Source organism: Pyrus communis, chromosome 3, assembly GCF_963583255.1.
Source record: "Pyrus communis chromosome 3, drPyrComm1.1, whole genome shotgun sequence".
Lineage (NCBI taxonomy): Eukaryota > Viridiplantae > Streptophyta > Magnoliopsida > Rosales > Rosaceae > Pyrus > Pyrus communis.
The window spans coordinates 22,528,970-22,601,058 of record NC_084805.1 but is presented as its reverse complement, the minus strand read 5'-3'; the positions used below and the strand labels follow the sequence as shown (position 1 = coordinate 22,601,058).

Here is a 72,089-nt window from a genome sequence, read left to right as displayed (position 1 = left end):
TAACTCAAAAGGAATTCATTTAAGTCATGCTCACTAAACTTTAAGAACAAGGGTATAGGAAAGTCCTACTCTAAGCTAGGTAAGGGGTGATGTGGGTAAACAAGGAATAAAGGCAAAACGAGGCTCAATGGGGTTAAAACTTACAACATATACGAAGTATGGGAAGTAAGGCTATTTGGCTATGGTGGTGGTCACTACACAACTTCTTCTTGAATATGTGTTATGCAAATCAATAACATGCTTTGAATGAAATGGGCATGAGTTCTAGCATTTGGAACTATATGATGAAACGCCTTCTAAGTAGTAACCAAGCAAAGAATAATGAGATCATGCAACGACTTTAGAAAACAAGAAATCACAGATTATACTCTCCAAAGAACGTTATAGGCTCAAGTCTCTCAGGGTTGTAGCGTTTGTTTGAGTTCCTTCCTTCAAGCATGTTACAAAAACGAATTTTTTTCTTTTATGATTGCATGTGAAGTCATACATTATAACCTTAACCAAGCATATACCAAGAGTAAATCAAACTTTTCTCTATGTTTATAACTCTTTCTAACCGTCATGCAATTATAAACCAAATCCTTATCATTGTGTTGGAAGGTACCCTAAGACACAAACACACAAAAACGACTCTTAAAACAACTCTTTTTGGGTTTTTCAAAACAATTTTTCAAATTTTTATGGGATTTTCGAATTATAAAACAAAACACACTAAAACACTCTAAAACAACTTAAAAACACCTTAAAACAGCAAGGAACAACATTAGAAGTTATGGTGGATAAAACCCTACGAATTTGCATCAAAACACTTTAGTTACCCCCCCACACTTAAATCAAACATTGTCCTCAATGTTTTAAGCTTAAAATCATACAAAGCATAAGTAAACACACAAAAAGCATTTAAACATACTAAACATGGCAGAATGTAAATAACAAAGAGAAGAGTTTAGAGACGCAAATCTGGTTGTGGAATGTAAATTCCATCTTCTCCTTGTTGATTTCATTGAGGCTTGATGTTGTTGATTCCACAGGGGTTCCTCCCATCGTTGATTTTCCTTTGTGCTACTCTTGAACTGGGCAGCAGGATTCTTTTGGTCTCCCCCGAAGGTCTGAGCATACCCCTTTGGTCTGTTTCTTTGTTCAATCTTTCCAATTCGTATTGAAAAGGGTTGGAGGATAACTCAGCCTATGTTTGTCTCCACATGCTTCAATGTATCATTTTCACTTGCCTTACTCGCGCCCCTTTGCAGAAGTGGTCCCTTCTCCGGAAGTGTATCAACCGTTGAAGATGACTACTCGAGAGCAATGCTAGGTAAGCAATCAGGAATAGATTCCAGGCAGTTGGCTCCAGATCGGAAGACTGACTCCAAGTGCTAGCTGATTGCTTCTTTTACTTTGCCATGCAAGTAAGAACAAGGACAAAGAAAAAGACAGGGAAAGAGCATGATATGAGATACTTTTGCTTTTGACCTTGATGATATGAGATACCTTTGCTTTGAAGAAGCGGTGAATGAATCAGCACATGCTTCAATCCGCCGTTTCCTCCTGGGTCATATGTACTCCAGGCATCTGGTATCATCTTTGGGGAAGAAGAAAGAATTGAGTATTTCGAAAGGCTTTGCTGGGAGTGCGCCCTCAGAGGTGAGGGAGAGTTGGGCATTTTCTTCAGGTTTGCCCTGCCATAAAAGACGAAGGTCGACATATATAGAGATAATATCAAGTGGTGGTACTTTTTACCCTTGTCGACAAACGTTTTGATCCCGCAAATCCGGCTTTTTGAAATAGTGGCGCCTCTTCGATCTTTGAATACGCCTCTTCGATTTCTGAGCAGGCGCCCCTTCGATTTCTGAACGACGCCCCTTCGCTTTCTGAACGACACGTGGTAGTGCAGATGCGGCTCCTTTTGACAAAGGTGCACACGTCTTCTGAAAAGCAGAGAAAGCGTCGCCGGATTTTGCGCTTGTCGGCTAAAGATGTGTAGTTGCGATGATGGCCTCCACGTGCTTTCAGCTTTGTCAGAAATCTTTTGACAAAGTTGAACGCGTTTTCTGAAAAGTCGAGAACGCGTCGCCTTGATTACGCCGGAAATTCCGGCTTTTTGAATTGGTGGACGCGTCGCCTTGGCTTCTTATAGAGCTATCGATCACCACAATAAACACACTCTGAAGAACTCCCATTCTTGAAAATCGACTCCGACCCTTTGAAAATTTACTCCATCAACCCCTTCTCTTTGAACACTTTTGAAAAATGGCAAACTCATCGAACCTTAGCTTGGAATTGAGCCTTAGCAGTGATGCGGCCGCGCCGCGTCAAGGTAACGTATGGCGCCCTTCTTTCTTTTCTTCTAACGGTCCTCTCACAAGTGAAGACTCCGTGATGCAGGACGCCACAACAGCTACAATAGTAGCTAGGAACCTCCTCACTCCAAAAGATAGTAGGCTGCTGTCAGGACGGTCCGATGAGTTGGCCGTTCAAGAGTCCCTCGCACTTAGTGTTCAGTGTGCGAGTTCTGTGTCCAACATGGGCCAACGCCTGCTTGCCCGCTCCCGTCAGGTGGAATCTTTGATGGCAGAGGTGGAAAGTCTCAAGCAGGAGATCAAACTGCTTAAGTACGAGAATAGAAGTTTTCACGTGCTTGCCAACAACTATTCGACGGGTATGAAGAGGAAGCTTGATGAGCTACAAGAATCCAATGGTCGGATGCAAAGTGACCGTCAAACTGACCGTCAAAGGCTTGCGGCTTACTTCCAGAGGCACATTTTTCCGGGCTCATCCAGCGTTTGGCCAAGTATTGAGGCCTCTTCTTTGATGCCTCCCGCTCCGATACCTTCCGCCCCGATGCCTTCCGCCTCGATGCCTTCTGCTCCGATGCCTTCCGCATCTATGCCTCCTGCTTCTAGAGTTTTGCCCAGTAGTGGGGCTTCAAGTAAACGCCCTTTGTGAAGCTCCATCATTCTGCCATGTTTTTTTTTTTTTTTTTTTCATAAATAAAATCAAACAGCATGGAATTTATCTTTGAATGGGCGGTGATACTTGAAATGATCCGGTAATAGTTTAAATTCCAGATTGGGTGCCTGAATCATTAACCACATGTTAGTATAAAAGAAAATTGAAATTCGGGGAGGCGGCTTACCTGTGTGCTCCAAAATGAACTCCAGAATAAACACCCCTTCGAAAGTTATGACTTGTCCCGTGTCATAAAATCCAACTTCCTTGGGAATTGTGGTTTCAAATATGTCCTCTTTGATGCATTCTACATCTTCTCCAGCCACTACCTTCTCTTGAATCATTCTTCTTGGTGTACAAAGTCCTTTGAAGAATTCAACACCATCTAAAACTTGCTGTGTTGCACCAAGAATTTGAATAGCATTTTGCTCCTTTGGGAAGGCTTCCACGATGTCCTTTTTACTCTCTTCTTGGTTGGGAATCAAAAACCTGCTAGGAAAAGGGACATTGGGTGGAATAACATCAGAATAACATGGAATTGGGACGTCCTTACTGGTGGTGGGTGGTTTAGAGGGCTTAGGGATCTGCGGCAAGGGTTGTTCTACCCTTGCCGTGTGCATGTCTTCTTCCTCCTCCTCAATTAGCAGCTCTTCATCCACTTCTAGGCTATGTTTGGACATTTTTAGGTCAGCTCCAACCTCCATAGCACTTCCCAAAGTGATAGCATTATGGATTTCAAAATCTTCCTTCGAGTTTTCAATAGTTGAGTTGGAGAGTTCACTTTGCTCTTGAATTTGTTTCATGAACTCCATAATCTGCCCAAATTGCTCGTCCAATTTACCCAACTCCTTGGCTTGATTTTGTGACCCCTGCGCCAAAGAGGTTAGTAATTGAAAATTTTTATCATTATCCATGGACATACTTGAACTTGATTGGAATTGTTGTGGGGGAGGTTGTGGTGGCTGCATAGGTGTTGTATTGAACTCATCATATGGTTGTCAAATTGTAGTATAGGTGCAAGTAGGGATCGTTCTGGACCGGGGATTAGGAGGGATTGTTAATCTCTTGGAAACTGACTTAAAAACGTAAAAACAATATAAATCACTAAACTAGACTCAAAGAATTCAAAAATACTTTAAAACATAAACTAAACAGATTCTAACAAGTTCAAAAGACTCAAAACTCTTAAAAACACAAACTAAATTGATTTCTAACTAATTTGACATTAAAGTAAAGGGGGATTTAGGTTTTGACAAAATTAAACTAAATGAACAAATTGCAATTAAAACAGAATGTAAATATAAATAAGAATAAAATATGGATGATGGAATAGCCAAGGGGTTCTTCTCCACACATGTTACACTTGCATACAAGATTGATTCTCAGTTGGTCTTTCGATAAATTATGAAACTCAACGCCCCGGGTTAATTAGGTCCGCTTAAATTAACCGTCAAGTTTTCCTTAAGTTAATGAATTGGATGGGTTAGCGCAACGCAATTCACCACATTCTCCAAAAGTCCTTTACGTGAAAAGCACAATAAAGATACAATCAAAGATCATTAAGCATTATGAAAACTATAAGTGTTGACGAGGCATTCGTTACTATGATGAGCATGAAACTCGTGCCAAGAATTCATTTAACGCGATTGTTTATAAGCAACCTCCACTACTTGTGAATATAAGTTCATAACGATTAGGTGAAATTCACTTATATTCTAGTGTCATATTCATGCATGAAAATTAAGCGTGCATTCTTAATAAACATTCATAAATAAGTTATCAATCAAAGGGTTAAACAAATTGAATCCACAACTTATGAAATTCCAACGAAAGTTAATCAATTCATATTGCAAATATAAACATAGTTTCGAATCACCCCCTAGCTAAAGGGGGTTTAGTTCCTCATAACTTTGAAATCAAAGAAACACCTAAACATTCCAACAACTCAAACTTGAATTGTATGAACGTTTAGGCACTCTTCTCTTCCATTCCTCATACGTACAAAACAAAGAGAATTAAATTTAAACTTTGAAATCAAAGAAACACCTAAACATTCCAACAACTCACACTTGAATTGTATGAACGTTTAGGCCCTCTTATCTTCCTCGTTGTTGTAGCACAAGGTCTAAGGTGAGGTTTGGGGGATTATGGAAATGGATGAGGAGTGGTGGAAATGGAAAGATGGTTTGGATGGGAAGCTCACGGCTAGGGAAGGGAGAATGTGTTTGTAATGTGTTGTGTATGAAATGAGATGTGATGAATGAATGAATGCAAGGGTATTTATAGGAGTAGTGGAGGGAACATATGACTATGTCATTTGTAGGTGAAGTAGGTGGATGTTGTAGGTGAAGTAGGTGGATGTTGTAGGTGAAGTGGATGTTGTAGGTGAAGTAGGTGGATGTTGTAGGTGAAGTGGGTGGATGTTGTAGGTGAAGTAGGTGGATGTTGTAGGTGAAGTAGGTGGATGTTGTAGGTGATAAGTGATAAGTGATATGATATGTGGTTATGATATGATAAGTGGTTAAGTGGTGATGATAAGTGATAAGTGATTAAGTGATATGATATGTGGTGATGATAAGTGATAAGTGCATGTGGGTTAACTAATGAAGGAAATGCATGTGCAATGACAATGTGTTAGAATGGATGTGTGTTATGCATGGCATGATTGGGATTAGGAAAGGTTTAAATGTCCTAAAACTAAAGAGAACAAGGTTCCAACACTTTGGCTCCAATTAGGTCTTCAATTTCGTCCAACACTTTGGCTTCAAGCATAAGCTATCCGTCCTTAGCCCAAAAGTGCTCCAAAAGTCTCCAAAATGCATCTTTTTGCTCCTTTAGCCCTTTGGACCTACAAACACATGAAAATAGCTTAAAGTACTAAAATAACTAAAGAAACATAACGTAAATGTACGAGAACAAGCCATTTAAGTCGCATAAATATGCTCCTATCAGAGATGTCCATAAAATGGCCTGAAACACAGCTGTCCGCGGGAAAACAGGGAAATTAGCCAGAATTTCTGGGCAACCTTTCAATGTCCATAACTTTGTCAATATTTAACGAAATCAAGTGATTCAAAAACATAAATCATAGCTCTCAATGAGATGAAGAGATTGGTACCTACGTTATGGCTATCTCGTCTTTATTTGGCCTTAAAATTCCTCGAAAGTGGTAGAGATCGTCGGAAACTGGGCAAACTTTAAATCGCTATAACTTTCTCATTTCTCCACCAAATCACACCATCCAAACATAAAAATTCATCTAAAAAACATGAGGAATCGATTTATACCTTTTTGAGTTCAAAAGATGGCTGGGATTGGTCTGAATCACGCCTAGAAGTCTCGGCCCAAAACCTTGTTCTTCGAACTTGAGGTTAGGATTCGTTTTCAATGAAATAAAAGTCAAAACTGGGTTTATGGTGGTGAAGACATGCAGATAATAGTGGTTTTGATGTTCAACAAGCCGAATTTTTGGTGATGATGGTGGTTTGTTTCACAGGAGAAAGGGAGAGCCGAGAGAGAGTTAGAGAGTTAGAGAGAAGAGCTACGGAAGAAAAAGAAAAAGAAAGAGAGAGTTCCAGAAAAGTGGGGGTGGCCCCACGTGGCACTCATCCAATGGTTAGACAAAATATCACTTGTGTTTCAATTGACAATTTACCAAAATGCCCTCGACGTTTAAAGGTTCGTAGAATCTTCGTTATAACTCCAAATTACATTCCAATTGTGCCCATTCGTCCGTAGTGACGAGTACTACGAGGATACGCCAAGAAAACGAGTCTTACGTGACACAACACAACAGTCAACAAAAGTCAACGTTTTTGCCTCGAAGGACATTTTCGTAAATTCACTTATTAAAATTATAAAAAAAACCCGTAAAATTGGGAACGGGTCGTTACAATCTACCCACCTTAAAAAAAATTTTGTCCCCGAAATTTAAAACCATTTGCTAGACCAAAATAGTGAAAAGATAGTAGAAAAATAAATACATGAATGAGGTATCAAGTTAGAGCGACTAAATAAAAGAGAATGTCATTTTGTCGCGATTGGATTGCAATTATTCCTCTTTCATTCCTCCAAGCTCATACTTTCCTTCTCCTTCAGTACAATACTTCAATATAAAATCCTTTACAAAACATCAAGTCAAAAATAGATATGTAAAAATATCAGTCAAATAAGCATATATAAATAATAACGTAAAGTTAAGGAAATTGTATTGAAATCAAAGACCGAACATAGAAAGATTCCACTTATGCTCTCGTAAATGGACCTAGTTACCCACTTGCTTAACGAACCCAACAATAAGTTATTGATATTACAGTCTGCAGCCCGCAGCTCGCAATACCAATAACTCACTGTTGTCCCAACAAACAAGTAAGAGATTCCCGAGGGTGCAATATTACCATTTTGCCCCTTATTGGGAAATACACACACATTGCCTGAACAAAGCCTCGATTGTGCTCACATACTACCTTCTCAAGCAACATCGTCAATATCATAATATTTCTATGTCATAATCTCGATCATTCAAACACATGTTAGCAATACTCTTGTGTAAATCACATACTGCGCATAATTATTTATACCATATCTCAAACGATGCCATGCTCATAACCAGGGGTGTAACCATAGTTACACCTAACTCTAACAAGAGTAAGTGTTTACCAATCACGTACCGGGCATAAAATCTTTATTTGTCGGCCCCAATGGTACCATAGCTAAACCAAAATTGTAATCGTAGTTTCAAGCAACTAAAATAAAGATAGTGTTATGTTGCAACCAAACTAATGGTGAGACGAACAAAACGCAACACATCCACTAAGGTCCGAGTAGCTCGTTCAGACTAATCATTAATCTAAGGGTGGAAATGTGATACTGAACAAAATATAGTACTCATAACCACCAAAAAGACTTCCAAAGACTTGGAAGTAAAATGCGTAGCACGGTGATATATAAATACGTCAAGATGATAATCTGGTTAGGTTTCTGTTTGCCTGAACTTGTATAGAAGTCTAGAAGCAACTCTCTCATAATCCCATCACCCTCTGGAACCAAACGAAGAAGAAACTGTGGCTATCCAGGAAGTTTGAACTGTATATCCTCAAACATCTTTTCTACCCTAAGCAAAAGCATGGCACGCCTAGACTGAGAACTCTCTTCAAACACATCAAGTGGAGCCTCGATTTTTAATTCCTTTCCTATCTCCACATTTGATCATATCACGGACGAGGACTTTTAGATCACATCATGCGAAGAAGTTAACAACATCCTACTTTTATCTTAGTTGGCTTCACAAGTGTCTTGTTGTTGAAATCCTTGTGCCCATTTTAAGGAAAGAAATCATCACCAATACCAACTTTAAGCTTTGGGACTGGAAGAATACGGCTTTCCACTTGAGTAAAGCTACCACCAATTGAAACACCACATGAGTGTAGCATTGGTTCAGCATCATGATTATTGATTTTCATATTCTCTACATGTACAAAATAGCTCATTAGGGAGCTTATAGTGATGATTCCCCATCTCTGGTCGAATACAAGAAATGCATCTCAGATTTTGCGATGGTAAACAGTTACTAAGTTTGCACAAACGGGATAATATACAATAGTGTAAAAGTAGACGTTTTCCAGATTCTTCCACAGTCGCAGTCAGAAATATGATTCTTTTCAGATGAATATGTACTTAAGAAATCTAAAGTTGATAAAGATTTTGGACACGTTCTTCACAGAGAAATGTCATTCGATTTTTAAGCAAAGATGATAAGTATTGACTCTAAGTCATGGATAAGATGGCTCATTCTAAACAGTGCTACACATTGGAAATATAAGTGATAATCCGTCATGCTGCCTCTACGTAGCCGAAACATCCAGGGAATACATCATCATGGATTTCCATAATGATCAATGTCATCGAAGAGTGTAAAGTGATGGTGAGGTGAGACAACAATTTAGTTGTCAGAGCTTTATTCATAACTAACATTACAACTAAACTAACTTTCCTCGATGGTGAGTGAAGAAAAAAATTATAGCCAAAAATCTCTAACCAGTTGTTGATAAAATCGACAAGACTAAAGATATCTTGAAATTCATAGTACTTTGTGAGAATTTCAACTTTCTTCCGCTACAACCTTTTTGGTAAAAGAAAAGAATCTTGTCCACTGAGGAATCTGGTATAAATTTAATCAAAGTTTACAGTTGAGGAATCTGGTATAAAGCTGACTAACAGAGCTTAAAGAATTACGTCTCACTGTCAAGGTCGATAAGAAGATCACCAATAAGACCACTATGAATTCGTCAGACCATGGAGGCAACTCAGGTTACAAAGGTTGGTCGACTAAACCATCAGTTCATACACCTGATCAAGTTGCTAAAGTTTAGGTACAAATCTAGGGTTCAATCTTTCGCCTTCGCAATTAGGTTTGAAGTTCCTGAGATAAAGTGTTTGATTTGGTAATTCCCTAATCAGTAACCTGTAGTGACTAAGTTCTCTTAATAAGGTAGGACTCGTTCGAAAAGTCCCAAGGAAAACTGATATAGGAGTGGTTCGATAAGAAATAGGAAGAATAAATGTGGTGTTAACAAGGTGAATCACTGGTGTATTCTACTTCTTGCATGTGGTGGCATCCCTAGTAGAATTTTGAGAAAAGACTCCAAAGGTATACATCCTTGAAACGTACTAAACTACTAACCAACTCTACGACACGAACTAAAAGGTCTTTACCGTTTTCTCGACACTCAAAACATTCTAACAATGAGATTTCATTTCGTATTTCGATCCCATTGTCCGCCTGTGGAAGTGAACGAGAGATGGCTAGTCAAAGAAGTTTTGATTGCCTAAAAAGGTAATATGGTTAACATAAACGTGAGTTTACTATCTTAAAACAAGGTCTGCTCCTAAGTTTCCACGATTTAGTTTCTTTGGCTCAAGTAGACACTGTTAATCAGTCTACCAGTTGCGCCACCATAGGCTGATTACAGGCTAGAGCCCGCTCGGATAGTTGGTTTTGTACGATTGGTAAAGAATTGGTCCTGTGAGGTGGTTCATTAATTCTAGGAAAAAAAAACTTTCTACTTCGGGGATTTTTACTAACCGTAGGTGTAACAACTCGTACACCTATGCTTATACTCATCAAAATGATGAGTACAACATCATAAGAAACTCAGAAACTAGCGTTGGCTAGAATGTCCTAAGGCCAGAGAAAGAATTTTCTTACAATTTACTTTAGGACGGACTTAAACGGAAGTCGATCTTTCTCCTGAAGAGCCTGAATGATCACTAATGCTTTTGGGAAGATTAGTGTTATCAGGGACCAAAAGTGATTGTCCTAAGATGTTCTTCCATCTATGTGTGTGATGGATGCAATACTACCCAACTTATGCTCAAATGCCAAACTGACACACCCCGACCCAAAATGTCCACTAGGGCTCCAAATCGAGCTGTGCTGGTCGACACCTAGAAGGTGACGAAGCCATAAAGTGTAGTGATGTGGAAAGTGTGAATAAATTTAAACCTAAGAGTGCCTAAGTACCAAAGTGCGCTGGTGAGCGGGAATGAACCCATTCACAAGTGACGTCAGAGTATAAGTAAAGTACAGTAAAGTAGGTAAAGATTAAACCCTCAGACGTAGCCACTTATATTGAGACTCGCCAAGAATCCTCGTCGATACGAAATTTCAGCAGCTAAAATCTGGAGGGGGGAAAAAAAGAAAACGTGAGTGGGCAAAAACACAGCTTTTTTTAAACGATTTCTCTTTCCAAATAAAAATAACCCATCATCGTAAAACTCGTATAATTTCCTAAAATATAGTAATACATACCTATGTAGAAATCATGCTCGAGAGTAGTGAAAACCAAGTATATGCCATGTCAAGTATCTCAACAATAAAATAAGTAAGCCAGGTGAAATAAATCAATGTAACTGATATGTCAGCCGGAGTCACCTAACGTGACCTGTACGGCTGAGCCTATAGCTCATCTACTAATTCCTGCACACGAGTCGGAACCACCTAATGTGTTGTACAACAGGCTGAGTGTAAATAAGTACACTCAAGTGCTACGATCATGTGAAGGCTGTTCGACGAATCGCAGGTCATCTACGAGTCGGAACCACCTAATGTGGTATGTAGGACAGGCTGGCACCTAACTTGGATTCAAGTTAAGCGTGTGATGCGGGAGGTGAACGATCACGCGAAGGCTACGCCCTGGCCACGGGCAGAGCATTAACACTAGGGTGCAAGATAATGAGCACTAAATGCATCTAAACATAACCATACTCACTGTAATCACTATCATCGTGATATACTCACCTGAAACTTGCCTAGGCCTCCGCAGCATCAACAAATATTATGCATATGTATACTAATGCATATACTAACAAGTAATGTAATTGACATGGCATTTAAAAACATAAATCCATTTAAAACAATTTCTAGGAATATGGAAAACATATATATACGTATATATAGAAAACCAAAAGCCCACTCACTTGGAGTCTGCGCTATAACTCCCTAGCACAAACATCGAGGCATTACGAACGATCGGCGCCTAGAATAAATATCAAACCACATCTCAGAATCCTTACTGATAGAACATGTAATTTACATAAAACACATCCCCAAGGACCTTCTAGAATTATTTAAGACCCATTGACCAAAAGTCAACCGTCGGTCAAAGATCGACGGTAGGGTCCACAATCCTACGTAACTCGATCCGGAAGAACCGCATCTCAAATTTCTGATCTGTAACTTCCAAAGATCCACATTATGCTTCTAGAACAACATACTAAAGTTTCATTACGATCCAACGGCTAGATCTCTGCCAATTGCAAATTCAAGTGGCGGTTAGCGTTTTATTTTGTAAACTTACAATTCCAATTCGGGAAGATCCTTACGTCAGATTCACGATCCGTAAGTTTCTATCATCCTCAAATATTACGTACTAAAACATATTAAGGTTTAGTAATGATCCAACGGTCGGATCATCGATTGCTATAATGTTCAATTGGCGGACCTTAATGAAATTTCGCCGGATTCTGCAGATTTTGCAGATTTTCTGGGCAATCTTTGGAACTCCATATCTCACTTGTTTGTCAACCAAATTCAACCCATAATATACCAAAATGAAGCTAGAGAAGTTTAGAATAAGATTATATCTACCTCGAGTCGAAATGGTCGCCGGAGATGGTCAGAAAATGGCTTGAAAGACGGCTGTCCGCGGGAAAACAGGAAAATTAGCCAGAATTTCTGGGCAACTTTTCAACGTCCATAACTTTGTCAATGCTCAATGAAATCAAGTGATTCAAAAACGGAAATCATAATTCTCAACGGGACGAAGAGATTGGTACCTTACACAATGGCTATCTCATCGTTAATTGGCCATAAAACTCCTCGAAAATGTCGGAGATCGCGGGAAACTGAGCAAAATTTAAATCGCTATAACTTTCTCATTTCTCCACCAAATCACTATCCAAACATGAAAATTCATCTACACAACATGAGGAATCAATTTATACATGTTTTGAGTTCAAAAGATAGTTGGGAATGGTCTGAATCAGCCTAGATGTCTCGGCCCAAAACCTTGTTCTTCGAACTCGAGGTAAGGATTCGTTTTCAATGAAACAAAAGTCAAAACTAGGTTGATGGTGGTGAAGACATGCAGATAATGGTGGTTTTGATGTTCAACAAGCCGAAATTTTTGGTGATGATGGTGGTTTGTTTCACGGGAGAAAGGGAGAGCCGAGAAAGAGTTAGAGAGTTAGAGAGAAGAGCTACGGAAGAAGAAGAAAAAGAAAGAGAGAGAGTTCCAGAAAAGTGGGGGTGGCCCCACGTGGTACTCATCCAATGGTCAGACAAAATACCACATGTGTTTCAAATGGTAATTTACCAAAATGCCCTCAACATTTAAAGGTTCGTAGAATTTTCGTTATAACTCCAAATTACATTCCGCTTGTGCCCATGCGCCTATAGCGACGAGTTCTACGAGGATATGCATGAAAACGAGTCTTACGTGACACGACACAGCAGTCAACAAAAGTCAACATATTTGCCTCGAATGGCATTTTCGTAAATTCATATATTAAAATTATAAAAAAAAAACCGTAAAATTAGGAACGGGTCATTACATATCTGCAAAACAGAGAATAATCATGAGCAAATCAAAGACTGGGATGGTGGGATCTGTGCCGGCAAAAGGCTCTCTGACGATCAAGTCAATAAGCAGTTTTAGACAAACAATTTTAGACTCAAGCTGTCTTTGCATCCCTCATTTCTTTTTGGTCGTGTAAAGGTACAAATCTACATTAAAAAAATGAGAATAACAAAATAGAAATATTTGGTAAACAATTGAAACTGTATTATTTTATAATCTAGACTACCTATTAACAAAATTTTCTTTGTTAACTAAAAAAGAGTGAAAAAAATAATTTCGTTCTTTATTTACAATTCAATAAAAACATTACAAATAAAATCTTGAGCAGAAACATAAATTGGGGAAAAAAATTCTTGGTTTTCTTCCCTCATCCACATGTGACCACAATTTTACTCTTCCACTTTCTCTCTCACACTTCCTACTTTTTACCCTTTTTATTTTATTTTTCATTCAATTAAAACTTTTTTTTTTTTAACACAGATAGTATGTGACTTTTATCACTAAAGGAATTATGTGACTTTTATCACAAAAGAAGCTAAACCATATATCAAAAATCATTTTGTCTAGCCAATTTTTATTAATACTTATTTTACATAGAACCGATTTGCTTCAAACCCAACTCTTTGAGAAACCGCTTCAGCCACAATAACTCCTTGCATGCTTTTAAAGTGGCTATGTATTCAGCTTTGGTTGCGGACAATGCAACACACTTTTGCAGCTTGGATTTCCATGAGACGGCTCCCCCTGCAAAAGTAAACAAGTACCCAAACATAGATTTTCTACCATCCAGGTCACCTTCCATGTCAGCATCTGTAAATCCTTCCAAGATTGGTTTGGAACTGCCAAAGCACAAGCACATCTTAGAAGTCCTCTTTAAATATCTGAGAATCCACTTAATAGCTTCTCAGTGGTCTTTCCCTAGATTAGAAAGAAACTTGCTCACCACACCTACTGCATGAGCAATATCTGGTCATGTGCACACCATTGCATACATGATGCTTCCTACCGCTGAAGAGTAGGGAACAACTGCCATTTTCTCTTTTCTTCATATGTTTTTGGACATGACTCTTTGCTCAACTTGATATGATTGGCTAAAGGTGAGCTTACCGGTTTGGCTGTTTTCATGTTGAACCTTTCAAGCGTTCAACATATTTTTCTTGTGATAGCCACAACTTCTTGGATTTTCTGTCACGAATGATCTCCATGCCCAAAATCTGCTTGGTAGCCCAATGTCCTTCATGTGAAAGGACTTAGATAACTCTTCTTTGAGCTTTTTAATCATAGAAGCATATTGACCGACAATCAACATGTCATAAACATAAAGCAATAAAATGATGAATTTACCTCCATAAAATTGTTTGATATAGACACAAGAGTCAGCATGAGTTCTCTTGTACCCATTACTCACCATGAATGAGTTGGACTTCTTATTCCACTGTCTCGGAGCCTACTTAAGACCATATAAGCTTTTATTTAGCTTGCACACCAAATTTTCTTTACCTTTGACTTCAAAGCCTTTGGGTTGCTCCATGTATATCTCCTCTTCTAAATTGCCATGGAGAAATGCAGTTTTAACGTCTAACTGCTTGAGCTCAAGATCCATGCTTGCTGCCATACCAAGGATAACTAGAATAAAAGTCATCTTCACCACCGGTGAGAAAATATCATCAAAGTCAACTCATTTCTTTTGACCAAAACCTTTGACAAACAAACGAGCCTTGTACCTTGTCATGTTGTCGTCTTTTTTCAATTTGAACACCCATTTATTTTTCAATGCTTTTCTTTGGAACCTCCACCAGCTCTAATGTATCATTCTTTAATAAAAAATCTATCTCTGACTCCATTGCCTTCATCCATTTGTCACTGTCATTATGAGCTTTGGCCTCCTCATAAGTTTCAGGCTCTCCATAATTAGTGAACATGATAAACTCTAATGAAGAATACTTGGTAGACGGTCTTCGACTTCTGCTGGATCTTTTGACTTAGTCTTCATTCTCTTGCTTCTCAAGGCTCACTTTGATTGGGTTCCCCTTGAACTTGCCATTCAGGCTCCCCCTGATCAGCAATTTCATGGTCTGGTTCATCTTGATCAGGCTCCCCATGATCAGCATTATCTGGTTCTGCAGGCACTTCATTGGCAACTACTTTAGAGATGTCACCGTGACTTTCTTCATCTGAAGTTAATGGATCAACTCCTCTGACTGCACCATCTGGTTGTGCCTCTTTATCTGAATCCTCAATTGTTTGGTCTTCATAAAATATCACATCTCTGCTTCTGATAAACTTCTTCTGGTATGGGTCCCATAATCTGTAACCAAAATATTCACCGCCATAACCAAGAAAGATGCACGGTGTCGCTTTGTAGTCTAACTTCGATCTCTGCTCTTTGGGCACATGCACAAAAGCTTTACAACCAAACACCTTCAGATAAAAGTAAGACACATCATTACCAGTCCATACTCTCTCTGGAACATCAAGACCTAATGGTACTGATGGAGATCGGTTGATCAAATAGCAGACTGTCCTTACAGCTTCACCCCAAAACTGCTTAGATAACTTTGCAGTCCTCAACATACACCTGACTTTCTCCATGATGGTTCAGTTTATTCTTTTAGCAACACCGTTATGTTGTGGAGTTCCAGGAACTGTCTTCTCATGACGTATGCCATGTTTCACACAATACTCTCTAAACTGGTGAAATGTGTACTCGCCGTTGTTGTCGATACGAAGGCACTTGAAAGGTTTCCTAGTTTCCCTCTCCACCATGGCATGGAACTCTTGGAATGTCTGAAACACCTGTTCTTTGGATTTCAACAAAAACAACCAGACCATTCGTGAAGCATCATCAATATAAGTAACAAAATATTTATTTCTTCTAAGTGACTCGACTTCCATGGGACCACACACATCTGAATAAACAAGATCTAACACATTTCCTTTCTTTGTGGATGGAACAGAAAAACTAATTCTTCTTTGTTTTCCGAATAAACAGTGCTCACAAGAGTTTAACGACGTACCTTTGGCAAAGGGAATGTAAGACTTCTTTGCCATAACTTGTAGGCCTTTCTCGCACATGTGGCCTAGCCTCTTATTCCATAAGTGTAGAGATGAGTCCTCCACAGCAGGCAACTCATCTTTCAAAACCTTGGCATTTAGCTGGTACAACGTACAACAAAGTCGTGCTCTTGCTACCACCATTAAGCCTTTAGTGAGCTTCAATTTTCCTTCACCAATATGGTGATAATAACCTTGTCGATCAAGGGTACCGATGGATATCAGATTGAGACGTATGTCAGGAATATGTCTTACATCTTTCAACATCAACTGGCAGCCAAGGTTAGTTCTTAGGCAAATATCACCAATTCCAAGAACTTTGAAATAGCTTTCATTCCCCATCTTCACTATGCCAAAGTCACCTTCTTTGTACGTACTGAAGAACTCCCGTTTGGATGTAGCATGGAAGGAAGCTCCATTGTCAAAGATCCATTCAATGTCTCTATCAGAATCACCTATATGCAGACATTCACCAACAGATAATATTTATGGTACATCACCACATATGACATCGGTGGTATTGCTAGTATCATCTTTCTTCTTATTGTTTCTTTCCCTTTGCTCTCTCTTCCAAACTTGACAATTTTTCTTCATATTCTTTGCCACAATGATGGCATGCACCCCTGAACCTTGACTTGGATCGGCTAGGACTCTTGCCATGACCTCTAGGCCCTATACTCTTGCTTCTTTTGCAGTTCTCTATGACAAATACTTGGCTGCTATATGTGCCATAAGTCTTTCTCCTTGTTTCTTCATTGAGCATGATATTTTTAACATTATTAAGAGTAAGAACACCATTAGGAGCAGAGTTACTTACACTCACCACAAAGGTCTCCCAACTATCTGGCAAGGATCCAAGTAACAAGAGCGTTTGCAGCTCGTCCTTAATTGTCATGTTCATAGTAGCCAACTGGTTGATGATATTTTGGAAATTGTTCAAGTGTTCTGCTACACTTAAACCATCCTTGTAGTTCACATTGATGAGCTCTTTGATCAAGAAGGCTTTCTTGGTTGGGGTCTTTTTCTTGAACAAGGACTCAAGCTTCGTCCAAAACTCGCGGGCATTGGTTTCATTAGACACATGGTGAAAAACACTATCGTCCACCCATTGTCTAATTGTGCCAATTGCCTTGCGATTCATCTTCTTCCACTCGGCATTAAACATGCTTTCAGGCTTAGCGGCATCTCCTTCAATTGGCTCATGTAGATCATTGCAATAGAGAATGTCCTCCATCCTTGGCTTCCATGTTACCCAATTGGAGTTGGTGAGTTTGATCATAGTGCCACTTCCTTCCATCTCATAGTACGAGCCAATCGAGCTCTAATACCACTTGTTAGGAATGTCGGTACTACAAGACAGAGAATGCACAAAGTAAAGTAGAAAATGGACACCAAGAATTTATATGGTATGGCAATTTATGCCTATGTCCACAAAACAAGGATCAGTCTTCACTATATGAAAAAGATGAGTACAACAAGAGTAGTCTTACCAAGCCAAAGACAAGGCTTGATGGATACAAGAAAGTATAACACACACTTTCTATCACTCTAAACTTCACTCATAACGTGTAGTGGAACACTCTCACCTCACTCTTGGAGTGGAACTCTAGGTTTGGACTTGATCCCCTTCTACTCACACTTGGTTCTTGATTGGTTACATCACTACAACATCACACCCATATTTATAGGTGAGGGCTTGGCATTCTACTAGTTTCTAGTTTCTGGTATATTCTACAAACTTCTAGCTTAGATAATTCAAGACTAGCCACAAAATTGTAGCTTCTAGATCCTTCCATTTGCAACCAAGGAAGCTAGTACTATTTCTAGCTTCTTCCACTAACTTAATAACTTGCTAGAATTGTCTAGCATGCTCCAGCCACCTCACTGACTTACTAGAATAATCTAGAACATTCATCATGGGCTGGACCATATACCAACAATATCAATTCTCATTCAAAGCATAGAATTAAAAAGACATCCTTAATAACAATGATATGAGTAACGCAACAACGTCTGCAAAATGGTCTACTTAACTCTAGCCTTAAAACGCTTGATTTTAAGAGGTCACGAGCAGACTGCAATGAAGAAGCACCAAGATAATGGAAACCTTGTTTCACAGCTTGCATTGTGTATGGTATGAACTCCAAAACAGAACCTGTGTCTGCAACTGTCCCAACTACCCCCTTGCAATTTTCAGCTTATCTGTATCGCCCAAGTATCTCTGATCACTCCCTTTTGTACTTGCTTCAAGAGATCCCATGCCTCGATATTTTTTACTCGGCGACCATTCTAATAGAAAACATGAGATCACTCATATCAAACTGTTTCCTTAATAGAGGTTAAGCATGCAGAAATCTAATTTACAATGACAAAGAAACAGCAAACAGCATGTTGCTTGTAGACAAGTAGATGAAAGTCCTGTGCAATTTATATATATAATTGGGGGTGAATGTGGTGGTGTTATCCTTCCGTCTCCGATTTGTTTTCTCTAGCCGTACCGCTTCATCTTTTTGGTTGTTCAAATGATTCAGCCTCTTGCTTTGTTGTTCGCGAATTAGTTATCGAAGTTGTTTTCTTGAAAATCAATGAGGGGTTAGAAACTTCTACCCATTTTTAATTCGATCAGAATTTGTTCTGGGCTGATCTAATCCAACGTTTCCAGGTGAGAAAGCTTGCTGAAATTTCGATTTTTATTGAACTCAAGTATGCTTCTTCAGTTTCTCAGGTTGATTTGAATGAGTTTTCTTACCCAAAAAAGCTAGGGTTTCCTGTTATGTTATCCTTCTCTCTTCTTCTCCAACAATGGTTGCTAATCCACAGGGAATCATGGTGAGTTCTCTGACATGCCGTTAGATTCCGTTTGCTGTCAGAAATTTAAAATTTTTTTTATGCGGGTTTGCTGGATTTTTTTAATTTTTAATTTGGTTGGTCAATTTTCTTTGCCGTTCATTCTGTTTTTGTTATGCTTTTCGTTTTCGTTTGGACCGTTGGTTTTTCTTTTCGGTTTTTGTTGTTGCAGTAGTGTTGTTTCGGCGATGGGTTTTCATCTTCTTTTTTTTTTAGCCGTTTTTTTTGCACTTTTTTATTCCAAATATGTTTTATGGGGTGTATTCAATTGGGAATTTCAAAGATTTAAATGGATTTATAAATCCATGAATTTTTATGGAGATTAATTGATTAGTAGAGATTCTATGTAAAATTTTGATTCAATTCTTTCAATTCCCTCAAAATCTCATGGGAAGATATGAGACTTGTGGAAGCTTAAAATACATTACGAAATCTCTTCAATTCCCTCTAATTCCTCAACTTTTTCAAATTCTTTACAATCAAATTCTGATTGAATACACCTGAAATGTTATAAACGTCTTTAAAATCCTGATTGAATACACCCAGATTCATTGAAAGAATTAAATTCCCTCAAAATTCCAATTGAATACACCCCCTTATTTTTTTTTTTTTTTTTGTTAGTCTTTCAGCAGGCTATGACTTTGTGTTTTTCTTTGGTTATTTTTGCAGCGCTTCAACGACATTGTGGTCAGGACTTGAACGGCTTTATGGTCGCAATTTCCAGTTATGGCAATTGAGTTTTTCTCAGGTATTAGTTTTTTCTGGTGGCCACAGTTTATTGAGTGATGTGGGTGTTGTATTTGGGTTGTTTGAGTTGTCTTTTGATTGTTTTGGGCGATTTTTTGCTTAATTATGGATCCAAACCAGCAGAGACTAGGTATTCCACATAATTGCCCTTAGCCACCACCTCAAGGCGGCAGCGGCGGCGATTCCTCCATCATTTTCCTTGTCCTCTTCGCTTTCCTCGCCATTTTAGCCGTGGTAACCCTCTCACACTTTATACTTTGCTCTCCAACTCGGAACTACGGCTAGGTCTTCTTTGTCATTGCGAATTTGCTTTATATTTCTTCGACATTCGTGTATTTAATTGCATTTTATCTTCGAGCTTAATCCATCACTGGATATGTAGTACTAACTCAGTTGTTCATCAATTTGTTTCACTTTTAGGTTTTATTATGGTTAAGTAATTCCTCTATTTTGAGTTTCATGTATATGTTCTTGATTTCCACTGAATGCATATATTTGTGTTAAAGTATTAATTTTGGTTTTTTACAGTTTCGTAATGCATTTTTTTGTCATGTCATTAATGATCATATGTTTGCTAAGCATGATCATGTGCAATAAAATGCATCTAGTGACTTCATTAATCCTTTATCTAATATTTGTATTAGTTGATTAAGAATTAGAGTTATACGATGTCCCAATAATGCATCGAATTGAAGGTTTTTCTCGGAATTTTTTGTTTTCTATAATAATAGTTGCAATAGACTTGGATTGTGTTTTTGCTAAATATTATGATATGCTAGTTGGGGAACTTCGATTAGTATGCTAAATTCTTAAAACTGGGATGTCTTGATGTTTACAAACGGTTCTTCCAACATCATCAACTATATCAATTATGCACCAAGTCCTAGAAGGTCATTTTGGGGTATATTGAAGAGGAGGTGCTCTTCTAAAGACAGTTACAGATCCAGCTGATGTACATTGAGAAGTTTCTTGAATAGGGCTTTAACTTTGCCTGCTTCAAATTTCAGGTTTTCATCTCAAGCTGCCTCTGGTCACCCTATTTTGAATATGTTCAAGTGACCCTGCAGATTGATCAGGTAACTTTGGTAATCCATGTTTGGAAGATTGAGGATTCTGTCTTTCCATGCATTATAGTTTTGAAAGCATCTGTTAACAACATTGCAGGTAAGGGATATTCCATGTGGTACAAAAGGGGTTGTCATATCAATTTTGAGAAGATTGAGGTAAGGCTATGTGATATTATTCTTTAGTATTTGTATATTAGTTTCACTTAGTCGAAGGTCTTGAAAACTCCATTTAATAAGTCCAAAATGTGTATTCCTTTAGGAATCGTTCGATAACCATTTGGTTTTTGTTTAGATTTATTTTTGGGCATTTACGATAACTTTACTTTAGTATATGTAGATTTAATATTACAATGTTGTATAAATTTATATATTATCTTCTTCTTAGGTTCTTCAAGCATTTAGCTTCTTAGAATATCATTTTTTTTAAAAAGCTGGAGTAGTGCATTTTATAGTGTGGCCTAACTTCCTTTTCATTGAAGTGGGATTTTTTAGAGGGGCTGGTGGATCTCTGAAAAGGAACTTGATGGAAATTCCTTATTACACTGTTCTGTCTTAGAAGTTGTGAATTATATGCAGGCATGGATGTTGTCTTAGCTAGATCGTTGTTTTAAACAACCGACTCATTTTTTGCTATTACTTTTCTGATTTTACTTATATGTAGATACTCTCTCTTCATTTTCTAGATGGTTGACAAATTGAATGATGAAACCATGGCAATAGAACTTGGTCCACCTGATTTTAAAGAGGCCCTATAAGGTAATATGCTCAGCCTCAATTTTATAGAGCTCTTACATTAGTTTTTTCTTGCTCTTTTTTAACTCTTGACATTTCAAGGTGTTGGAAGAGCCCTCTTCCGAGCACATGTCGAGGGTCAACTATAGGTTAACAGATTTGTATATTTATTATTAGCTAACTCTTAATTATGATGCCGTAAAAAAAAAGGTGAAGGATAAGTTCCTGGGTTTGAAAGAAACTAAAGTGGAATTAATTGGAACCGAACCATTCACTAGAAATCGATATATTTTTAGGTGTGTTCGGAATACAAAGTAGTATAATAAGTGGTATATGTGGTTTATATCTTCTATTCTTTTTCTTATAATCTCTTATGCCTTGGTCTAATTACTTTCTTTAATTCAATCTGTTTTTGTAGAAACTTGGTTACAAGGCAAGTTGGAAACACACAAAAATTTGATCGTGTCCTATAGAATTGCCAAAGAAGATTATCTCCATTTCAAAATCAGACTTCTTTCTACACACAAAAACACTAGGTAAACACGCATTATCCTTATTTTGTTCATGATATAATTCTAGTGTCTATAAATTTACTTTTTACATCTCTTCAGCACAGTATTAAAGGGAATTTCCACAACTACACTCATTTTGAGCTCAATTTGGGCCAACATTTGGTAAGCCTTTCTTTTTCAGTCAGTTTCATTTGTCTATATTTGAATCAATAACTTTTTTTACGAATAATGATTCTTGCAACTGCTCATAAATTGATTCTTTTATTTTTCCTGCAACTTCAAGTGTTGATTTGTTGAAAATACCATGCGTCAATCAGCAATGTGGACTTTTCTCTACATATGACCATCAGATTTCGATATACCTTCCATCATATTTCCTCCCTTACTATTTATAGAACAGTTATGTTTCTCATCGTATTAGCACATTGAAAACAATATTTACATATCCAATCATTACTACAAAGTGTTTACAATTGGACTCTATTTTAGTCCCCTCCACCCAAATTAACACAAGTCTGAAAGGGCTACATGTGTTTTCCAATTTTAGTAAACAATGTTCACCAATCCCAGCCTTTAAGTGTTAATGTTTGGAGGAAGATTTCTCTTGAGAAGGATCCTCAGAACTCAGCACAGCTTCTCAAGGGATTGGCACTTTGGATGTGTAGTTGGGCTCTTGCTTGTTGATGTGCTACAAGAATAGGACATAGTTCTAAAAGGTGCATTTGTAGGGCCTTAGGTGTAGGCTTTGAGGCTCGCAATCAAAACTAAGTGCTAGGCGTGTCACTGCTATCTTAGTATAGCAAATGTAGAACAAGGGTGTTTTAAATCGATTTCTTTCTCCCCAAGTTACTCGGACTTCTTGTTATTAAAGGATTGTCGTGGATGAGTTAAGTCCACATTAAGTTCTTTTTCTTGTCTTGTAAACAAGGATTTTTAGTTCATAGTCTTGTATGTTCGAATGAAAAGAGTCCATATCCCTTTAAGCCATTTGCTTGGTTCTTGATTGATTTTAATGACAACATATCCATTAAACTAACCAGATCCAGATGCACATGGAACTCTTAAAATAGGAAAACTGATGGAAATAACTTAAATATATAATGGAGAATGCATTAAGTAATACATCTACAAATTTAGAAAACAAACAAAGAGCTTCGAGTAAGATTTCACCTTATCTGGCAAGGTTGAACTTCTTGCAGTCACTTCTCTTTGAGTTTATAGGGATTTATATGCTAAAAAAGGGATGGATGGTAAACAAGTTTACACAAGGGAATCTATACTACGCCACTAAGGGAGATAGTAGAGTTTTAAACTAGACAAGAGATAGGTTGTCGCTAAAAATGACTGAATATAGGTTGATTTCAGCTTTTGGATGCAAATCTGGCTTGAGAGTAAAGTTTGTATGTTTATTTGTTTAATTGGTTGAGTGCCCTTGTCTTTGGGGCCACTTCCTCCTTTTATAGGCCAATTAGCCTGACTACTATGACTTCGCTCTTGCCCGAAAGCATCTAAAGGGTAATGAGTCATCAACATTTTACTTGGAATGCCACTAAAAAGTGTTCTTTGATTGGTAGTAGGTTAGTCTTCATCACTTGTCACTTCAATGATAAGCACGTGGTTTGTATCTAGGTTGATAAAGCTTTACTTTGCCCTTGGGCTTGGTGCTGGATTTCGGGCAAGTCCCCATTAATTTGGCATCCTTGAGCTTTCCTTCATCTAAGTCTAATGTTCAAATATTAACCCACACAGTTAACATTTGCACATATATCAAAAAAGGCATTATCGCTTGGATTTGTCCTTTAAGAAAACCGACAACAACTGTAACGTAACCTACCAAATACCAAATTAAATACTCGAACATGACAACCCCAAACATAAACAAAATTCTCCATGAATTCAAAACAATATTAATTAGGGCAAAAGAACCCCAAACATAAACAAAATCCCAAACCAATTAAAAAAAATCTTGGGCCAAAATAGGCCAACCCGTGCATTCCTCATCCTTCCCTCCTTCCCTTTTTTTTTTTTTTTTTTTTCACCCTCATGCCATTAATCTGTCTCCTCTTGTAATTATATAAACAACAGCAGAAAACATTAATACAGTAATGAAAATAAACAGAGACCTTAAGGAAAAAAAAAAAAACCAATTACGCATCAACTTCATGTTTATATAAAAGAGATAAGATTATTGGAGATACAGAACCTTGGTTACAGCGCAAGAGCAAGACTGAATGAAATGATGAAACTTAAAAGAGACATATTACATGGATCAATCGTCATTATACGAAACATGGAAACTCGCAGTACAGTTGGATGCCTCAGGATCCTCAGCCCCACAAAAGTCGTAGAACTTGGCAGCATATGGTGGATTGTCGGGTCCCAATTCATAGTACCTTAAATTGATAAAAAAAAAAACATCAATCAAGTAAAGCTGTCATTTCTAATTAATCAAATACCAGACCCTAAGAAATATAGAAGCATAGTTATTGAAGAGAAAATTTTCTCTCCCCCTCAATATTTCCAGTCAACTGGGAAATAGAAAATACAACCCAAAATGCCCAAAAAGCAGAAGCTCAAAGACAAAAATAGAAAATAAAAAGGCATTCGAAAAGAGAGAGTCGTTGAAATTTACCCAAAATGTACAGGATCCAGGACTCACAGATAAATTAATTTCAGGATCAAACACTAAAGGGATAAGAAACTTTACCCTTTTTCTCATTTGCAGGTACCAAAATCAATTTACAAAATTAAGTTTAGGGTTTTCATATTCTCTATTGGGTAATGAAAGTCATGTGAAAAGTTTGGAAATAACCAAACCAACATCCAATTTAGTACACACTTAAGAAAAACGTAAGTAAGAAACTATTTCCAATTCGTCATTCATTTATCACAGTAATACGGTCATAGAAAAACTCTTAACTCACTTATCAAAATGGATAAAGTACAAAAAACTACTTCAACTATTAGTCTCACGATACTTTCATACCTCATCATTTTAAAATGACAATGTCATACCTCATCTTACGAATTTGTGTCAATGTCATACCTCCGTTAGTTTTTCTGTTAGTTTCTCTGTTAAGTGCTGACGTCGCTTGGCTTAAATAGTGATGTGGCTTAAATAAATTAATAAAATATTAAAAAATAAATTAAATATTAAAAACTAAAAAATTAAAATCATTTAATATTTTTTTTTTACATGGGGACCCACCCCCTTTCCCCCTCCCGTCTTCCCCAAATCCAATCCACCCCCTTTATTCCCCATCCACCCCCTTTCTCCCTTCTCTCATCTGCAACCCCCCTAGGGGTGGGCACGGTGCGGTTCGATGCGGTTCCATCCCTAAACTGGAACCGGAACCGAAATATATTAACGGTTCGATTCGGTGCGGTTCCACTTAAATTTATGACTAGAACATTACGGTTCGGTCTACACCGGTTCCGATTCGGTTCTTGCCGGTTTACGGTTCCTAATAATAAATTATTTGAACACCAAATCATTATGCATTCAAATACATCTACTAAAACTGATTACATAAAGTTGCATACAACACATCTTTTTTAATGCAAATGTCTTTGGTAGTGGCACCAAGTCAACAAAAAGAGACAACTAAAATACATATGCACTGGTCAATCAGTCAACAAACAAAAAAATGATGAAACAAATTGCAGGTTTTCAGACTTCAGAGAGCAAGCAAGAAGCAGCAGCTCCTGTACACAATTTTTCAACCTATTTTTCAACCTATTATACCATGACATGTGTGTATATATAATTTATTTATTTATTATTAATAAAACGGTTCGGTTCGGTTCGGCCGGTTCTTGGTCATTCGAAACCGAAACTGGAACCGGTTTGAACGGTTCGGTTCGATTTTTCACTCAAAGTTGACTTTTCCCGTCAACACGGTTTTTTTCGGTTTTTTTTCTTGCGGTTTTGCGATTTGGCGGTTTTTATGCCCACCCCTACCCCCCCCCCACCTTTCTCTCATTTGCAACTCGCACTCACCCTCCCTTCTCTCCTCTTCATCGTCGACTCCATCCACCAACGACCATCACCTTCTTCCCCATTCTAACTAACGACATCGAAGTCGCCGATCTCCGGCACACCAACCTCACCCCTCTACGGGTACCCACTCCCTCCATTGATCTCCTCCCCTTCCTTACCAAACTACCCATATGGGTTCGAATACTTCTGCGAATCCTTGACAGCCTTGTCGCCCCACGATTACCAAGTAATCGACTTCATTGTCGGCTTTGCAGAAGTTGAGGACCGCCTCTGCCACCTCCCCCTGCTCCCGCAGCCCAGCACCATCTTCAAGCCAAGCAAAATGCAGCAGCAATCCCGTGCCCACCACCGTTGACGAGTCTCTTGTGAATACAACTTGGGTTTTTTTTTTTTTTTTTTTTTTTTTTTGGGAAAAATTGAATGGTTTTGCTTTGTTTGGTTGCTCAGAAAATGTGGGAGAAAGGAAATGAATTTTTTTTGATATTCTGAAGGTTCCATTTTCTTAGAAAATTGAGGTAAACAGGAAGATGGATTTTTGAACTTTTGTTAATGGTGTGTTATCAAGATTGGTGGGTGCTTTGTTTTTTATACGTGCTTGTAGGTTAGAAATAGAGAGAGCAGCGGAGGAAGAGAAGAGAGGCACCTGGTGGGAATGGGAGTGGCTGGTTTGGGGTGGGATCTGGGTTTGGGTTACGAGAAGACGGCAACCTCGTCGGCCCCAACCTCGACAGCTCTCCCTCTCTCCCTTTCTCCTTGACAGTTTCGAAGACGGCAACGACGGCTGATCGGCAATGGGCAATGGAGTGGGAAAGGGAAGTGGGTCCGAGCTTGCAAGTAGATCCGAGAAAGGAGGGCGGACGAAAAAAATCTAGGTGGGTTGGGGGGGTTCTGGGCACGACAAGAGAGGGAAGTGGGGAGGAAGGAGACTACGGTGGAGAAGAGAGGGAGATGCGAAAGAGAGGGGAAAGGGTGGTGGAGGAAGGTTGGGGGGGGGGACCGGTGGAAAGGGGATGGGGGGTCGGGTGGGAAGGGGTTTTGGGGATGCAGAGAAGAGAAAGAGGCGAGAGGGGGAAGAGAGAGAGGAGAGAGCGAGAGAGATTTAATATATTTTTTTTTAATTTTTTAATTTTTAATTATTAAAATATATATTTAATTATATTTTAATCCAATTGGATTAGTGAGTGACACCCGTATCTAGCCACGTCAGCACTTAACAGAAAAACTAACGGAGGTATGACATTGGCACAAATTCGTAAGATAAGGTATGACATTATCATTTTAAAAAAGATGAGGTATGAAAGTGTTGTGAGGCCAATAGTTGAGGTAGTTTTTTGTACTTTACCCTATCAAAATTGAAATTAAATTGGATGTTGGGGTCAAAATTTTGTGTCCGCCTAAGAATATTTGAGGCTAAAAATTTAACTCTACTCAATGGTTATTTTACTTTCGGTCTTCAGATTTAGACTAAATATTTAACATTCCATAGTGTAGTTTCAATTTCAACTTTTCCATGAGAGCTTGTACTAGATTTATCTTCTTTAGCCTTTTGTTTGCAATTTGAATTACATGACTCAAAATACAACCCAAATAGAACACATATGGCCCATAGAAAAAAAAATATGAGAAATATTTACCAATCACTATTCACAGTTTTAGTCAAAAACTCAAATTTCAGAGATACAAAACAGAAAAGCTTGTATAAATCATTTATAAAGGTTACCTCCTTTTGGTTGAAAAACTGAAGGATGACGCCAATTCTTCTGCTTCCACCTCCTTATGGAACTTGACCCGCTAGTCACATATGTACATGAACCTAAAATCGGCAACCAGTCAGTACCTTTGGCAAGCTCATGGGGTATGACAACATGTATGGAAAGATTATTGCAACTCTAATATAAGACAACGCTTATGAAAAAAGAATTTTTTTTGTCGGAGGTTAACTGTTAATAGGGTAAGCAATTTCTGTACATATGAAGGTTATCACCATTGCCATCAAAATTTAGGGAGTAACTGAATGAGTGTTTGTTAGTAAACCGAAAAGAAACATAATCAACTACAACCTTGTGGATCTTGCTTGATTCATTGAGTAATATGTGTCGCAATCATTAGGAGGATCAGGGAGAGGAGCTAATGCAGGTCCTTGAGAATTGCACAGATCTACAGTTCAAGCTCCAAACAAAGTATCAATTTATCAGCAATTGTGACATTCATTATTCCTAAAAAAGTTTTTGATTCACAAATAAACAAATGAAAGTAATCGAAAAAGAAACACTTACCACATGCTGGCTGAATCCGAGCTCAAAATGACCACGATATTTTCCCGGCGATGATTACAAAGAGATTGTTGCCTGGGACTTCTGTCCATCCCCTAAAAACAATGTCATGAACATATTTATTGGATAAATGTGTGTGTACCCAAGAACTACACTGAAACAACCACAAAGATTCAAACTTCCACATTAAATATGATCTGCAACTAATAAAAAAATAATCGACTGGAAATCACATATAAACCCAAATGAATCTGAACCCAGCAAGCAAAACTAAAAAACACCCTAAATAGACAATCAATCAAACAAAACCATATGGGGGTTTAGTAGCTTAAAATTTTTTGTATTAAAGCCAATTATGAAGCACAAAATGTCGCCCAAAAATGGAAAAAGAGGTAACGAAGAAAAAGAGATGGATACCTTTCTTTTCCACTTCAGATTTCTGGGTACTGTGTATTTCTGCGTAAAAGTTACAAACCAATAATATCAATCCAATTTTTCCTATATAATTATAGTAATATCATCCCAAAAAGTGACATAGCAAACCAGCATTCATAGCGTACTCATAAGAATATATAACTTATGTAGCTAATTAGTAATATAGCTACCACCTGAGTTCCTCTGTGAAAAAATTGACAAAAACTATAATTTTAAGAAGAAAAAAAATGAAGCTTTTTTCTCCTGTAAGGGACCATGCCAGTAACCGATTCGATCGAGAGTTTTTACAAATCCAAAACTACAAAAAATTGAGAAACAAATTAAAAGTTGAGATTGATGAACACCGTACCTTACGGTAAACACACAGAGCTCTTCGATGAACCCTTTGTAAAAATTCTTTCAATAACCTTCTTGCATAGCGCAGCCCAAGAAGAGCCAAACCATTTGAAAAAATTAGGGCTTGTTTGGTATCTTCTTTGAAATTTTTTATAATTTCTCAAAACATTTCTTAAGAATTTTTCATGAAAACAATTTTCTTTAGGACTCAAAAATTTGTTTGGTATGCGATTTAAAAATTTTAAATCTTACAACTCAAACTGGACAAAGAGATCCAAAAATATGGGGTCGAGAGAGGAAGAGGAGAGAGGAGAAAAGAAAGTAAGAGACGATTGGAGGAAAGAGAAAGAAGTGAGAGGATCGGAGGAGATAGAGAAGAAGAGGAGTGAGAGAAAGAACCGAGAGAATAAAGAGAGCGGATTGGAAGAGGGACGAAAAAGGTTAAAAAAAAAAAGAGAAGGGGGAGAGAGAAAGAAGAAAAGAGAGATATATTTGGAGTGAGGGGATGAGAGAGAGAAAATAAAGGAATGAGTTTTAAGTTTAAAAACTCTAAAAACTCATTTTTTGTGTTTTTAGAGGATAGACTATATTTTTTAGTTAGTCTTGAGTTCAGTTTTTGAAAATAGTCCTACCAAACAAGTTTTTAAAGCCTAAAACTTGAAAATTGTTTTTGAGTTTAGAGGGTTGGATTCAAGTGGAGTACCAAACAGACTCTTATATTCCAAACATAACAAAACTAAATGAAATATCAAATCCCAGAAATCATAATGCTTCTATACAGTGAATGATCTTTATGAACCACAATTTGTAAATTCCTAAAAGCTTATCACTGGAAGATGGGAATTACACATTTCCATTGGACCTAAGGATACCCAACATCAAACACCAATCGTGATCAAACCAAACTTTCATTCAATTAAGTCTCAAACACTTTAATTAAGTTAAAAAGAACAGTCCAATTCTACCAAAACTATATACAGAAACCGAGAAAAACAGAACAAACAGTGGTGCAAAGGTGTATAATGACACTAAACCTTCAAATGAAATTAAAAAAAAAAAAAAATACCCAAACCAATATAAAAGCCAAAATCATTCCTAGCAACTGTAAAATAACTATTAAAAAACGAAACCCATATGAGTTCACAACAAATTAAAACGCCTAGATCAACATTAACATTAAATTAGCTACAAACCTAGATAAACCAACACTAAATTAGACTAAACAAAAAAGACATAAGCTTCAAATCAAATTCCAAATAAAAAATTTGGATAAAACCAACAACAAAACCACACCTTGTTCCTGTTCTGTCTCCCTTCTCTTGCTTTTCTCTTTTGCCTACTCCCCACATTAAGTCTTTTTTTCCTCATTTTTTCTCTTTTGGCTGCTCACTTAACCCCCATTTTTTTTTCTCTTCACTTTCCTCGATTTCCAGTCCCCCACTTTCTTCCACATCTATCTTTTTTTCCTCATTTTTTTCATCACTATTCTTGACGCTAATTCTCCACTCTTTTTTATCTCTTAATTATTTCACTCAATCAAAACATGGGATCACATTTTCTCAAGCAGCCCAAAAAAAAGTGACCAACCCAAAATCAGAAAAACATCCAAATTAAAACATACAATCACCATTGTCCAGCAGCAAACGATAAATTAGAAATACAAAACAAAGAAAGAAAGAAAAAAAGAGAACCCGCAAAAACCCAAATGCAAAAGGAAACAAAAGGGTGTTGCTTTGAACGTAAACGGGGAAATACCTGAGCATCAGAAGAAGAGGATTTATCATTTTCTTCATTTGGAAGCGACATAACTCTGCTAAATGGGATTATAAACCTACCCAAAATACAGAAAATTTATTAGAATACATCGCCAAACAAAAGAAGAAGTCGTTTTTCAAAAGCAAATTTGATATTAAATCAAGAATTTAAGAGTATGTATATCAGCTCAGAATTTATACAGATCGTGTAATTGAATTGATTGAACTGAGAGAGAGAGAGAGAGAGTGTTGGTATTTGACAGTTTACTAACTCAATACCAAAATATGTGGGTGATAAGTTTACAAACTCTATCACACCTCTTTCACTTTGCACTCTCAAATAAAATTGGACAAAGAAAGAAATAGAGAAAGGAGGGAAGCAACAAGCTTTGGCAAAACACTTGGACTTTGATATATGAAAAAGGTTTACAAACTATTGGAATAAGAAAGCTTACAAGCTTCTTCACAATTGGAAGTGGGATTTGGATGGGATGATTTACAATGCTTGAGAACTTGGGTATTTATAGCAAACCAAATGATTAAACTAAGATTATTTATTACCACACAAAACACATTAATTGCACCTAATAATTTTTATTCAACCATACCTAACATTGCCTAACTTTCCATGCCTAACTTTGACATTGATTTTCAACAACAGCTAGCAGCAACCTGTTTTGATTTGAATTTCCAACACACCTCCTCAAATCAAAACGCCTTCATTCCTAGCATTTCACGCAGTAGCCGGAATGTTTCAATTGGCAATGGCTTTGTGAAGATGTCTGCCACTTGTTCCTTGGTGTGACAGTAGACAAGTTCAATTGTCTTTTGCTTCACATGGTCCCTTAGAAAATGGAACCTGGTATCAATGTGCTTGCTCCTTCCATGTTGAACAGGATTCTTTGCAAGTTTGATTGCAGACACGTTATCTACGTGAATCACAGTCGATTCCACTTGTGGAGGACACACTGACTTTAACAGATTTCTTAACCAAATTGCCTCACACACGGTTGAGGCTACAGCAACATACTCGGCTTCACATGATGACAAAGCAACAATTGATTGCTTCTTTGAAGTCCATGAGAAAGCTGTTGATCCTAGAAAAAACACATAGCCAGTTGTGCTTTTCCTTTCATCTTGGTCACCTCCCCAATCACTATCTGAATAACCAAATAATTTTGCATCTTCACCAAAATTATAAAATAGACCATAGTTTAGAGTACCTCTTATGTACCTCAAAATTCTCTTGGCGGCCAGCCAATGAGACTCCCTTGGTGTTTCCATGTATCGACTCACGAGTCCAACACCATAAACTATATCAGGTCTTGTGATTGTAAGGTACCTTAGGCTTCCAACGAGGCTTTTGTACACTGTTGAGTTTACAAACTCACCCTCTCCTCCTTTGGACAGCTTCAATCCAGTTGCGACTGGGGTATTGACAGTGTTGCACTTGTCCATATTGAACTTCTTCAATATGTCTCTCATGTACCTTTGTTGAGAGATGTAGATACCATCACTTTCTTGCTTCACTTCTATGCCAAGAAAGTATGACATTAATCCATTGTCAGTCATCTCGAATTCACTGAACATGGATTGCTTGAACTCATGGAACATTGCCTCATTGTTTCCTGTAAACAATAAATCATCTACATAGAGACAAATAATTAAGAACTCCCCTTTTTCACCATTCTTCATGTAAACTGAATGCTCGTATGGACATTTCTGAAATCCATTTTGGTGAAGGTAGTTGTCGATCCTTGAGTTCCAAGCTCGTGGTGCTTGCTTGAGGCCGTACAAAGCCTTCTTCAAACGATACACCTTATCTTCTTCTCCTTGTACTTGGAAGCCTTCCGGTTGTTCTACGTACACTTCTTCCTCAAGTACTCCATTAAGGAAGGCTGACTTGACATCCAGTTGATAAATTTTCCATTTATGATGTGCGGCAAGAGAGATTAGCAATCTTACCGTGTCAAGTCTCGCAACTGGAGCATAGACTTCATCATAGTCCACTCCATACTTCTGTTTGTAGCCCTTTGCTACAAGCCTTGATTTGTATCGATCCACACTCCCATCTGCAGTGCGTTTGATCTTGTAAACCCACTTGACACCAATAGCCTTCTGATTTGGTGGGAGCTTTGTCAGCTCCCAAGTGTCATTCTTCTCGATGGCATGGATCTCTTCTTCCATGGCTTTCTTCCAACAATCTTCTTCCACAGCTTCATTGAATGAGAAAGGCTCGTGGTCTGCATACAAGCAGAAAAGGTTGGTTTCTTCTTCTTCTTCTTGTCCATAAATCTCTGTGAGACTCCTTAACCTCACTGGAGTTGAGGAGCTGCTTTCCTCACTAGATGTAGGACCACTCCTTGCAATTCTGTGCACTGGAGTTGTTGTGATTGTTTGAGCAGGCTGTTGCTCAATCGGTGGTACAACTTCTAGTTCTTCAAAATCAGTGGAGACGATCTTCTCTTTACTGACTTCTTTGTTGTTCCACGTCCATGTCTCTTCCTCACTGAAGATGACATCTCTACTAACCACTAGTTTGCCAGTTAGTGGGTTGTAGAGCTTGTATGCCTTGGACTCTTCACTATAGCCCACAAACACACACTTCTCACCTCTATCATCAAGTTTCCTCCTCTTGGCTTCTGGAACTTGAGCATATGCAACACACCCAAAAATTCTTAGGTGTGTAACATTCGGCTTGTATCCACTCCAAGCCTCTTGTGGTGTCATCCTCTTGACACTCTTTGTTGGACATCGATTCAACAAATAAATCGAACAAGCTACAGCTTCTGCCCATAACTCTTTTGGCAAATTCTTCTCCTTAAGCATGGACCTTGTCATGTCAAGGATGGTTCGATTCTTTCTTTCGGCTATCCCATTTTGCTGTGGGGTATAGGCAGCAGTAAGTTGATGCCTAATTCCTTGCTCCTTGCAGTATGCTTGGAAAGCATTGGAGGTGTACTCTCCACCTCTATCTGATCTCACAGCCACAAGCTTGTGGTTACTTTCTGCCTCTGTGAGTGCCTTGAACTCCTTGAAAATTTTTAGGGCAGCTGACTTCTCCTTGAGAAAATAGACCCAAGTCTTTCTACTGAAATCATCAATGAAGGTAATAAAATACCTATTACCTCCATAAGACATGGGATCCAATAGACCACATATATCTGTGTGCACCAACTGCAGTGGTGCCTTTGCTCTCCATGTATCACCAACAGGGAACGATAGTCGTGCTTGCTTGCCAAGCATACAACCTTCACATACTTGGCGTGTGGCTTCAATCTGGGGTAGACCACGAACCATTCCTCCACTTGACAGCAACTTTAGGCCATTGAAATTAAGATGGCCAAATCGAAGATGCCATTTCCATGACTCATCTTCCATTACACCGATGTTGCAGCTTCCAATCTTTGTGTTCAAATTCAACGGAAACATCCAGTTCTTTGACATTCGAACACGTGCAATAAGCTTTCTCCTTGCATTCCTGAGAGTGAGAAGCATGTTCTCCATATGTATAATGTACCCTTTCTGGAGCAGTTGACCAATGCTCAGAATGTTGCTCTTCATACCTGGTATGTAGTAGGTATCGGAGATGTATTCTTCTCTTCCATCCTTCTGGATGATCTTGATCTTCCCTTTGCCTTCAACTGGCAACTTTGAGGAGTCACCAAGACTTACAGATCCATAGGCCCCTTCTTTGAGTTCGGCAAAAAACTCATTCTTTCCACACATGTGATTGCTTGCACCAGAGTCCAAATACCAAACATCTTGTTGGCTACTGGAATCATGGTGTGCTAGTAAGACTGTAAGTTCTTCATCAGTATTTCCACTTGATTCTGCCATGTTGACATGCTCACCATTTTTATGTGAACATTCATTGGCATAATGTCCATATTGCTTACAGTTGTGACACTGGATATGCGCCTTTCCTCGAGTAGATCTCCACTCCTGAGACTGACCTTGATTTTGTGCATAGCCTCGACCTCTTCCTCGGGCTCGTCCTCGGCTACGGTTGGATGAGCTCCCACGACGTGAGTTCCACTGCCCACGACCTTTATTTGGTTTGTCAATATTCAACTTTGACTCCAAAGCTTGCTCTAGCGTTGTGGGGCTTGCATTCTTCTGAATGCGTTGCTCGTGAACTAGGAGGGATCCTAGTAGCTCTTCTGCGCTCATCACCTCCAAATCCTTGGATTCCTCAATGGCAGTCACCACATGCTCAAACTTAGATGTGAGTGACCGGAGTATCTTCTCCACAACTCGTACTTCATCGAGTCTCTCGCCATTTCTCCTCATCTGATTTACTATCACAATGAGCCTTGAGTGATAGTCGGAGATGCTCTCCCCTTCATTCATATGAGCAGTTTCAAAATCTGCTCGAAGTGATTGTAACCTCACTTTCTTGACTCGATCTACTCCTTTGTAGATTGTACTGAGTGTATCCCATACTTGCTTGCTCGTTGTTGCTTCTGCAACCTTCTCGAACGTTGAATCTTCCAAACCCTGGTATAGAAGATACAGCGCCTTTTGGTCCTTCTTTCGTAAGTCCTTGAGAGTGTTCCTTTGATCCGCAGTATATACGGCTTCTTGCTCGGCAGTGGGTACAACATACCCACTACTGACAACTTCCCATAGCTCCTGTGATCCAAACAATGCTTTGAATTGGATGCACCATCTTTCATAATTTTCTTTCTTCAATGTGGGAACTTGGAGTTGCACTAAGTTGGACGCCATAACTGCTGCACCTGCCAGAGTGGTATTCTGGCTCTGATACCAATTGTTGGTATTTGACAGTTTACTAACTCAATACCAAAATATGTGGGTGATAAGTTTACAAACTCTATCACACCTCTTTCACTTTGCACTCTCAAATAAAATTGGACAAAGAAAGAAATAGAGAAAGGAGGGAAGCAACAAGCTTTGGCAAAACACTTGGACTTTGATATATGAAAAAGGTTTACAAACTATTGGAATAAGAAAGCTTACAAGCTTCTTCACAATTGGAAGTGGGATTTGGATGGGATGATTTACAATGCTTGAGAACTTGGGTATTTATAGCAAACCAAATGATTAAACTAAGATTATTTATTACCACACAAAACACATTAATTGCACCTAATAATTTTTATTCAACCATACCTAACATTGCCTAACTTTCCATGCCTAACTTTGACATTGATTTTCAACAACAGCTAGCAGCAACCTGTTTTGATTTGAATTTCCAACAGAGAGAGGGACTTACTGATTGTTTCAATGGGAGAGAGGGAAGTGATTGGAAGCAGCTCCCTTACTTTTTCCCCCTAAACCCATACCTCCCTTCTATGACACAAAAAAAATGATGGACAATAAATTAGTCTCCTCACGTTCTCTCTCTCTCTCCCTCTCTCCTTCTCATTTTCCAAAAATGCGTTCATACACAAAAAATGTGTAGACAAATGCTAGCATTCATTTAAGGAACCCAGATGGAGAGTTTTAATTTTTGTTTGAATTGCATGTTACCCAAATGAAAAATTGAAGAAGTTCATGAATTTCGGGAAATAAATTGGAAGTTACACAGATTAAAAATTCTAACTTTTATTTAAGTTGAAAGGAACCATTAGAAAGTATGAATTTTTACTACCATTTTTTTCATTTTCTCAAACATGATGTTCTGCAGTGTTTGTTAGGTGCCGAATAAATACCCTAAAATCATAGTGTGTAGAAGATCTTCTTCAAAATTCAAAAACAGGTCTCTTTTTCAATTCATGAATGGCAAAACATTTTTTATATTCTTTACTTTAATTTTGATATATACATGCTCTCATTTTTAACTAACCAAATGTATATTTCACTTTCAGGTTTATATTTTTCTCCATTGCATATTTACGAAGTTGGACCAAGCTTTTAAATTCCGCAAAAGCTTTTAGCTTTGCGAAGGTATGCGTTTGCCAACTCACCTCTTGCTTTTGTTGCACTAAATTGGTCGATTGGGTTTGAATTGCGAAGAGGATAAAGTGTTTGAGGGAAAGACTGAGTCACATTGCAATCGAGAGACATAGGTTAAAGTTTAATTGTGTAAAAAAAATAGAGATTGAACAGTCTGGGAGACTAGGAATTGTAACTACCACTTATTAGTTAATTGAAGAAGTAGAGCCCACAATCTATGGCCAAGACGAAAATACGAGACAAATTGGTACGTGAGAGGAGTGAAAAGTATTGGGGCAATGGTGTAATCTCAATTGTTGGGGTGGGGGGAATGGGGAAAACCATTCTTGCCCCGGTTAGCATATAAGGATCAAAGTATCAGAACCCAGCTAGATTGCACCCTCCGGTTCATCAATCTCAACTGTAGGATGATGTAGTATTAGGCATTGTAAGTCTAAATGATGTTTTCCGTTCGTATGATTTGTGTTTAAGATATTGTGTTATCCACTTAAACTCTTTGAGTGTTTTTGTATAGAACTTATAGTTGCCGGGGTGTTCTGTCCATCTTTAGAATTAGTGTCCTCAAGCACGCCTAATTTGTTAAACCCTTTCCAATATAAGCGACAATTTTAGTGCTTTCAAGCCAAAATCGTGATTTGACTTTAACATATTCTATAACACTACTTTTCAATTTTTATGAACATGTTTTCTTCTTATTTTTGAAATGTAGTTTGCAAAGGGGAATCCATTTGCCACTAATCTACCACAACTCAAAGTTAGAGATCAAGAAGAGGTGACGGAAAAGGCAAAGACAACCACGTCACAAAAGTCTCTTGAGTTTCTGTTCAACAATCCAGGCACGTGATGGACATAGGGCTGGGGATTCTGGGGGTCCCATGTTTCCACTTCCTGGTTTGGTAAGGAGAAAAGTAGTAATCATCATGTAATCCAAAAGATAAAAACACGGAGAATTTATATATCATAGTTAAATATGAGAAATAAATTTTGACATTCCAAAAGATGGTTGCATATTCATTTTGGAACTTCACAGCCTTTCTTCTTAGTTAAATGAATTAACCAAGATTGTTTTTTCTTTATTATTTGGTCCATTTGGTAATTGTTGAGTGACTAAGTATTACTTACCAATTCCAACAGATCATTGCACTTTCAATTACTGGATGTCTGAATGCGGTTATGGTGCAGATATCTCTATAATCATCAGGTAAGAATAGTTTTCATGAAATTAATGCTTTTTAAGAAAGCTTTCATCTTGGTATAGAAAAAATGAATAAATTCACTGATGAATTGTTTTTGTTGAATGAAGATGGGGAATGGACTCTGCATATTGAGGGCCAAGTACCATGTTTGTAAACTGTTTTGGTTCTTTGTTGCATGTTATCATGTATATGAATTTTGATAGGGATGAGAATATGTTTTAATATATTTCACAAATTTAACATAGTTTTAAAATCTGCAGCATCGCGGAATCAATTTCTAGTGATATACTATGTCCAATACAGTACCCATTAGTTTAGCTTTGACATGCATCCATGAAAATCCAATCACAATTTCAGGGAACCGGACCCTTACCTAGCCCAATCCTAACCCGTTTTGCCACTTACTCTCAACGCTTGGGTTAAACATGATGAGTCCAAAACCCGTGACTGTATGTACGATTCAAACTTATTAAATTCAGGTCATCAGGGAGAGAGTCCATGCAAAAATACCAATGGCATTCCTAATGATGTAAAAGCATTAGATTGATGGCAAACCATAACTAATCAATGACTGATCCGTCGAACGATATTGTTGCAGTCCAAAAAAGATGAGAAATAACTCAGAATGTCTAACGAACTTCGAAACGCATATCTTCAAGGTAAATTTCTTTACCAATTACAGCTGTAATTCAGTATTCATAAATATTCCTAATAAACTCCTCAAACCGCTCAAAAAGGTTGTCAAAGAACTAGAAAAGAGATATTATATTTCATAAATATTCATAAATATTCCTAGTAAACACTCATGCAAGGAGTAGAAGTGTTATTATATTTTATATCTAATGGTATGAGCAGTACACCTGTTGTAGCAATAAAAACGAGTAAGTCCGAGACATACCTGAATTGTTGCTAAAAAAGTCGGTGCCAACAATGGAGGAGTACATGGCCAATGGTTAAAGAGAATTATAAACAGCAAGAGGAGAGAAGTGCTGAGAATAGTTTTGCAGAAGGGTAGCGTAGTTCCAAGAGCTTGCAAAGACTTCACTTCAAATATGAGCAAAGTGGTGGACCTATTTTACGCGAAGGATGATGGATTCAGTGCACGTGAGATGATGAATAACGTAAATGCAGTGTTTGAAGAACCCATTATTCTCACCGAATTGTAAGAAGAAAGTAATTAAATGGCATGTGAAAATGAAAGCTCCAGAAAACTGTTCTGCACCAGTAATCAGCCAGCACGAATATCACCCGTACGTTATGCTGTTAAAATTCAGTATTTGGGGAATTCATTGATATGTATTCATTCTTTGTTTGAAGGCCAATATATAATGTGTTTAAAGATTTGTAGAGAAAGAACAGTAATAAATTCTTGAGTTATTTGGTCACCTGGTGATCAAGGATTCATGGTCACTCACTTCCTTAGATCATCCACTTCAATTCATGAAGATCACATGCATGAAAATGCGCCGCCACTGGACCAAATACTCAAATCTTCTGAACACTGATACGAACTTGGCACCATATAAGTAGGGCATAAAGTGAAAATGCAAGTGAACACTCAAAGTTGATAACTCGCTAGCAAGGATTAATACACCCTAGAGTTAGACATAAGAGTTGGATAAGAGAAGAAATCATTCTTTTCTCAAGCCAAAGACTATGTTTTACTCTCAAAATCTGAATTAATATTACAATGACGGAGAAGGATTTATATAGGTAGTCATGGAACATCCCTCCATGAAGATATAGGGTAAACCCTACTTAAGAAGACGCATAGATTACGAACATGGACAGTACAAGCACGAACCTGAGCTTAAAAACATTGAACTTAGGAAGAACTAAATAAGGTAAACGCACCTTATGGTTATTCCAAATGAATCAAACCAATATAAATTGAGTCATGTGCAAGATGATATTTTCATTGAAAACCGATTCAAAGTGGGAGAGACCTGAGAAAAGGGATGATGGGAGAGAATTGAGAAAGATGAACCTCTGTATAAGATGCCGGTCAAAAAATGAAACAGGTTGTTGGTAAATGGACTTGGCTTTTTAAATTAAATGAACATGTACCAGTGGATTAAATCTAACTGCTATTATAAAAAGAGTTTTCACATGTCTTCAAAATGAAGATCTTCAATGGAGATCCTAAATGAAGTTCCTACAACCAAGTGGGGCAACTTTTCATTTCTCTTCTTTTTTTTTTTTTTTTTAATTCTTGAAAAATTAATGGTAGAGATAGTTTTTTATTTTTATCAATGGTTACAATATTTTAATGAACTGAATGATAATTTTTTAATATTTTAGTTCCTATATTTAAAAATTATAATATAAGGAATTTTCTTTGTAGACAATATTCTTTTAGTAGTAATGCTATTATTATCATATTTTTATAACACATTTATATATCACTTTGTATGGCATCTGATATGGACAACCACATCATTTAAATTAATCAGAATTTAATTTAAATTAAAAATCATTTAATAAACCAATAATTAAGGGGAAAAAAGGCTGAAATTCAATGGTGATTGTGGACCTGTGGTATACGAGAGTCTTCTCCTTCTTTCCCTGTTCAATCCCGCTTCTTCTCCCGTTTATTCTTCCACTTTCACGCCATTTTTTTTCAACCGCCTCGCCATTGATGGAAGCATATGAAGTAATGGAGCTATACTATTCTTTCTGGTTCGAGATCCAGATCTTCAAGAAACAACCGGTTTCATCGAACCCATCAAATTTTGAAGAACACCTAGATCATGAAATCGAAGAAAACCTAGAAAACCCATCAAAGCCAGAGTTTTTACAGATTTCCGACAAGACTCCATCATACACAAAGCTTAAAGCATCAAATGCACTTGTGGGTTTAACTCATTTTCCACAATAAACCCATTAAACGCAACAAAATATGAAAAACCCAAATTATTTATAACAATCCCCTGCGACGGTGCCAATTTCTTGATAGGGATTTTTACCACCTGCAGAAGTAGTGATAAAAACATTTTAAAATACTTGCAAGAGAACAAGATAGTTGTAATATAAACTGCTTAAGTAAGGTCGTTTTCGGTAGGGATTGAATGAATAATTTATGTAAATACCAAATCTTAATTAATTACTTGAAAACAAAGATTGGAAAAAGTTAATTTTGAATTTAAAAATAATAAAAATGAATTTAATTAAAAAGGTTAAAGAAATTAGCAAAGTAAAGAAAACAAAAGAAAACGTTTTGAAAACCAAATTATAAAAGCCTAGGGTTCTGCCGTCCCCTTAATAATCTTATGTAGATTTACCAATTACTTATGAATTACACATGCAATTTTGAAGGTTAGGTTTTCCTAAGGCATATTCTACTCGTGGTATTCAAGCTAGAACATATATCAAACATGCAATCCGTCTATGGTATTCAGATCAAATATAAACATGCATGACTCATTATGCTTTGTGAAAACCCTTTGAAAAACCATGCAATCCCTAAGACGTGGTATTCGCCCTTAGGTGAAATTACAACTACCAATCACAAGAAGCAATACTCAATCCGCCAGTGGGATTCCGACCGAATTGCATCTAATTACTTATCTAAACATCATAATGGTAGCTAAGCATTAAGATATAGAGATAGTTTAAACACAGTTATTAATAATTCAAAGCATGCATGCATAATATCATATGCAATTAAATAAAGACTACATATTCATGATAAGGTTCAAGGCATTGCCGTAGCAAACGAAAATTAGTTACGAACAATCATAAAACAAAAGGAATTTTATTGAAATAAAAAAAAAAGATAGAAAACACCTTGAAATACAAAACGTCAAAGCCTAGCTAAGTTCTTCCAAATTGATGCCTTTGTTCTCTCTCCTTTTCTAATGGCTAAAAAGCCTTATTTATACTACCACAAAATAAAATCCTACCTAGAAAAGGTCTTCTAAAAACTAAGAAACATAATAGAATAAGATAATTAGGAAATAAAAGGTTTTCTATTTGAACTGAAATTCGAACTTCTCAGAAAATCAGACTTATGACCAACCAAATCAACTCTGATTTGGTCCCAAAAGGTCTCTTTTTAAAGCTTGAGATGTCCTTAACAAATCCTTAGATGAATCTTCCTTAAAATATGTCATCTTGACCTTCAAAATACGCAAAGCGTCCAGAAACGTCAATCTGGGAAAGCTGCGTGCTGGGCCTTTATTTCTTCGCCACGGTCAAACGACTTGGTAGAAAAATCTGAAATTTTGATAAAATCATCTTGAAAGACTCACGAACATCCTCCATTGGAATTACTCCAAAATTCATCCGTTTGATCACTTTTTTTCTCTAGAGGAATTCGAATGTCCTACATTGAAAATATATAACAAAATATCAAAATTCTACCAAAATTACTAATAAATTAATACTAAGATAAGGGTAAAATATGAAGTATAGTATCGACTTATCATGTGGCTAGGAAAGTATTTCTCTGGGCAATATAGACATTGGCCCCGAGAATTACCCTCACAGACTTCTGCAAGAGATAAGTGCAGCGGTGGCCGAGTTGGCGATGAGGGAAGTGGTCTTGTGGGTGGAGCAGATGTCGTCGAGGACACTGTCAGAGACGTCGGAGAAGGGCAATGAGAGTATTGGCAGAAGGTGCTATGACATCGTTGTTGCTTATTGTCATAGATACGGGCGAGTTCGATGGCGTGGGCCAAAGAATGAGGGGCTTGAGCTAATACATCATTCTGGAGGTCCATCTTAAGCCCACGCCCCTAAATGTTGTGCATTGGTCTAACCTTGGGCTTGGCAAGACAAAGGAATGAAATCATTAACATAGGCCTCGAGAGATGCTTTTGGAATGCAAGAGAGAAGAACATGTTGAAGTCTAATTGGTCACCCGGCCCAAAACGTTGTAAGAGACATTCGGTCAAGGTGGCCCATAAAACGGATCCAATATGCAATTTGCACCATTTGAACCACAAAGCCGGATCACAAGTGAAATGGAGGCCCACCACCGTGACCCTGTTGGGGGGTGGTTGACACCATGGTAGTCCAAATACTCTTCCGCCAAAGCTAACCAGTTGAATGGGTCATCGCTGGAGAACCATGAAAGCTCGATTTTCATGAATTTGGTACCAGTGGAGTGGGACGGGGCACCAGACAGGATGAGGTGTTGTTGGTGGGTGGGAAATAGTATGGGAGGGGGATGACAAAGGGTGGAAGTGGACGTGGAAAATTGGGGAGACGCCGACGGATATCCGATCAATTGGTACTTACTTGGTACTTACTTGTAAATTGGTAGAACAATTTGGAAGGCATGATAGAACCTGCAAAAAGTAAAACCATATGGCTAAAAGGAGAGTCAAGAGAGAGAGAAGCGAGTGAAAGGAGAGGAGAAAGAGCTAGGGAGTTAAGTGTTGGTGGCAAAATCATCGAGAGAGGGAGAGTTTGGGAGAGAAGATGCAGCTCTGAAAATTGAAATCGAGAGGAGAGAGATGAAATTCCATAAATGGAAAATGGTTGGCGGCTAGGGTTGATGAAAATGTTAAAGTATGAGTAACTAATAGTTATTAAGCATATAAATATATTTTCTGTATTATAATTTGACAAATCAAGAGTTGGCTCAGTGGTGAAGTTCCATGATTCTCCCAAGGGAGATTAGGGGTTCGAATCCTTGCGGTCTCATTTTTGAGGTAATTATCTAAAGTCAGTTCGGTTTGGGAAAACTGAAATCCACAAATGTTAGACCCAATACCAAACCGAATTGGGCGGTTCGGGATAATAATCAAACCAAAATTTTCGAATTTTGAGATAATTTCGGTTCGGGTTCGGTATAGATCAGGAATTTCGGGAATTTTTTCCAACCCTAAAATAGTCAACGTAAGTCATTTTCATTATATAGAGATATAGTTGTTAACTGCCATTGCATAATTGAACAAAAGAATTTTACTAACACATTTTTTTTAAATACTATATATTATTATTATGGAAAGAGAGACGTTTCAAAATTATTACAATAATTTTAAGAAGGGGGAGTTCCGAATTCAGGCACATGTGGAAACACAACACTCAGTAAGATATCGAACCACATCAAATTTCAGTCACACATGAAAACTTGAAGAGAAAAAAAAAAAAAAAAAAAAAAAAAAAAAAAAGATATTGATCGAACATATTTAGCCACCAACGGATACATTAAGGCTATTTGTGTGTTGCTCATGTACTTCGTGTTACTCTCCTCATCTTTGCGTACGTACTAACTACAAAATTGCCATTTCTCCTTTATTTTTTTTCGTTTTTATATCAATGTAGTACTAAAACTCCGACAATTATAAGGTTTGTAATTGTATGTTTTTTCTTTCTAAAATATAGATATTTTATTTGGTAAAGTTTGTTGCAGTTCTAATTTAATTAAGAATGTAATTGTGTAAATCCTAAGTAAAGATTATGTAGAAATCTTATGAGATCTAAAAGATCTTTTTTATTAATGTTTGTATTACTTGAAGATCTTTCCTAATGTTAATTCCTCAAGGCCGTATCTCTCTTTTTACTTTGCGATCTCTCTCCCTTCTCCCTTGTAAATGTATACTACAATTGAGTTTAAAGTGCTTTTCTTTATTCTATGAACTTACTAAACAATTGCACACGAAAAGCCTCACGAAATTCAGCTACATAATGCCTAACATCACCATTCTAAAAATCTCCACTAGGAGGCTACCATCCCGATTAATTCCTAAGAGTTTGAAAATTAAGAAATGACCCCTAGACTTGTCTAGGCACCCACCTAGCCTGCCTAGACAAAAAATAGATAACTTTTATTTTGTATTTAGTTTTTTAATAAATTATAAGAGACTTGTTGAACACTTTGATGAACAGTCACTATATGCTTGTTTCCATGTTTTCGAATACATTTTAATCTATATCTCATTCTATTTTGTAATTTATGTATCTTAGCACAATTATGCATTTTTTTTAAGTATAAATAAACCTTTATTTATGTTACATAATAAATTTAAAGAACTATTATTAGTACTCCACAAATCTTATTAAAACTATAAAAACACCTAGACATTAGATCCATTCCTGACGCACGCCTATCGCCTTTTAAAACCAAGCCTAACATTGTTAATAAGAACAACATTTTTGCTTAACTTTTTTTAGTACCCCTTTTTTCCACAAAGATTATATGGTAGGTAACAACAGTTATTTTGGATTTAACTTTTTCGTCCATTCATTCGTTTTTCAACTTTTCAACTAAGCATTAGGGATTTGTTTGAGACTTTCTCTGTCAGAAGCAGTTTTGCTTGTAAATACTTATTTGTAAGTGTTGTGTTACAAACATGTTGAAAAATTCAGTACAAACAAAGACACTAATCATTCTTCTGGCAAGCTTGCTTGGAGATATTCGCCTAGCCATCCTTTTGACAAGCTTGTCGACGTGGCACTTTGAACCAATGCAACAGCGACACATTATTATAGCTATTATCCCGATCCCGGTGGTTTATCACTTATTGGTACGTCTATTGGACGGTTCCCTGCCAAAATCATCTCGATTTGCAGATGCGACCTACTGATGATCATCTTCCTTGCTGCATCCTCTGCAATAACAAGAAGAAACTTTTCATCAGTACAGATGACTAGATGTTTGTGAAGGGCTCGTTCAACAACCATTTAAATTTTTAATTTTTAGTTTTTCAGTTTTATTTTTGTGAAACTTGTTTGGTAAGTGTTAAAAAAAAATTTGAAAATTGAAACCGAAATGAAAGCATATATGTGTGTGTGTGTGTGTATAATATAATATAAAAAAAAAACTTTTAGTATTTTGTTCTTATGAAATTAAAAATAAAATAGATATCAAACGGCCAAAACAATAATTTAATGCATATGAGAGATAAAAGAGAGGGAGGGTAACTGTGTATTGGATCTTCTGAAACATCGGCAACAACTAATTTTGATGATAACAATAGCAATACAAGGAAGGAAACCATTTTCATTAGTAGAGATATAAAGTTTGGCTCCTTCATTCCCCTAGCCAAGCTAGTAAGCTAAATGCGACCTACATCAAAACGCGAATGCGACCTGCACCAAAACGGGTTTTATCTAACCAAATGTTATTGCTAGGTCAATGTTTCTATGTCTACGTGCCCATTAAATCATCTAAATTTATGTTCAAGTAAAATGCTAAGAAGGCTTTTTTAAGGTGAAACATTTTATATTTTATGTCACCTCACGTTAATTCCTATTTTAACATTATAAATCGTTGTTCAAAAAATATGAGATGACAAAGAAGTCGTAAAGAGTTTTTTTAGCATTTCTCTTATGTCCAAATGACTTGCAATAATTTGGTGATAATGGAATTGTCAAAATCACGTTTTGATGAAATTAGGGCCAACGAAATTTCTTGTTATTATGTTGGAGGTTTTCAATATCTAAAATTTTCAATGTCAAATGTCAATGCCTGATTTTTTTGACCGAAAAATATAATATGTAATTAAGCATGGAAGAAAATAAAATAAAGTCTGATTGGACCAGAATTAAAGAGCCAGTCAATGTCATAGTTTGAATCTTCCAAACCCCCAACGAAGACCTAGTTTGGTACTGACATAATTATGAAAAAAATTGGTAAAAAAAAAGTTGGGAGTTGTTTTTGTGTTTGGTAAACGTTCAGCTTCAGTTTTTTTTCACAGTTTTGGGTGAACAAAAACAAAAAACAAGAAGCTGCAAAACCCAGCTTTGAAAAACCGGCTTTTTTTTCACATCTGTTTTACATAAAAGTTTACCAAGCACTATAATACTGCTTTTTTTTTTTTTTTTTTCAAAAGAACTTTTACAAAAAAGTTTACCAAACATTCCGCTGTTTTATTTCACATCTGCTTATTCTTACTGCACAACAGAAGCAACTTTTTTTCAAAGCACATCAATACCAAATCAGTCCTAACTCATGCTAATGCATGCTCCTCACTCTATACATGAGGATTTTCTACTTATTTTTAAAGTGTCGAGTACTTGAGCAGTATTTTACATGCCATATTATAAGTTGGAGAAAATTAACATTTTTTTTTTTTTGTCTTTCTACTTATTTTATAATATGTGGAGTACTTGCTTGAATACTAAAAACTTGAAAAAAATTCTCCCTACCTAGAAGGTTCAAAGATTAATGTCATATACTAATTCCGAGTCGCACATCTCTCTTATAAATAATAGAAAAACTAATGAAAATGGCTTAAAAACTTTAAATTTTAACAAAAAATCAAATAATAACTTTATTTAATAATTAGAACAAAACCTAATCTTAAAACGGTCTATTTAAAATGGCCCAATCATTAATTTCCGGGTTTGCCCCTGACGGCAAGCCTTTTTCCGTTTAATTTCATTTACGGATCTCCCTACTATTCTCTATCCTCCCCCATTTCTTCCTAACATTCGAAACCTTCCAATTTTTCTTTGGGGTTTTTTGAAATAGGTCCAAAGTAACTAAAAATTGGACCTATTTCAAAAGTCAAAAGTCACTAAAAATTGGACATATTTCAAAAGGTTGTTTATAAAATTGGATGTATTTCAAATTTTCCCTTTTTTTTCTTTCTAGTTTCAGATCTCAACTCCATGCCTATCAGTATGCAAAATCTATAGATCCCATCTGACCCCAAACTTAATTTTGATCCATCTCCATCTCTGTCAAAAGGCAATCACTTACATGCAAAACGATGTCACTCTCTCTCTCTCTCTCTCCCCCTTTTGTAAAGATGAGAAGGGACCTGGACTTTTCACCGACATCAGCAAAAAAAGCCATAGGTAAGCAATCGTTCTCGTTCTCTCTCTCTGTCTCCCTCCGCCTCTACGATCTTTCTACTGTTTTGTCGCTCTCTCGATTGCGCGTAATTTGCACCTAAAATGATGTGTTTTGGCTTCTGTTGCAAATCCTCTGATCATGGACTACAATTCTACAGCGATGTTGGCGTGGTACGCTTTTGAATCTAGTTTAATCCAAATGTGTATAGCTAATTAAGCAATCAAGAAATATAGCTTCAGATCGTGAATTAGGGGTTCGGATCAATGTTGTTTGCTAGTTGATTGTTTTAGCTAGATCATAGTGCCAATCTCATACTATTTTTTTGTGTCGGGTTCGAAATTGAGATTGAAGTATTTAGAATTAAGTCATTTTTGTAGTTAATAGCTTTCTCTGTCCAAGGAAATCTTTTAGTTCATCAAGAAGTCGGTTTATATGTTATTATAAACCAATTTTAAATTATTCTGATGCTTTTGCATTTTTAAGCTTTGATTTCTGAGTTCTTCTGGAATTTTGGGATATATTTTATTGTGACTTTTACATTCATCTTTCCACTATGTGAGTATATTAGTTGAAGAAAATCTGGATAAGGGAAAGTATCTTTTGTGCTCTTGACTAGTGAAATGGATAAATGACTCTGTGTGATTCTGAGTTTGTTTTAAGTTTTTAATGTTGTTTCCACTTTTAGTGTACTTCCTCGGTTTCAAACTTAAGTGTAACTTTGCTATGAACATATTCCCAGTAATCCACAGTTCAGCAGTACCCCAAAACCTTTGAAGAAAAATGATTAAGCCAACACGTCACCACTCACAGACCGTTGCATTAAGCCAACACTTTACGATTCAAAAGATCATATTACCATAAGACATGAGGACTTTTAATTACCAAATTCTACATCCACAATTTTTGTAATCATTCACATAAAATAATAACAATTCGAATAATCTCTTATATCAAACACAATATTAAATGGTCAGTTTTTAGTCTGATAAAGCACCAAACGTCTCACTAATTTAATAGTCAATAGAATCCGAGCTACCAAACATGGTTTTAGGAGCGAGTCCAACTAGCACTCCTCTTCTTGTTAATTTACCTGCAATTATAACAGAGTACCATATGGCTTCAATCAAGTAATAGTTAACTCAACTACAAAAAATAAATTATAGTCAACTCAATCCAGTTGATTCTGCAATAAAAAAGGATTGTAATTAATTGAAGATTGTACTTAATCTTGGCTGAAGAACAACATACATATATTACAGCAGCAACAACAACAAACAAACCTTATTTTACTAAGTAGGAAGAACAATATAGATATATTGATATAATTAAACAAGCCCATCCGACTTTCGTGCCAACTCAAACAATGTCAAACGCAATTCAAATCTTAATGAGTTGTTCAAGTGTGATGCCTGGTCCTCCAGTGGAAGTTGCAATTTGTAATGATAACAATTGAGAAACCATGTGCATTGTTGGCCTAGATTGCGGTTGCGAATGCCTGCATGCGATTGCTACACTTGCAATGGTTGTCAGTTCATCTTCAACTTCAGGTGTAGGAGGTGGAAGCCGTTGGTCCAATACATCCTTCAGCAATTTGTTTTCACACACGGATGGAGACGAAAAGGACGAGATTAAATCGCCTAGTCGCTTTCCCATGATCACTTCCAGTGCCAGCACTCCGAAGCTATAAACGTCACATTTCTCAGTTACCTTCATTGTGTAGGCCAACTCTGCATAAAAATTAAGGAAGAGCAAGCCATTAGTGTATGTTAACTTGATATCACAAATTTAGAAAACATTATATTTTTTTTTAACTGTTTTACTTTACCTGGTGCTACATATCCGTATGTGCCTGCAAGAGAGCTCCAATTTGATGAGTCTGGATTCAATAGCTTAGCAGTGCCGAAGTCCGAAACACAAGGCTCGTAGTCATAATCCAACAAAATGTTGCTGCTTGATATGTCCCGATGTACAATTGGTGGCACGCAATCATGATGCATGTAAGATAGTGCATGAGCTACGCCTTTTACAATTCTCACCCTTGTACTCCAATCCAATTTTTTTGCTTCGTCTTCTTTGCTCAAGATTGAAGCCAGACTACCCTTGTCAAGATACTCATAGACCAGAAATGAGTGCTGTGAATTTGAACAGAAACCACAAAGTTTCACAATATTTCGATGTCGTATATTGATTAATGCACTTATTTCATTGTGGAACTCCTGTGATGTCTCCTCCCTGTCAAGTTTTTGATGGAGTTTCTTCACTGCAACTATGCTGCCTGATGGTAGCTTCGCCTTGTAGACACTTCCAGATCCTCCCTTCCCAATACAATATATGGAGTTAAAACCATCGGTTGCTCTTATGATCTCCGAATACAATTTTTTTCCATCAAAAAGAGAGATTGAAAAAACTTCTTCTTCATCATGGATATCGCTCTTGTCTGTTTCTGGCTCTTTCTTTCTTCTTGTTTTAATGAAGACAATTGCAAAGAAGGCAAGTAAAACTACTCCCAAGATAGGGAAAACAATTGCAAACACGAGTTTTCTGTTGTTTTTTCTTTTTGAGACGTGCTTATTGCAAGATTGTAGTCCTACAACATTTCCACACAACCCTACATTCCCTTCAAAGCTGTGGGCATCTTGAAATGCTTTGTTGTTGGGGATGGGACCCTGCAAGTGATTGTAGGATACGTCTACGTACAGCAAGCCGCGCATTCCATCAAACGTTGCTGGAATGAGACCGGAAAGATTATTGTGGGAAAGATTCAGTCCCTCCAAGCTCTGCATATTGCTCATTTCTGATGGTATCTTACCTTCAAGTGAGTTATGACTTAAATCTAATTGTGACAGGTGAAATAACTGCCCCAACTGAAATGGAATTTCTTGACTGAAATTGTTGTTGCTCAAATTCAAGTAGTTTAAACTGACCAATTCACCAAAAGTGCTTGGAATTGAGCCATTCAGCTTGTTGGTTGACACGTCAAGATATTCGAGTTCAGTAAATGCTCCAAATTCAGAGGGTATAGAACCCAAAAGTTTATTGCCATTCAGTTTTAGGTTCACCATCGAAGCCAATCTCCCCAAATCCTTGGGAACCACCCCAACCAGATGATTCGAAGAAAAATCAAGTTCTTGAAGTTTTGTTGCATTGGCAATCTTAGATGGTATGCTACCAGTAAGGTTGTTCCCCGCAAATATTAGAGTTGTTAAGTTTGGACACTGTCCCCAGATGTCTGAGATTTCACCATACATGTTGTTGTCGCTTAGGTCTACAAACTGAAGATTAGGATAGACACCAAAGTCTTCAGATATATTGCTTGTAAACTGGTTCCCCTCAAGACGGACTCTGACTAAGCTCTTGCAACCTTTCAAGCTTTCCGGGATTGGACCTGAAAATTCGTTGTTTTCTGCACTAAACCTTTGTAGCAATCCACCTCTACATATATCTCGAGGCAAATAACCAGAAAATCGGTTAGTAGCCAAGTCAAGTATGGTCAACTTCATTAGATTCTCCATCTCTTGGGGGATTGATCCAGATAATTGGTTACCGCGGAGGTATAGGTTTTCTAGGCTGCTCAAGTTGCCAAACGAAGAGGGAACAGTTCCGTTGAACTGATTGTTGGTCAGCTCCAGAGACACAACAAATTTCAAGCTTCCAATCTCTTCAGGAATAGTGCCGGAAAGTTTATTATCGTAGAGAGAGAGATAAATAAGGTTTGTCAAATTGCACAAAGAAGTTGGGATAGAACCAGAAAGGGTATTGTTGTACAACATCATCGTGGTTAGATTTTTCAAGTTTCCGAAACTTAGAGGGATTGGGCCTGATAAATAGTTGTCAAACAAGTAAAGTTCAACCAACTTCGAAAGGTTTCCTATTTCGGGAGGGATAGGACCCGAAAGTTGGTTTCCGAAGAGAATCAAAGAAGTCAATTGGCTCAAATTACCGACAGAAGCTGGAATTGAACCCTCTAAATTGTTTAAGTTTAGAGCTAGCTGATAGACAAATTTAAGTTGGCCTATTTCTTGAGGAATTGAGCCGTTGAACTTATTAGCATTTAGGTGAAGAACCTGAAGATTTGTTAAAAGACCAATTTCGGGTGGGATTTTTCCAGACATTTGATTGTAGGATATATCGAAATAGATGAGTTTGGTGAGGGAACTGATCTCAGGAGGGATTTGATCAAAAAGTTCATTCAAGCTGAGGTCAACATATGCAAGATTAGGCAAAGACATGAATGGAAATTGAAGTAGAGTACCTTGTATACCAGAATTGGTGAGGTTTAATCTGTTGACACTTCCAGCAGAGTTGCATGAAACACCAACCCAAGTATTGCATGGGGCTTCATTTGCCTTAATCCATGAGGTCAGGTTGTTTTGGGTTTGGTTTTGAAAGCTAGCTTTCCATTTGAGGAGTGCTTCTGCTTCAGTGGAATTGGCAGAAGCAAAAGCATTTTTTGGTGATGAAGCTAGCTGAAGATACAAGATAAGGCAAGATAGAAAGCATACTTTCTCACAACAAGTTGAAAATCTCACCATGGTTTTTGTGTATACTTTTTTTAAGCAACTCAGGGCTTTACTTATAGTGAGATGCATTATTAATTTGCATATCCTTTATTTGTTTTTGTTATCCCACCTAAACTCTTGACTTTGCAGGCGGGTCCGTTCCTTACTTGGATACTACCTGTGCCTCGGTAGATGGATTCTAAACAACTAGCACTAGATTTTTGACCTGTTTAAGTTTTTGCTATTAAACTTAAAGAAAATGGGAGAAACCTTGAACTTCTAGTGAATTTTGAAAAAAATTATTTTTTATTAATTTATTTCAAAATTTAAGATGAAAGCTACACCAGGCAAATTTAAAAAGTATATAGAAACAAAAAGGCCCTTAATCAATTGTCAACGAGCACGACAATCTAGAAACCTTTGAATATTCTTTCTGAATTAATATATGAGATGGTATTTGTATAAGAAGATTGAGTAATATTATTCATATCATGTTTTTGTACTATATTTTCATACTATCTTAGGTAACATTTGATACGGACAGCCACCTCATTTGAATTAATCAGATTTTTAAATTTAGTTCATTATTTAATAAAGTAATAATTAAGAAAAACTAGTTAATTAAATGATGATTGTGGTATATGAGGAGTCTTTGTACTGATTTGGTACTGATGTGCTTTTATAAAAAGTGGGTATAAAAAAAAACTGAGCTAAAAAAGGTGTTTGGTAAACACTTCAAAACAACTTTTTTCACAGTTTTAGGTGAAAAAAAAAGCTGAAAACGTGAAGCAGCAAAAATGATTTTATTCTCATAGCATAGCAGAAACAGTTTTTTTTTTCAAAGCACATCAATACCAAACTAGCTCTTTCTCCTTCCTTTCCTTGAGTTTTGCAAATTTTTTAAATGATGTGATTGTCCACATCACATGCCACCTAAGGTAATATAAAAATATGGTTTGAATAACATTACTCGAGAATATTTGAATTTTCTTACACTTTGTGCTGAAGTCTTTGTCTCTTATCTTTAAAATAGAATATTAAAAATTGCAGTGTGAACATATATTCATATTGTCAAACAAATTTAAAGTCTAGCAGGGTATTGAAAGCAATCCGTAAGGTATATTGACAATTTCCCAAATTGATAATGCAGTATTTGGTATCAATGGTATATTTAATAATGTTAGGTAGGTATTGAAAGCGATCAGTAAGGTATATTGATAATTTCCCAGATTGATAATGGAGTATTTGGTGTCAATTGTACTTGAGCAATATATTACGTGTCGTATTATAAGTTGGAGAAAATTAACATATTTTTTTGTCTTTCTACTTATTTTATAATATGTGGAGTACCTGCTTGAATATTAAAAACTTGAAAAAAATTCTCCCTACCTAGAAGGTTCAAAGATTAATGTCATATACTAATTCCGAGTCTCACATCTCTCTTATAAATAATAGGAAAACTAATGAAAAGAGCTTAAAAATTTTGAATTTTAATAAAAAAACAAAGGGTAAATTACATTTTCATACCTCAGGTTTGGGGTCTATTTCAATTCCTTACAACATCTTCAAAACATATCACTTTCATACCTTAAGTACTATTTTATTTCAAAATAATATCTCTGTTACATTTTTCATCCATTAATCTGTTAAATGCTGACGTGGCTACCATATATATGCCACGTGGCTGCCAAATGTCTGCCACGTGGCAAATAAAATAATTTTTTTTTTTAAAAAAACCTGAATTTTCTCAAAAAAAAAAAACCTCACTATCCCTCCTTCCCCCCCCCCCCCCCCCCCCCCCCCCCAAAAAAAAGCGACCCATATCCCTATCCCAAATCCAAAACCCAAAAAACCTGCAGCAGCAGCAACAAGAAGAAGAAGAAGAAGAGGGAGGAAGAAGAAGAAGAAGAAAAACCTCCCTCCCCACCCCCCCATCCCGGCGCCGCATGACCTTCCCCGCCCCCCTGGGTCAGGATCTCGTGATTTTCAGTATGGATGAGTTTTGAAAATCCTTTGAGTTTGAGATGATTTTTGGACTGATTTTGTGGTAGATCCACCTAATCTTAGGTGGAATTTCTGTGGGTGATGGGGGATGGGAGAAAAGGGTGGCTCGGGTGGGACGAGCAGGGGCTTTTTTTTTTTCTCTCTCTCTCTCTTTCTTCTTCTTCTTCTTGCAGGTTTTTGGGTTCTGGGTTAGGGTCCCCGGCGGCCGCGGGGGCGGGGGGGGGGGGGGGGGGGGGGGGGGGAGGGGAGGGGGGGAGAATGCACTGCTTTCAAATTTTTTTTTTTTTTTTGAGAAAATTTAGGGTTTTTAAAAAGAATTAAAAAAATATTTTATTTGCCACGTGACAGACATTTGGCAACCACGTGACATATATGTAGCAGCCACATCAGGATTTAACAGATCAATGGATGGAAAATGTAATTGAGGTATTATTTTGAAATAAAATAGTACTTAAGGTATGAAAGTGAAATGTTTTAAAGATGTTGTAAGGAATTGAAATAGACCCTAAACCTGAGGTATGAAAGTGTAATTTACCCTTTTTTTTTTCAATTTTTTTTCTTTTTTTGAGAAAATTCAGGTTTTTAAAAAATTAAAAAATTATTTTATTTGCCACGTGGCAGACATTTGGCAGCCACGTGGCATATATGTGACAGCCACGTCAACATTTAACAGATCAATTGATGGAAAATGTAACAGAGGTATTATTTTGAAATAAAATAGTACTTAAGGTATGAAAGTGAAATGTTTTGAAGATATTGTGAGGAATTGAAATATACCCCAAACCTGATGTATGAAAGTGTAATTTACCCAAAAACAAAGTAATAACTTTATTTAATAGTTAGAATAAAACCTAATATTAAAACGGTCCATTTTAAAAGGCCCAATCATTAATTTTCGATTTTACCCCGGAGGGCAAGCCTCTTTCCGTTTAATTTCATTTACAGATCTCCCTACTATTCTCTATCCTCCCCCATTTCTTCCTGACATTCGAAACCTTCCATTTTTTCTTTCTAGTTTTAGATCTCAACTCTATGCCTATCACTATGCAAAATCTATAGATCCGATCTGATCCCAAACTTAATTTTGATCCATCTCCATCTCTGTCAAAAGGCAATCACTTATGGTGTGTATGAAATTACCATCAAAGATTTTATGGAATTGAGAACTATGCCCTGGGATTGCAAAAAATTACCATCAAAGATTTTATGGTGTGTATGAAATTACCATAAGACTTTCCGGCTAATGAAATGGCTACCCAATGTTCTCATTCATTCCCAGTGGATCCTTCTTCTCTCTAAAAATTGAGCGAACCAAGTTCACCGTTGTATATGACAACCGATGTTGCTCGCGACTCCTAAAATCCTTGGCCTTGCTTTCCAACCTCGCTCTCAACTAATACTTCATGGTTAATTATATCCGCTAGAAAAGGGCCATGGACTCTAAGAGCCTGAGAGCATCTTTAAAGGCAAATTTATTTAGTATTTGTTGAAGAAAAAAAAAGGATGTATATGTGTGTGTGATGTGTATTACTAAACAAAAAGGTTTAATGGGAGATGAAATAGTGGGAGTCTCGTATTAATTGAAACAAAAAATGGTTTGACATGTTTAATTTGTTTCCACTTTCATCAATAGTGGCCTAGTTATTGGTCTAGTTTCATAAATAGTGTCTAGTTTTTTGTCCACTTTCATAAATTGTGGTCTTGTTCTTGGTCCAGTTTTATAAGTAATGCCTAGTTCTTAGTCTTGTTTCATAAATAGTGTATAGCAATTAGTACAGTTTCATAAATAATATCTTTTTCTTGGTCTAGTTTCATAATATTTATTTCTTGGTCTAGTTTCATAAATAGTTTCCAACTCTTGGTTTAGTTTTAGAAATAGTGTCTCATTCTTGATTTGGTTTCATAAATAATGTCTACTTATTGATCCAGTTTTCATAAATAGTCTCCTTATTGATCAAGTTTCATAAATAGTGTTTAGTTCTTGTTCCACTTTCATAAATAGTGGTCTAGCTCTTGGTCCAGTTTCATAAATAGTGCCTAGTTCTTAGTCCACTTTCATAAATAGTGACCTTGTTCTTGGTCTAGTTTTATAAACAATGCCTAATTCTTGGTCCAGTTTCATAAATAATGTATAGCAATTGGTATAGTTTCATAAATAGTGTCTCTTTCTAGGTCTAGTTTTGTAGATAGTATTTCTTTCTTGATATAGTTTCATAAATAGTTTCCACCTATTTGTTTAGTTTTAGTAATAGTGTCTCATTCTTGATTTGGTTTCATAAATAGTGTTTACTTATTGGTCTTGTTTCATAAATAATGTCTCCTTATTTTAAGGAGGATTAGAATGACATACTATGATAAAAAAAAAAAAGGAGGATTAGAATGATATACTATGATAAGAAAAAATATACAATCAATAATGGTACCAATTGACAATTTGACAACATAAGCATCTAAACATCTTACTATTATACATATATCCCAGATTTTACTAAATTCGTCCTTCTAAATATGGCTAAATAATAAAGACTTGTAGCTCAGTTGATAAAAAAACATTCACATTTACTCTCGGAATCTCGAGCTCCTCCCTTAATATTTATAGTAGAAAAAAGAAAAAAAGAAAAAGAAGATATTGTGAAGGTTATAATTCATACATGATAGCGCATTTATTGTTATTGTGCCCAATATGTCAACTATTTAAAAAAAAAAAAAAAATTAGAAACCGAAATCACCTACAAATTGAGATTGAGGCCAAACAAATTTTTTTTTTCATAAAATTAAAACAGCCCACAACCACAAGCATCTATAATATTACAATTTACAAAGATATTCACAACCATTATATATAAAAACTAGAATTTTACATGTTCTATCCCCAACTAAAATAAAACTAAAATTATAAAGGTTTTAAGTGAATATCGGTTCTCTCAAGAATACGAAGATCAAATATTAAGGTTTTAAGTGAATATCGGTTCTCTTATCTTCTAGTTCCAAAATTTTCTTTCCAAAATGCTGCTTGAGTGCCACAGTGTCGGACCCTTCAAAAAATTTCATCTCCGACTGCACAAGCGTCAAATGCAAAGTTACACATAAACTCTGTGATGACATTAATGTGATTTTGATTTAAAACAAAACAATCTACACACGCAAATGACACCTCTTTTTGTTGTAGACATTTATTCAATTCATGCAACTCTGTCCATCATATTTTGCATAAGTGTGCTCCCACTCTTTTGCTACTTCATCAATTTCCTGGGAATCACCTGCTAAGATAGGAAATTGTACCATATATAAAATAGCTCCATTTTAATGAACTTCCCAACACTATCAATGCACATGAGAAAATAGCCTATTTGCAAAAACAATAACACAACTTACATAATTGCATATGATTTAATTGCGAAAAGAAAATGCTGTTGACAAAGTCCTAAACCATATATAAGCGATACCTGTTATCGCTTCACCCATTTGATAGTCAGCCAATTCTAAACTTTGCAAACTCCTTTTTAGGCCATTGCTTTTGACAAAGCAGGGGCTACCATCCTGCAAAATGAAGTTTTAGATTTGCAAATGTATCTTTCTAGCTGAATATATATAGTTTACAAAGTGAAATAAGAAACCAAGACTTGAAAGAAACAAGAAGTCAAAATCATATATATTAGTACTTGAAAGAAACAAGATGAAAGAATAACGTCAATCTCTACTAGAGCATGTAACACATACTTGAGAAGCTCTTTCACATCGCTCTACACCATTGCACTTACTGCGGTATTCATGAAGTTCCCGACGAAGGTCCTCATCAGCAGCTTCAAGCCAAGTAATTCTTTCCTTCAGAACCTAGATGATTAGTAAACTAACATTACTAGCAAAAAAGATGTACAAAACAATAAAAGTTTGGACAATCATTTAGGTTTAGGTCAAAAGCAGTGATAAATCTCAAAGCTATCTATGACATTAATTTCTAAGAAAGATAGCAAGTGTCGGCAAATACACAGAGAAACTACAGAGACCACTTGGAAAAAGAAATATCATAAATGTTCAGAGATGCAGCACATACACTATTCACAGATCAAGCTTTAGATCAGTGCAGGTAGATCAGTATACCATTTTTTTCAGGTGTACAATCATGTCTGTGTCTATACTTTATACAGTCCTAGGATTATTCAAGCAATTTTCAAAGGGTAAGGCTCTGTGAATAATAGAAAGTATATGAACAAGTGGGTCAGTAGATTTTATCAGGTACCAAAATGTATTTAGTGCAACACATGTGAGTTAAAATTTGATAAGGTAATTACCAAGTTTTAAGTGGGATGAAACTTCAATAATTAGTAGAATGCATGTCTCTACTTACCACTAAACTTCTTTTTATCCTATCAGGCGCAAAGTTTTCATCAGGGGTGCAGGCACAGATTATCGCTCGAGGACGCTAAGGTTTGCAAAGAAAAAAAAAAATGATAGTATGACAAATTATGAATAATTGTAATATGGTATTTATCAAATGTGTTCATATCTGCCAATTATAGTATAAATATGAACAATATAAACCAATAGAAAAATATCAACCAATAAAAAGTTGGGATATAATCAGTGAATTCTGCTAATAAATGATTTCTTACAGATAATGCTGGTGACTGGTGTAGTAGAGTTATCACTGAAATTATGTTCAGAAGTAATTCCTCTCTTATTAATGGTTGTTACCATACTGACTGTCATTTTCAGAAGGATAATGACAACATCACAAATCGTCGAGAGAAACGATCGGCTTCATCACCAGCTCGGGCCTCATCACCCATCGACGCCACTGCTACTCCTCTTTTTGTCGTCCCGTACGCCGCTCTCACACCTGCAAAACACACAAAATCCGAACAAAATCATATGTTTCTTAGATCTGAAATTGAAGAAATTTGGCTATGAATTTGTAGAAACTAACTTGAGGATCGGAAAGAGGATGGGAAGAGGATTATGGAGGTATTTGACGGTCTTGGGTGACAAGTGGAAGGCGGCGCTGTTGCCTGAAATAGAAGAAGGAGAGGAAGGATACGGGAAGGAGAGTGACAGGGAAGGAAGAGAGAGGATGAAGGAGAGAGAGAGAAGACTAGTTTTTCATATTTTTTCAGAAATTGTTATTATTACTTTAAAAATTTCATTCTATATTCTTTAGAATGTATTTTTTTCAAATATAATAAATTTAAAATGTAAAATGAGATTTTTAAAATATTAATAATAATTTTTTATTTTTTTTATCATTATTTTGCATAAAAGGCACGATTCTTTTTATACGTATCTAAAAAGTATATAGTGCAAATAATTCAAAATGTACCTTTGATTTAAATATATACCAAATATTAGGGCACAAAATTTAATACTGAACGTTTGGGCCAAAAAAATAAATTTTATTTTAAATATATTTAATCATATGACACAAAAATATTTTGGGCCTCATTAATTCTAGAAAAAAATTGCAGAGGAAAGTTTGGAGATAGAAGAGAGGTTTGTAACAATGTTAACCCTTGAGAAACTTACATGTTATTGGTAACCTTTGTAAAGGCACAAAAGTCATTTTGTCTCACACATAATATATTTAATTAATAAAAGTTTCATTATATAAATATGGACACATGCAATTGTGCTTATAAATCCTGCACAAAAAGTCTTTCGTGCCTATTCCTGTGCCCAATAATGTGTTTGTGTCCATTTTCTTTTACATTGGGCACAATATATGGTGCCCTTTATTGAATGTGCCCTTTTCCACCTTATTCTTGTTCAAAGACACACAAATTCCTTACTTGTGTCCTTCATTTTGTACCCAAAGCCCATTTTTCTTGTAGTTGGTGGTTTTTGGTTAAAATATTCATGATCCAAACCCTTTTTATTAAAGGAACTTTAATGAAAAGCTTTCGGTACTGTTCTCTTTAACGAAAAACCACATTTTTACATTAAAAAGTCAATCATAGTATTATTCACTTTACCTTTTATTTTGTACTTATCGTTAAAACTCAAAGTTTTCAATTCTTTTTTATTAGTTTTCAATTTTTTCTTCTTCCTACATCAATTCTCCTTCAAAGAATAAAAAAAGATAAAATTTAATATAAAATAATATTTTTTCTCTCTTCATCAACCTTTCTCATTCTCTCTTCTTCTTGATGGACGGAAAACAAAAAAAAATTGAATTTCGTTTTTTTTTTTCTTTCTGCAATTAATTTCCTTCAACTGGGGCTCAAATAAGACTTTGATTGAGAAGTGAAAATCCATGTGTATGCAAGTCCAGCAGATTCTTGCTATCATCTCCATTCCATTCCTTTCACAATCACATGCATGGACAAATGTGCTGACATTAAATATTTAATGACATTAAATATTTAATGGGATTGGGAAAATTAGGAATTGGACTAACGGAGGACCTTCCGTCAGGGGCATAAGCTGGAAAAAAAAAAATTAGTTTTGCATGTGGGCTTGTTTCTTACTTGTGAGGCATTAGTTTTTGTCCTTTTTTATTAAATTTCAGGTCATTTACATTAAATAAAGTTAGTAGATAGTTTTTGGTTAAAATGAACTTAGTCTAAATTCTTTTTCATTAAAGCTCTCATAAATAATACACTTGCAAGCGTGGTAAGTTAATTATCTCTCCCACATGCGTAACTTCACAACGATATTGCGAAAATCTCTTTTTCGTAACATCAAATATTCAGCGGCTGTCTTTGCTTCTCTCTCGTGTTTCTGTTTGGTCATGTAAAGGTACAAATCTATATTAGAAAGGAGAAGGACTATGTGGTGCACAAATGAAACCGCATTATTTTGCAATAATTCCTAATGAAAAGCTGGTTAGTTATAACTCAGACAAATACTAATTAGTCAGATGTCCCACTTAAAGTGCATAGTCAAACAAATGCAGGCAGATATGGAAGCTCTCATGGCAACCAACAAAAGACCAGAGAACCGTTTGAGACCAAAATTTTCGCTGCTCAGCAAGACTCTGCTGGAGTTTTGAATGGAAAAAACCATGAGTTTATTTTAATCTGCACTTGTGGATTGCTTTTTTGCAGATTTCAGATTATAAGTCTTACACAAGTAGATTTAGCGTATTGAATTAAGTATGGATTAAAAGAGTTTGTTATGGATTAGGATGCAGCCCATAATTAGAGCAATTAAAATAAGGGCTCGGGGACCTTGGGTTCTCAGAATTAATCCAATCCGTATATATATTCAAATAACTATGAGTTTGAATTCAAATCAAACGTTACAACTGAAATGGTCAATTATTAACAAGGTTCTAAAAGACGCTAGACGCTAGTCGAGCGGCGGGCTGGGGCCTAGCTCCTAGGCGGATTTAAGTAAATCTATCATATTTCGCGTAAATAAGTTTCTGCTTATACTTAAAATATATATAATTTCATCATAAACTACAAAATAGAATGCAAATATATTATGAAATATTGGAACATAACGAAAGCATGTGAAATAAGGATATAATGTGTGTTCATTTAGGTATGTAACAAGTCTCTTACAATTTATTGGAAAACACATAAAATGCAAAATGAAAGTTATCTATTTTCTATCTAAGTGAGTTGTGACTTAGGCGGGTGTCTAGGCAGGTCTGGGATGGCTAGGCGGTCTAAGCGGACGCCTCAGCAGGTCTATGCGCTCTTTCTTAATTTTCAAACGCTTAGGCAATAATTGAGACGGTGGTCAGCTGCCTAGCGCCTAGGTGGCGCTAGGCGGAGATTTTTAGAACAGTGGTTATTAATCAAACAATACAACAGTAAAAGGCAATTGTTCATTCTTGTCCAAAAGGTGTGAACAAGTCTATAATTTACCAACCCGTTCCCTTCATAATATCAATTTTTTAGACAACCTAGTTTTCATATAACATTACTATTTTGGAGATAAACACTCAGTACATTCGATACAATCAAAGCCCTAGTGCAAGGACTTTGATTGTGATAGTTGAATCATGGTGATAGAAGCCTACAAGAACTACTGAACAAGTGTAGAGGCCAAATTTCTGTCTATTAGGACATTGCAACCTTCCAAGCCTCTATCATCCATCTTTTAGTAAATTCTTGCTCATTTAATATTTTTTTCATTTTCATTTACATTATCCTTATTATTATTAGTAGTTTGTAATTTCTAATACTGTTATCAATAAATCATATTTTCTGTTTTGTTTCCAACAGACTCTTCCAAAACCTGGTAGCAGTTTGGCAGGCTTGATCCTTGTTACTCATACTAAATTGGTGATATTGGGTGCAGAAAGGAAGACGGAATAGTTCCCAATTCCCCAAGACAGCAGTCACCAGCAGGAATGAGAAAAGCTGAAAAGACATAACCATCAAAACGATTTCTTCTCATAAGAAACTAGACCATGAACTCCACCTTCTACTTGTGCTGCTGCTCTTCTTATCTGCACAATAAAATACATTGTCAACTGATTGAGAAACCATATTAGTTCTTGATACGATCGACCATCATAACATCTCAGCTTCCTTGAGCAATAACAAGGTAATCGTGGAGTGCGCTTTTCCTTGAGGTAATAGATCGGGCTGGGAAACTATCTAAGAAGTAAGCGGGGAGAGGGAAGACCCTGAGAGGTTACAGGTTTCTTCTGCGTAAGTAAATAAGTGTCTGCTTATGGGTGACACACAATGGCAATACTCTAGGTTAATAGGTTTCCTCCCCACTCGTTTCAGTAGTTTAACCTAAGAGTAAAGAACAAAAATATCACAGATAATGGAAAGAAACATTGGCTACAATATCAATTCTCATTTAAAGCATGGAACTAAAATGACATCCTTAATAACGATGATATGAGTAATACAATAACGTCTGCAAAATAGTTATTGTGTAAAACGAGGTTTCCAAGATCTTGGTGCTTTTTCATTGCCTTAAAACGCTTGATTTTATGAGATCATGAGCAGACTGCAATGAAGAAGCACCAAGATCTTGAAATTTCGAGATATTCACAACAGCTATTATATAAAAACCTATAAACAAATTGATTCAAGAAATCAAGACTCGTACATAGTGGGAGTCCTAGAGTTATGTTTAGTACATATTAGACACATTATTTTATTACAAACCCTACCTAGTGAAAAAAGAGGAAAGCCCTACTCCCTAACTGCCGGGTCATAATGACTTTGGATTTAGGGCCATCCACGTGAAGAAACTTGAGGTTCAGCCATAAAATTAATTGATAATATATGAAATAGCCTAATTACTTATAAACAAATGTAATGTCTCTTCTTTTCTCAATGTGAGACTCATATACTCTCAACACCACAAACCTCACCTACCTCCCTTCTTTTTCCTTTGGTTCTTTTTTCTTAGCATATTTTTCAAGTTTTCATTAGGTCTGGCTGCGATAGCGGCATTGTAGTTTTAGTTTGTAGTTGTAGTGGTGATCTATCTCGATGGCGAAGTCTACCCTGGCATCGACAGTGGTGGCAGCTGCACATGGCAATAAGCAAGTACTGTTCTTGGTATTAGGACTAGGGCTTTCATTTTGATAGGCTGATTTGTTTCGCCCATAGTTTTACTTTAAGTATGGTTAGATATGTCGTGTTGCAATTCTTTTGAATTTGATTTGATTTTATTAAAACGATAGATTTTGTTAGATTAAACGATAGATTAGCTTCCAACGAAGTTCGAACTCATGTTGTCATGTAAGGAATCAACTCTTTTCCATTATCGTGGTAAGAGGGCACTTGCCAATTGTTTTGAAGAACCTATTATGTTTTCAAGTTACATAATTTGAGCGTATGTGAAAAAAGTTAATAAATATTGTTATTCGTGATAAAAAAAATGTCAAATCACGTGTTTTAGTCATGAAACAGATTCAGAAAGAAATTTCTTATGAGATTTCAATCTCCAATGTCCAACGTAAATTAATAACTTTGTCAATGACTCATGTTCAAGGAGTGGAGGACAACTTATATGGCGTAGGTTCACCGTGACGTACAAGTTGTTCTCTTCTCCTTCACACTCATTTTTGGCTTCTAATTTCTTCAGATATAATAAAGCCGAATTCCCATAGCTTATACATTAATGGTGCTGCTTAGATATATACTATTAAAACTTAGTTGTGGAATCAGAAGTTTGGAGCCATGAATTATATTTGACTCAAATCCTCTCCAATTCACCCAAAAAAATAGAGGTTTTTAGGAAAACCTCAGCGATACGAGAAAAATTTATTGATATGAAAAAAAGAAATTACACCTAGTCAAGGAGGGACATAAATCTTATCCTTCACAAAGCAATAACAACAAAATACAAAAAAAGAGGGAGGGATATACACCTTACCACTCTGGAAAAAGAAAATACAAGAAAAAGAAAAGGGGGGAGACATAGACTTTAACCCTCTTGAAAAAGAAAATACAAGAAAAAGAGAGGGGACATAAGACCAAACCTCTCTAAAATAAAACTTAAAAGGTAAAAACCTGCAAGACAAGCAAAAAAGAAAAATCCAAAAGATTAGGTAAAAATGAATTTTTTTGGTTGAGCCGGTTTAAGTATTTTCCAACACATCAATATAAAAACGTCTAACATTTCATGTCACATCTCGGCCCAGGCCCCCACCACATCTCGGGCTCGACTCCACCGTAGCACGATATTATCCGCTTTGGGCCCCGACCACACCCTCATGGTTTTGTTTCTGGGAACTCACGAGTAACTTCCCAGTGGGTCACCCATCCTGGGATTGCTCTCACGAGAACTCGTTTACCTTCGGAGTTCCTACGAAACCCGAAGCTAGTGAGCTCCCAAAAGGCCTCGTGCTAGGTAGAGATGAGAATATACATATAAGGCTTACAGGATCCATTCCCTTGGACGATGTGGGATATTATAATCCACCCCCCTTAAGGGTCTGACGTCCTCGTCGGCACACTTCCGGCCAGGGATTGGTTTTGATACCAAATTGTCACATCTCGGCCCGGGCCCCCACCACATCCTTAGCTCGACTCCACCGTAGCACGATATTGTCCACTTTGGGCCCCGATCACGCCCTCACGGTTTTGTTTCTGGGAACTCACGAGCAACTTCCAAGTGGGTCACTCATTCTGGGATTGCTCTCGCGTGAGCTCGCTTAACTTCGGAGTTCCTACAGAACCCGAAGCCAGTGAGCTCCCAAAAGGGCTTGTGCGAGGTAGAAATGAGAATATACATATAAGGCTTACAGGATCCACTACCCTGGAGGATGTGGGATGTTACATTTCAAAAGTTTTTATATTTCAAAACATCTACACTTCTCCCACATTTCAATTCTATCAAAAAATTAAGTTTATCGGAACACAAAAATTTCATCGAGTAAACCAACTTACATATGGTTCGATCGGTTTAATGCGCACCCCTATTTTTTTTTTCCATTCCCAGGAAAAGGTATTGGTACGGTCGAATAGTGCACCGATTCTTCCTTTGCCACAATATGCAGATGCGACCTACTGATGATCTTTTCTGCTACATCTGCAATGACTAATCAACTTTCATTATTAACTAGTTACCAACTTACCAATCATATATAGATGTTAATCAAACAACGATTTATTGTATGAGAGAGAGAGAGAGAGAGAGAGAAACTACTGTGCTTTGGTTTTTCAGAAACATTGGCAAAGACGAATTTGGATGAGAACAACAGCAATAGGATGATGGAAATCATGTAAAAAAAGTTGGCCTTGTGAACCATATTGTACGATCAGCTCGAGATACAAGTTTGGCTCCGTTCCCATATAAGTACTTATCTATAATATATAAAGCTAGAGCTCCAATTTGGGGTCACGGCTTCAACAAAAATAATAGGTTCAAAATGCCCCTCAGCCAAAAAAAAAATCCAAAACCAGTCCAAAATAATATATCAAATTATGCAAAGATAATTTGGTAATTTGGTCATCATAAAATATAATATAAATATAAGTGAGAAGAGAGAAAAGAATAAAAAAAATGAAAGAAAAGAGAGAAAAGAATAAACAAATGACAAAGTTGATGGTGCCCACGTGATGGGGAAGAAAAATATAATAAAAAATAAGAAAAATCATGAATGTTGTGTTCAAAATATCTTAAGAGGTGCGTAACGCTAGTGATAAAAAAAAAAGAAAATAACGAAATAAAAAAATATTGAAGCAATTCACGCATATAAATACATTTAAAATGTATAAGTCGCACGTAGCGCGCTGTGATTCAAAAAATGCCTTTTGTACGCGGTTGTTTATTAAATATTATTTCTTAATTTTTAAACACTTATGAGGTGCGTAGTGCCGGTTATAAAAAAGTCTCTCGCACACGTATAATAATGTGATTCAATTAATTGTCAAATGATCATTTTTTTTAACAAACGATGTTATCTACACTAAGGGGAGGTAGTGGGCTTAACTTCATAATGGATTAGCAATCAGTTGTTTATTAAATATTATTTTTATAATCTTAAAGTAAATTCAATAAAATGTAGATGAAAATTGAAAGATTGCTTTTATTAACGTGGATTCAGCAGTTTTGATTAGTTAAAAGACTGCTTTTATTAAATGTATTTATTATTCATTTCCATCTACATTAATAGATACATTTAAAACATGTAAATCGTGCGTAGTACGTCGTGATTCAAAAAATACCTCACGTGCGTGCATGGAGACTTGTATTATATATAATGCGATGTCTAAACGTCTTTTACATTTTTTTTATACTAGTTATTGACCTAGAATTGGCCAAGTCAAGGGTTTTATCCCTTGTCATTTTATGAGTTTTCCATGCTCAACTTTATAATTTGTTAATTTTTATATTTCTTTCAATTTTTTATTTTTTTTTTTTTGCTAGCAATTTTGGAATTAGTTTTTGTATAATCTTTGTTTTTTTTTTTTTTTTTTTTTTTACAAACTTTTGATGTAAAAAATTGTTTATATTTTTGAGTTTTTTATGAATAGGTGAAAAAAATGAATGGGTATTTATAGAGTTTTGGAGAAGTTTTGGTGTTGAATCTAATTTGGATTAATTAGTAATATTATTTTGACTGTTAGATTTAAATTTGAGTCATTTGATCTTTTTTATTACCATTAAAATTGATTAAATTGGATTGAGTAGTCGGATTAAAAATAGATGTAGCTAGGTGCGCACCACTGGATCATAATCCAGGACGTGTGACAACCAATGAATGACAACAGCTTGCGCATCTTAGCCGTAGAAACTGGGCTTGCTATGAGCCCGCCCTCACTGAATCTTTCTATTCCGTTTCTTCTGACCAGTGGCTCGCCACTCCCTCTTAATGTGCTGCTACAACTTGTTGTACCCCTCGACCCACTTGCATTTCTTATGGGGTGTGATATCCACACATCCCATTTTACTTCTCACACATCTTTTGAATTTTTGGCCGTCAGATCGGATGAATTGAAGAAGATCAAATGATAAAAATTATCAAGGGGTGTGTGAGAAGTAAAATAGAATGTGTGGATAACGCATTCCTTTCTTATCCATTCGCGTGGATGCAAGGTCCAAATATGCACTCAAACCCAAATTCCTATTTTTCCCACCTCCTAAATACATCCTTTGGAGATAATTTGGACCAAAAACTTAGGTTTTATCCATAAACGTCCCACTCAAATTTATGTCCAAACCACTTGCACTTGCACCACATAATTTCGAGATGGACAGTATTTGGCTACTGAAAAATCAACATAATTTCGAGATGGACAATACTTGGCTACTAAAAAATCAATCACAAATGAACACATGTTCAATCTGTGATTAAAAAATCAATTACTTGACACATGTTCATTTGTCATTGGTCAGCAACAAGAGCTGTGCTAATTTTTCAACAGACAAATTTTGTTCCTTCAAGATAACAAAATAGTCAAATTTTGTTCCTTCGAGATGGACATGACTTGGTTATTGAAAAATCAGCAGCTTCTGCTGCTAATCAATCACAAATAAACACGTGTTCAATCTATGATTAAAAAATCAATTACTTAACACATGTTCATTTGTCATTTGTCAGCAGCAGAAGTTGTGCTAATTTTTCAACGGCCAAATTTTGTTCCTTCGAGATAACAAAATAGTCAAAATCACGTGTTAATGAAATTGTGGAATTTTCTTGTTATTATGGCTGAGGTTTCCAATGCCGACATGTCCATATATGGAGTTAAGCGTGGAAGAAAACAAAACTAAAGTCTGCAGATTGGACTAGAAAAATAGAAGCCTTTGAATCTTCCAAACCCCCAAGTAACTCATTACGAATGCATGCTCCTCGCATCATTTGTGAGGATGTGAGGAATTCCCTAGAGAGAGATTTTTTTTAAGGGGTAATGTTAGGGAGATTAAAATTTTAAATCAGATAATGTGGTGATGGATGATTGAATTATTACTTGGATATTTTCTACAAACGCTATTATCTACACTGAGAGGGTGCAGGAGTGGGCTAAGCTTCACAATGAGCTAGCAATAATGTGGTTCAAATTCGCCTTTGGCGATAATCGAATCTAAGACCTCTCACTTACCAATGAAGAGGAATACTACTAGACCGTAATACTAAGTGACAATTTATTTATGTATGTATTAACATGCTTATTTTCTATTGTTGACATCATTTGCTTTAAAAATTTGGTTCCTAGCATTATCCTTCTTTAAGTATGGGCTATTTAAGCAATACTCAAAATGTCACAATACAAGTGAAGCAAATGATATATTTTTTTGTGTCTTTCTTCTTATTTTATAACACATGGAGTACTTGCTTGGACACTGGGAAAAATTTCTCCTTACTTAGAAAGTTCAAAGATTAATATCATGCATTAATTCTAAGTCGCTAATCTCTCCCTTATTGAGAATACACTTGCACGCGTGGTAGATGAATGATTAAGATTTCCTCGTTAATTTTTATCTTCCACATACTTCTCTTTTTTATAGTCTTTTATATAATTAATAAATCAAAGACCAATAAAAAGAAAACGACAGTGTGAAAATATACTTGTAGTGAATATAGGGGAGGGTTTGGTTTGGGATGGTGAACCAAAATGGTTGGTTCGAAAACCGAACTGAAATTGTTCAGGAAAAGAGGGCGAAAAACTAAAACCAAACCAATATTTCGGTTTTTCTCGAAATTCAGTAATACTGAAATAGTTTTGGCTTTTCGGTTCGGGCTCAAAAATGGGCCTTCAGGTCAATTTTTTTGGGCTTCTGATTTTAAGCCCAACAAAACCCAATTTTGCCCAAAATTTTTCACTTCCAAATGTTAATTAAGCTATGGCCCTATGCTCATGTACTCTATTCCTCTCCATTTACTGAGCAAAAATACTTGTGTTTATTAGAATTACATCAATGTAATGAAATAGTTTGTATCTTACTACCATCACATCAATTTAAAAATTCGAACAGAAAGGAAACAAATTGCTGCAATTGCATTAGTACACCACTACAGTACAAAGCTCAAGAATCCCTAATCTCAACAATCCCCTCAACCATTACACAAAAGGACTAACCTCAACAATTCCCTAATCTCAAATCAAAATTCGAAACCCGAATCCGAACTCTAATCCCCATTTCAGAATCCCAAATCAAAATCCTAATTTAAATATGAAGAAGTAAAGGAAAAATTTCTTACCTTGAGTGAGACTTGATCGAGAGAGAGTCAGAGAGGAATCGAGAGAGAGAGAGAGAGGTGTGTGGTGTTGTGGCTGTGATGTAACCTAAGTCGAGATCAACAGAGAGAGAGAGAGTCAGCAGAGGTGAAACACAGAGAGAGGTCGAGAGAGAGGGTGGGTGGCGCCAGATTTGAGATCAGGTGCTTAGGGCTCAGGTGGGCCGAATCGAGAGAGAGATAAAATTGGGTTACTGGTTAAGCAAGAAGAGAAGACGAACTGAAGAGAGGAAAGTCGAGAGGTTACATCATAATACTTGGTCAATTGGTCTTAAAGAAAAGAACATTGTCATATGGTAAAAAGTACGAGTCTAGTCTCTATGTTAGTTCGTGTGATCGTCCTTACTCGCCTCTAAAATAAGGTATAAATAAATTATATTCTTCATCCTTAATATTATTTCTAAATATTACTTTATGTGTGAGTAACTTTTTCTTTCTCTTCCTTCACACAAAAAGGAAAAGCAAACTAGCAATTCAAGCAGGCAAAACACACAGCAGCTAAACATAAACTAGCCACCTAATAGATGAGTATCTGCATCGTTCTCTTCTTTTCTGCTTCTTATTTTTCTTCTGCATCTTCATCTTCTTCCTCTATCTTTGTTAGTTGTGGTGTTCAGGTTCTGAATCACTTAGGAGTAATCGATCAAGAGAAATCCTAAACTCAAGCGAGCAATACTTGACATCTAAAGTGTCTTAGCATTGGACTTTGACAATGCAATTTTCTGAGCAAAAGCCTTGTAGATTTGGTAGAAAAGAAAGTTCCAATTTTTGCAGCTGCCTAAAAGTGATCTCATTTTCTAAATAATCTTCGTGCTTGCCAAATTAAATTGGTAAAGACATACATACATTATTTTGTTGAAAGTTAAACTTGAATTGGAATGAATATCAAAAATATGCGCCCCTTGTTAAACTTCTTAACGAATTAACCAAATTTTAGTAATTATAATCAAAGGTAAAGGAAATTAACAATCAAACAAAAATTAATAAAAAATTGGAAAGAAAAAGGCATAGAGACTAGCTCAAACACGGGACCTCGTTATTATTGGAAAACAAAGGAACCAGCGCCTTCACTTAACCTTCTTGATGAAGCAACCAAATCTAGTCATCATGATCAGATCAAAGAAATTAACAATATAACAAAAATTAACAAAAATAATTGGAAATAAAAAGGGGTCGAAAGTAGTTCAAACACGGGACCTCATTATTAATAGGATTAATCTCAGTTTACTATCCTAAAATTTCTTGATTTTTAACATTTGATTTTTTCATCCCAGAGTGGTACCTGAAGTCATAAATTTAGGACAACTTCACACATCCGTTAAGGTTGCTGTTAAATTAGCCGTTAACTTGTGACATTGCGTCCACGTGAACAATAAATAGACGCCACGTGTCAATATGGGTCTACGTGGATATTAAAAAAATTTAAAAAAAATCAAAATCAAAATCAAAATTTTTTTTCTCTTCCCCTTCTCTTCGACTCCACTCTCCCCCATACCCAACCCACCTCTCCCTCACTTCCCCAACCCCTTCCTCCTATAGCCCTCCCTCACGAACATGTCCTTTATATAAAACCCAGCCCTTTCCTCCTACACCATGGTGGTGCAGTACCATTTTTCCCAACCGCAACCACTGCTGCCGCTACACCTTTGATCAGCCCCTCGTCATCTTCGGCCACACATTCTCCAAAACCCAAACCTTCTAGGGCCTCATCGCCTCTCTGTTTTTGTCGTCTTCCTCACATATGTCAGATCCATCCTCATCTCCGCTCTTGCCGTCGGTGCTGTAGTTGGCTTTGTGCACGGTGCTTTTAAGGTTCCCGAGGACCTCTTCCTCGACGAGCAAGAGCCTTTCGCCTCCAATGGCTTCCTTTCCTTCCTTAACAGTGTCGCACCCCATGTCGCTGTCGGCACATCCCCAGCCGTCGTCGCCGCTCGCGGTTGAACCTATCTACCTCCCCATATCGTAATTAGATCGCGCACAAGGCGAAGATGGTATAATAAATTTGAAGTTATTGTCATATAAATATATGTAGGGTGGATTTTCTTGGCAAATTTGTATGGATCTGGTGTACCTTCTTACTTCTGATTTAGATAGAAAAATTCATGGTTCTTGGTAGATCTATAAATCAAACTTATGTCCCTTTATTTCTTCATTAAGTCATGTAGCATATTGGGGTCGAGCCCCGGGGTACGTCGTTGAAGGAATCTGGGGCTGGGGTAGGTGGTGGTGCGTCGGCGATCATAGTTGCGGTTGGGAAAATGGTATTGGCGCCAC

The 72,089-nt window shown here is 36.6% G+C and overlaps 1 protein-coding gene and 2 long non-coding RNA genes across 10 annotated transcripts; all 3 read right to left on the bottom strand.

Annotated features, from left to right (window-relative positions):
- Positions 1 to 24,117: 24,117 nt before the first annotated feature.
- On the bottom strand, positions 24,118 to 36,155 carry LOC137730254 (uncharacterized). 3 transcript variants are annotated; one of them, XR_011068110.1, is made up of 6 exons: positions 36,082 to 36,155; positions 30,844 to 30,919; positions 28,321 to 28,412; positions 28,105 to 28,213; positions 27,765 to 27,857; positions 24,118 to 24,437 (listed from the first exon to the last, which is right to left on the bottom strand). It is a non-coding gene; the product is annotated as an uncharacterized lncRNA (long non-coding RNA). The 3 variants fall into 3 exon arrangements; XR_011068108.1 differs by having other exon boundaries at positions 28,105 to 28,201; XR_011068109.1 differs by lacking the exons at positions 30,844 to 30,919; positions 36,082 to 36,155 and adding an exon at positions 28,735 to 29,140 and having other exon boundaries at positions 28,105 to 28,201.
- An 11,973-nt stretch (positions 36,156 to 48,128) lies between these two features.
- Positions 48,129 to 52,396, bottom strand: LOC137727608 (MDIS1-interacting receptor like kinase 2-like). The gene is made up of 2 exons (XM_068466439.1): positions 49,537 to 52,396; positions 48,129 to 49,438 (listed from the first exon to the last, which is right to left on the bottom strand). Exons 1-2 carry the CDS (start codon positions 52,298 to 52,300, stop codon positions 49,089 to 49,091), a joined length of 3,114 nt encoding a protein of 1,037 aa, XP_068322540.1. The 5' UTR covers positions 52,301 to 52,396; the 3' UTR covers positions 48,129 to 49,088.
- A 4,570-nt stretch (positions 52,397 to 56,966) lies between these two features.
- LOC137729971 (uncharacterized) lies at positions 56,967 to 59,304 on the bottom strand. 6 transcript variants are annotated; one of them, XR_011068068.1, is made up of 6 exons: positions 58,828 to 59,304; positions 58,563 to 58,637; positions 57,935 to 58,048; positions 57,661 to 57,754; positions 57,369 to 57,477; positions 56,967 to 57,271 (listed from the first exon to the last, which is right to left on the bottom strand). It is a non-coding gene; the product is annotated as an uncharacterized lncRNA (long non-coding RNA). The 6 variants fall into 6 exon arrangements; XR_011068065.1 differs by having other exon boundaries at positions 57,976 to 58,048; XR_011068064.1 differs by having other exon boundaries at positions 57,976 to 58,637.
- Between the last annotated feature and the right edge of the window lie 12,785 nt (positions 59,305 to 72,089).

Bases quoted from the DNA above. Each gene is read 5' to 3' on its own strand.
- LOC137727608 (XM_068466439.1), bottom strand. From the start codon at position 52,300: ATGCATCTCACTATAAGTAAAGCCCTGAGTTGCTTAAAAAAAGTATAC. The intron at 49,439-49,536 runs GTAAAGTAAAAC...ATTTTTATGCAG, and splicing joins ATACGGATATGTAGCACCAG to AGTTGGCCTACACAATGAAG.